At 43.0% G+C, this 63,471-nt stretch overlaps 2 pseudogenes; both read right to left on the bottom strand.

The window, feature by feature from the left end:
* Window positions 1–26,338: 26,338 nt before the first annotated feature.
* Window positions 26,339–26,483, bottom strand: LOC147724527 (5.8S ribosomal RNA; annotated as a pseudogene).
* Window positions 26,484–27,665: 1,182 nt separating this feature from the next.
* On the bottom strand, window positions 27,666–29,180 carry LOC147724526 (18S ribosomal RNA; annotated as a pseudogene).
* Between the last annotated feature and the right edge of the window lie 34,291 nt (window positions 29,181–63,471).

Here is a 63,471-nt window from a genome sequence, read left to right as displayed (position 1 = left end):
GGGATCGAAAAAAACTCCCATACAATGTGTGGTTTTGGCTGGTATGGGGTATTGTGTTCTTGCAGCCATCTTCTCCTCCCCTCCTCAACCTCCTCCTCCTCCTCCTCCTCCTCCTCCTCCTCTTGTTGACCACCAATGTAATCTTGTGGTGGTCCTCTTGGTGGTTCTGGTGGTGGTGCAGATGCTCCAGCTGCTGCTGCTATTGAAGCCATTTCAAAGTACAAAATATACCTGAAATATTGCCAAACAGGTCTTCCTAAGTAAAAGGACAAAGTCAGAATAAGGAAAAAAGGTGGGGTCTTTCATCATTTGGAAAAAAAAAGGCCTGAATCAATGAGAAGTGTTATTTTCAGTTCACAAGATCAGGGATTTCATCATTATGAAACCAAAACTGTTCTGCACCAATAAAAAGTGTTATTTTCAGGTCACATGACCGACGCGCTTACGCGGCGCACCCCCGGGCGCGTCGCGTAAGCGCGTCACATGTTTACGTTGCGCGATCGTATTCGCTCGAGTGCTTCCGGGTGCGCTTACGCCGTGCGTATCACGTGGACGCGGCTACGGGATACGTCAAGATGATGTTTTCGTTCGCGGCAATAGCGCTAACGGGACGCTCCCCGGAGCGTGCCCTGGGGCGCTTAAAAAGACCACGCTTTCCGGGGCGCTCACCGGGGCGCGCCCCGGGAGGCTTCCAGGGTAAAAAAAAAAAATATATATATATATATATACACATTAAAAAAATTGTTTTAAATACAAATAAAATATAGGATTCATTCTTTTTCAAAAATATTACATTTTATAGCTGTAGACATTTGCTATTAACAAAATTTTGAAATTCAAAGAAAAAAATATAGGTTCGGGGCCTTATATATAGTTAGGACTTAGCATTTAAAAAACCTATGAAATTCACTGAAAAAACCATAGGTTTCACATCCGTTATAGTTAGGAATTAGCATTTAAAAAACCTATAAAATTCACTGAAAAAACCATAGGTTTCACACCAGTTATAGTTAGGAATTAGCATTTAAAAAACCTATTAAATTCACTGAAAAAACCATAGGTTTCATACCAGTTATAGTTAGCTGGAAATTTTACTGACATAAAACCATTGAAATTCCACGTTATAGTTAGTTGGACTCACAATAACTTGCAAGTGTAATGCACTGCTGATGACGTCACATATTACATCACTCATGACATCACTGATGACACCATCCTTGTGACAGAGTGACAGACCTCCTTTCACTGTAACCCTTGAAACACATATTCAAAAATAGAAACTAAAATTTTCAAAAAAAAGGAGATACCCATACCAGTTACAACAACCAATTCAGTAATTCCACCATTTATATACACATCCACTAATTCACCAACAGTTCTATGTAGTCACTCATACATATACTTACTCACCATATGTAGTGATACACCTATACATCCTGTAACACATCGACAGTCTTCCAAAAGTTGCTCACACACATACTCACACATGCAAATAAACTATTGAACATCCATTTCTTTACATAAACAGCTATACACACACTGCCACCTTACTTCTAAGGAAACTTACACATACTTACTCTCTTAAACAATCACTTATCGAAACACATACTTATTTAAACAGGAACTCTTACAATCTCTCACTCTCACATATACTCACTTATATACATCAATACTCACATATACTAGATTAAAACATATGTAGTTACTGATAAAGACACTAGTGAGACAGTCATTCACTCACTAACACACACATATACACACTCATCCATCCATATAGTCCTGCACATAAGCTGGCTTCCAAACACATACAAACAGTGAGTCAGTCATTGATGCATCTATGTGCTAAGTGATACCCCCACCAAACCATACAGACACTCATACTGATATTTAAAAAACATCTAATAACCCATATACACACACATGTAGCTACTCACCAACCCATGCAGCCACTTATACACAAAGTGAAACACTGATACAAACATTTAAATATTTAAACAATATTCGCTAATATATGTATTCACTAAGATACACTTAATAAGCCAGTTAACATATCAATTTTTTTTTTTAAAAACATCCATTAAGACACTTATTTAAACATTTATTCTTCCATTGACCTTTACATATACATATATAAAACATATTTATTTTTCAGAAAGGCACACATTCACTGGATGGTGTCATCAGTGATGTCATGAGTGATGTCACCGACCATGTCATGAGTGATGTAATATGTGACGTCATCAGCAGTGCATTACACGCGCACAAGTTATAGTGAGTCTAACTAACTATAACGTGGAAATTCAATGGTTTTATGTCAGTAAAATTTCCAGGTAATTATAACTGGTGTGAAACCTATGGTTATATATATACCTGAACCTGTCCTGCGGGTCTGACAATCAACTATATAGATTTATATATATATATATATATATATATATATATATATATATATATATATATATATATATATATATATATTCAATTCAATTTGTCAGACCCGCAGGACAGGTTCTTTTGTAATCAAAGTGTCACGTTCCAACAAAAGGAGTCAGAGACTGAGGAACATTAATGCACCACAGTATTTACTCACAAGAACACCGTGGCCATGTCTGCCAATGAATTTTGGCATTGGATGCCTTACTCCCGGCTTCATCTTGTGACATGGGAACTCATTAAATGCAATTATGTGTTGCATCCAAGTAATCAACATAGAAGAACTACTTCAGAAGAAATAACTTGTGGGAAATCTTTACATGATATGATGCAAAATATAATTGTCAACAAATTATTCAACATCAGTCCTGTTCTTCTCTGTTTTCATTGAAACGAAGGTAGAGTGCTGTAATAATGTATACAATTCCCCATCACTACCAATAAGCCACAGTGGGTACTCAACTTCATATCCAATCTCCTAATCCATGATCCAATACAAAATCACTACATCCACAACTCAACCCCTATGGACTATGGTTCATAATTCACTGAAAATTATCCACAGTAAAATTCCATTGTGATCAGTCCCCTGTTAAAATGAAGTAAAATGCACACAGTTACATTTCACTAAGGCAAACAACTCAGTGAAGAAACAATACAATCTATTATAAGTATAAAATCATCCCTCAGTACCATCCAAGCTATTCGGTTCACATGCTTCAAGGCAGATTATACAAATTGAAAGGAATCGACAGTAGTTATGGTAAGAGATTGTTAGTTCAAAATTTCCATTGAAAATCTGTTTTAGTTTTGCTAATAGCTTTGATATTCGAGTAAGTTTCAGCATGACAAATTTTATGCAGATCAAAGAAAATAAGGGAGGTTCATAAAAGTGACTTTTCCCATTTTAACTTTTTTTGCCCATGACAATGAAAGCTGGGCTCTGGTGTGGAAGCCAGCCTTTGCATCAACCCACCAGGCAGCTAATCTCAACCTGAGCCACATAGTGGGTTAGGAAAATGGAAAGCAGACCCGAGGCAAGTCCTTGTCCACAAAAAGCATGCTATGCACATCCTTAATCTACGTGCATAGACGGTTGGGTGCAGGGCCTGTTCGCAGGCCAGTCCATGCACCAAACCCCTACTGTGCACCTTGAATAGCACATGCTGCGCACCCGGGTACAGGGCATACTCCAGGTCTTGAACCCACCCCACTATGCAGCCAAGCAGTGCCAGACATTGCACTGCTGCAAACTGCAGTGTAATGAAACACTGCACATAATTCTACATGGTTGTGCTGCACAAATGGTTACTATGTGTTATGAGCAACAAATATCACCTTGGTGTTACATCACCGGCCAAAGGCAAGCGGGCGGTGTCTTGCCTGAGATTTGTACTTAAGGCACAAATGTATGTCATTATATCGCAAACTATTACCACAACTATGCCTTTACCACGCATGTCATTACAACGCAAAGGCGTGCGTGGTAAAGCTATACTCGTGGTTAAAGTTGGCAAAGTAAGTAACTACCCTACCCCTACACAACCCTCCCCGACAACCAGTCCTCTCCCTACAATAACACTAGACTACCCTGCACGACCCCCCCAACACTACCCTAAAACACTACACTACACACACACTACAACACTACCCTAAACCCCAAAACACTACACAAACACTACAACACTAACCTAAACCTTAAAACACTATACTACACAAACACTACAACACTATCCTTAACCCTAACACACTACAATACACAAACACTACAACACTACCCTTAACCCTAAAACACTACACTACACAAACACTACAACACTACCCTAAACCCTAGAACATTACACAAACACTACAACACTACCATAAACCCTAAAACACTACACTACACAAACACTACAACACTACCCTAAACCCTACTACACTGCATACCCACATACTACCCTAAACCATAAAACACTACACTACACAAACACAACCCTAAAACACTACACAAACACTACAACACTACCCTAAAACACTACACTACACAAACACTACAACACTACACTAAACCCTAACACACTGCTATTACCCTAATACAATACACTACACAAACACTACAACACTGCACTAACCCCTAAAACACTGACACTACCCTAAAACACTACACTACACAAACATTACAACACTACTCTAAACCCCAAAACACTGACACTACCCTAAAACACTACACTACACTACACACCCTAAAAATACCCTAAAACGTGAAACACAACCCCACACAACACAAACATTACAACACTACTTTGACACTACCCTAAACCCTACAAAAGTAACCCCCACTCCAGCGCAAACCCCCTTACCTCTCTTTCCTCATGGTTCCTCTCCAGCGTCACCGTCTCTGCTCCCGCTTCCTCCTTCGAGGGGTGGTGCACGTCGTTGTGAGTGAACAACCTCAGTTACCTCACAACGACTTGGATAGCCATTATACTGCTTGCGTTTAAAAAGTGCATGCAATGTAATGGTATGCGTAGTAAACACTAGGCGTTGTAACATCGCATGAGTTGTAACACATGCGATGTAATAGCATCGTGTAGAAAAAGTTGCGTTGAAATGGCTGTTTCCTTTCAGGCACACCCTCCTTTACAAATCTGTATAAGCAATCTCCCAATTTGTAGCAGCAACATATTTTTAATTCCACAGATATTACAGGTATTATGCATGGGAGATCACATGATGTTCCTTTTCTGTACCTGCTTTCATTGGATTTTAGATATCACAACAGGATACAAGTTAAGTGCAATTAGTTTTACTGCTGTGCATTTTGAATCCACAGCTGGGTAGACTTACATAGTAGCAAATCCCACGCAAGGGGTGGGATTTGGTAAGATAAAGGCGAGGCTTGCCTCGAGAGTTTGTCAATACCGATAAGCTGATGAGTATATTGTCATTTCCAAACTCCTCCCTGGCCCCTTCCCACCTTAGAAATGGCTGGAGATTTACTCCAGCAAAAAACCTTCAAACTTCGTTAGGGTTAAGAAGAGGAAGGTTTTTTTGTCCACAAATTTACATCTTTTCTGTCACATGATAATCCCAAGGGTATGCTTGGGCAGCTGTAACTGGTGCAGCTCTCCCTGCATACTACTGAAAATGTTTGTAAATTCCAAAGAACAGGAAATGTGCACTCTTGCAACGGAGAGCATGCTCTAGTGTCAATGTACACCTCTTGTGTGAATATGTAGATCTATCCTACGTGGATTTCCAAGAAATCTGGTATGGACTTGTCCTCGAGGGCCAGCGTGGAACGCCTATGTTTTAACAGAAAAATGAACGGTTAAATATTTTATTGGACATATAGTTTTATTTCAGATTACTCCACAGCTAGTTAGACTTTAATAAGCGGCATGAGGTTTGCATTGTGTACCTTCCTAAATGTTATAATAAATTGAAGGGCTCGCCAATAAACAGAATACAATTGATACAACACTGTCATTCTTTTGCCACTATAGTAATAAACAGCCGCCACTTAAAATACATAAACGTTGACAATTTGAACACACAGCCCGATCTCCGAATGCTTTATTTTTCATTAGTGATGCAGCCACTGCCTGTCCTTAGAAACCCCTGAGCCCCTTCCGCAGAGGCCTGGAGCCAAATCAGATCACATTAATGTTTCATTGCCACAACTCCGTCTCCTTGATGTCTGAGGCCATGGAGAGTTCAGTTACATAACCTCGTTTAGAAAGGATACCAAGCCAGATCAATCTACCCTTCTGTTTAGTTTAGTCATAGCTGTGTGATGCACTCACCTGACCTCGAGGTTCAATCCAGGCACAATGGGAAGCAATTGTTTGATTGTGATAAATATGTCTTTAACTAATATTTGGAGTTTCATGTTAAAAACAAATAATGAATTATTGCTTTGCCTTGACCACCCGATACGAAAATGCTTTATTCGATTTTTGTTTTAAAATCATAAAAGCGTACAAAAAAAAGACAGTCTTAAAAATAAATATATACATTCAGGAACAACATAATCTTCAAGTAAAAAAGACATATCCCCATCCTCAAAGTTCAGTGGTGTGACATGTTATTTATGCCTTGACCACCCACGTTACAATGATTTAATCTGCTTTTCTCGTTCCGTTTTGACTAGTTTTGTGAACATTTTGGTGAAAAAATGATTCTGTGCAATGTTTCATAACAAATCATAAAGTGAAACTTGGACTCAGGTCTAAACTTGGACTTCAGGTCTAAACTTGGACTTCAGGTCTAAACTTGGACTTCAGGTCTAAACTTGGACTTCAGGTCTAAGTTTACCTTTGCAGCAGGGGCCCATACAGGTAAGAACAGTTGGGAGGGAGGATTCGACCGACGAACACGAGACGAGGGAAAATGAAATAAATAATTAATTTCCCCTCATCGTCTGTCGAAATTCCCCCGCACCCGACCCGGCCGCTCTTCCCTGCACGGGCCGCTGATGTGTACCCTTTGTGCATTGAGCCCTTAGTAGATATCTGTCATCATCCAAGTCAGCCATCCATTTACTTCTGCATTGTTATCATTCTGGGGGTCATCTGTCTGACCAGACCGTCTACAGATGACTGAAGCTTTGCGATGACCATTGTGTGCAGAGATGCGTAGAGATTAGTAGGTATTTTAGGGCAGGTTGAGAATTTGAAGCCACATCATCAAGGATTGATCGACAGAAAAGCATAATAAAGTTTAAAGTAGTTCCACAGCACTGTGTGGGGAGCGCACATTTCTGCGCAATTCGGCTAGCTAGGATCATGGCTCAGTTTTCACATATTTGGTCTATTCGAGAGATAGCACTGCCAATTCATATTTGACATTTAAATTGCCTGCCTCACAAATTGATTGATTAACCCAGAGGAAGCCTGAAGCAGTTGATGTATGTTTTTGTTTTAATCCACCATCTTATAGTCATAAGGTAATGATATCTACTTAGGCAGTGCTCAGTAATACACTGAACACTATCACAACATACTGAAAATGCCCATATTATTAGCTTAACAACTTGGCACACAGTGTGTGTGGGTTGGGTGAAGGATAGTGGGAAGTAGGTTACTGTATAAAAATGTTTGTTACTATATTGTTGAAGTGTTTACCATACAGCAGAGACTGAGGACTGCATCTCCATGTAAGAATACCCGTACAAACCCCAACAAACAACACGACTTTTACGATTGTGTGATGATCAACAAATGAGAGAACATCTATGGGCTAACCTGAAAATTAAGCATGTAGGTTTGGATAGTTTTGCTTTGTTTAAATACCCATATGATATCTGATTCTAAAGGATTAGCCATGTTGCTTATAGAAACAGGGTTGTTTCTTCTGTAAAAATAGGCGCAATTGTATTATACTTGTAAAATTTTTCAATAAAATAATTTTGAATTAAAATGGAAATAAGTCTATTCAATGTGAGTTGCCGTGCTTCATTAAAGATTTACACTCTTTGTTAAAGGAAAATATCTCTTAGTGGCACAAGTCAACAGCAATAAATCATACTTTAAGGATTATTGGGTCATTCAAACCCTGATGCATAGTGCAGGGGCGGTTCCTCCCTTAGGGTGGAGAAGCGTAGCCCCACCATGCTGGCGAGCTCAGTAGTAAACCAACATTCATGAATTAATATTGACTCATTAACATTTTATTATACAGTAACAGGGATGACAGTCAGAGTGTGCATGTCGGATTGACCGGATGTCTTGCGACGGCCAGTCCGACATGCGCACCTCTGCCCGCACCAATATAGCAGCTGTGTTAACAGCCTTGGATTGCAGACACAGGCTTCCAGTCGCGAAAGGAGCGCTGGGTTAGCCTGCTTCATCCAATCCTGACACTTCTTTCATGCTGAAAACTGCATGAGAGCAGCTGCAGGATCGGGTAGGATTGCTGCAGCACCCTCTGAGGTTGTGCATCGCGGGCTCTCAGAGAGGGGAAATTCCCATGGCCTCCACACAAGAAGGAAGCGCAAGAGCTTCTTCCTAAGCGGGTGTAAAACCTACCGCTGGCTCTGCTGACACTAGCACACCTGCCTACCCGCACTCCCCTCTATCACCACCAGTGTTCTAGGCACCCTTTGCAGGCAGCATTAAGCCCAGAGGAAAGCTGAGGTGAGCCGGGAGCAGGGGGGAAGGAGCCAGAAAGGGGCGGTGGAGTAGGAGGGTCATGCCACACTGGTATGGAAACACTATGGGGCCTATGTACAAGCCCCTCGCGTCACCAGTACTTCACTTTTTCCCATTTTAAAAGTGGAGCACTGGCAGCGCAAGGGGCTTGTAAATAAGCCCTCAATTCCTATCTAATGGAACTTACTGCATTACACTAAGTCAGTTTTTCTTGATCCAGATTAACTCATCAAGGGCATCATTGCACAGAGTTATATAAAAACCATATTGTCTTATCAGGCAACTTTGTCTTGAAGTCTGCTTGCAAGTGTGTACCTCTGTCTAATTAGAACTCAGGCGCGGCTCGCTCAACTAAACAGGGTTGGGTTGGTTTGAACGTGTATTCCTTTCCCCATCTTCCGTATTTTTAACGGCAAATGCCAGTATATTTTATTTGCAATGTTCAGAAGGACATTATTTTGGGGGTTATTGGCAGTAAAATGCACTAAATAAATATGGCATTATCTTCCTGAATGTTTGAAAACTCAATATAGGTTTATTTAAAAAACGAGGGGATTGTAGTAGAGATTCAGAGAGTTAGGGGAGAGGAAGTTTGCACGGGTGCGAGGAGTAGGGAAGAGAGGTAGTAGTTGATATGGAAGGGGTTGGCCGATTAGAGGGGGAGGGAGATTACATGAGAAGTAGGGGTTGGTGGGAGGGAAGGTTAGGTGAGATGGGGAGGGCCAGTGGGGGCAGAGAGGTTTAGGAAGGTAAGAATTGACGGGGAGGTTAATAGAGGGACAGAGGGAGTAGGGAGGGTACAGGAGTAGGTTGGGTAAGGGTTATGCCAGAGGAGTCAGATACGGTTGAGGCAGTGGGAAAGGTAGGAGGGGCATAGAGGGGCTAGGCAAGGAACAATGAGAGGGGGAAAGGTGGCGAAGTGGCTAGGAAGCTTACCAGCAGATGGCGCGCGTCCAGTTGAACAAGGGAGACAAGGAGCCAGAGACAGCATCAGCCTCGCCTCATCAGTAACCCTCATGCCACCCACCGGCACCAAACAGTAATCCCTTAAAGTGTCTGTAGATTTACTGGCAGGTCTGGGAGTCTGAAAGGACAGTGGAGTTGGGGCTGCAACAGTAGATGTACTGGCAGGCCTGGGAGTCTGAAAGGACAGTGGAGCTGGGGCAGCGACGGTAGACTTACTGGCAGGCCAGGGAGTGAGAAAGGATAGTGGAACTGGGTGTAGTGTCAGTAGATTTACTGACGGTCCTGGGAGTCTGAAAGGATAGTGGAGCTGGGGCCGCGACAGTAGACTTACTGGCAGGCCTGGGTTGGGAAAGGGTGGACTGGGAGTCTGAAAGGACAGTTGATCTCGGGCAGTGCCAGTAGATTTATTGGCCGGCTTGGAAGTCTGAAAAGACATGTGAACAATTGCTTTATTAACCTTCTTGCTTTCTTAAATATGCTGCAAAATGCACCATTAGCCCCCACTTTTTTCTTAATGTTCTCTGGGAACAACGCCCTGGAACCCACTTTTTGACAGTCAGGCACGCTCCCTACACTCCCTCACCAAATGTCACTCACCCCAAATTTTTGCGGCCCACCACTTTCAAATGTCACCAGCTGCCGCTAATGGTCTGTTGGTCTGCCAATCTTCTAGTCCTTCATCCAGGAGGAGCTCAAGGCTTCCACTACCCTGGCTGAGGACTGTTGGCACTGTTAAGAGATGGTCACCTGGCTTGGATCTCTGTGCTATGAAGGGGGCAAGCACGGTGACTTCTTCCATCACTTCGCTGCAGGTATGCCATGTGGGTGCCTTGTTTAAAATAATCTATTAGAAAACTTTTTTGTTTAAAGAAAACAAATTCGAAAAGAGAGAGTTTCTTTTCTATAAACAACAAACAAATGGCCCAAGCTCATGGCGTTTTCTCCTGTGCTTGGGGGGGGGGGGGGGGGGGGGGGGGGGGGGGGGGTTGGGGGCATGCTGCATTTCCCTGCCTGTGCCTGCCATGTATGACACTGAAATTAAGGAAAATCAGGAACAGTGGCTCCACTGGGGTATACCGGGCACTTCCCCACTACTCCACATGGAGTGGGGGAGCGAGTTTTGTGGCGCGGGATGACCACTGATTTATTGTGGTGCTTCCGCTATGCCAAACTGCATATCAGGCCCCATGTCTCTATAGTTTATGTAATCCTGCACAATGCATGACAAGTCAAATCAGTGATGTTTGCTTCTTGCTTTTCGATAAGAAGGACACAATAGGTCAAGTTTCCAGCAATGACGCTCAGATGCATAATCATATCTATTTTACATAAATTGTACCATATCAAATGCAAATTCTTCTCATGAATAAGCAGCCTGGTTAGACTAATAATCTGACCTTTTGTGCCCTTGGAGAAATTGAGGCCACTGTAGCAGCGTCAATCTTCTATATGTAAATGGCATTTCCTGGTTTGCTCGAAGTTTTGAGAATTCAGATAGTAAATTATCCTCATTGTATGAATGATGTGCATCTGTAAAACCTGTAGCATTAAAGTTCTTTAGGCAATGTCAAACTCTATATTATTCACTGTCTGTTTGGTATGTAGGGAAGATCATAAATTGCCCTTAATTAACAATCCAGGAATGGGATTAGACAATAGGGGCCAATGTCTGTACAGGAGGGTGGGACCCATTCCAAATTGTCAGGATATCCACTGACACGCAAGAGAACTCAATCTAACTAACCCATGGAATATGTGTTTGTATCAGAAAACTGGCATGGATCTGACCCGAGCTTGGATCCATTGTGAGATCCATCATGTAAAAAAAGGATCCCTTTGATTGTGCACTGGCTTCCAATTCTTGATTATTAATGGGCCTGTTGCTAAAATTTAATAATTGAAGATGGTTGGAGCATACATGAATTTGATTTTCAATGTAAGTTGATGTATCTAACAACTATTTGTCTGCCTCAGATCGTTATGATATAGGAATTATGGACATTTCATCAATGATGATTGGCAACGCTGGCAACATAAGAAAGGGAGAAAGTCCAGAGGATTTGGAGAAGAATATAGTCCAGCTGAGCGGTGTATCACAGCCAGGGGCATCCTGGTGGGGCCTTGTAGGAGGATGGCAGATTGCAGCAGGGTGAGGTTTCTTTGATGCAAAAAGTTTGAAGGTAATCTGAAAGCGAAAGAGAAATGTGGCCCTTAAATTTGCTACTGCAAAACCTAAATTCACATATCCACCCACAGAGGTTCCTCAAAGTCTCCCTGTGGTATGGTTACCATATGGCTCAATGTCATGAGGACACAACTTTTCCAGTCCCAGGGCCTTAAGGGTTTGGTGGTGCGGGATTGGGACCGCCCTGCTCCCGCATTACCAAATCCATGTAGGAACCGCCGGCCAGAAGAGGAGTTTTCTCCAGTATGGTGTGTGGTTCTTCTTTGGCGTTCCCTGAGTGGTGCCTATGCAATAGGCACCTCCATAAGGAATGTCAGAGGCAGTACCTGCACTGCAAGGACTACTCCAACCCATGCTGTGCAGATACTAGTGCGCATGCACACAGGGGGACACATGTTGTGCCCTGCTGTGTGCATCCACATGACATGAGGCACAAGAGGGCCCTGTAGGTCCTCCTTTGTTTCCCCACCGCCACACTTTTCATGAAGGTCGCACCACCATGGAATGTGTGGTGGGGAGGTAACTCGTAATATGTTTGGTGGGGCAGCAGCGGCCCTGTTAAGCATATTGCGGCCTCAATACCACCGCGCCACCTCCAGGGATCAATGATCCCTGGTGGTTGCTGTGGTCCCAAGGTGGCCCGACCACCCTGGTCATAATGGGATGGTGGGAAGACCGCCACCACCGCGCTCCTGGGAGTCTGGTAGTCAATGGACTCATAATATAGGCCCTAGACTTTAGCACATCAAGGCACTTAGAGGCTTGTAGTCTTGTTTAGTTGAATTGGATTATCACTGGTGAAAACATGATGTGATGTCCAGGGCTTTGTCCAGACGTGACTTTGTGGCATGCAGTCAGAAGGTAAGCCTGGTGTCACTTTGATCTCCTTTCTGTAGCTTCGACGCACTTAAGGTGAAAATAACCTTCGTTTTTGTCGATATCTAGTTATGTTTTCCCCACACAAGCAATGGATGAAACTCTTTTCAAAAATATAAATGTCTTGAATAAATGCATAGACCCCCGATGTTATTTGTCTTGCCCTTTCTACCTTCAGGAAAGGAATAATATGTGTAAAACATGGACAATGTTGCACTCAAAAGCAGACAAAGCTTTATGTAATCCTTTCTTCTAATAAAAGGTAGTCATATTTCATTTTGTACATTCCAGATATGTATTTATAATTGTCTCATCTAGCTCAGTCTTAGTTTTATTGTGAGTTCACCTCATGAACTCCATGTTTCCAACAAGGAATGGTTCTTCAGACCGTGATTTTCCATTACATATTACTTTCTACATTTCTCTGTATGATGCACTTGAAGGCATTAACCCTTTGAAATCCAGGATACATTATTAGAATCTTGCAAAAATGCGAGTGTTTTCTCAAAATTACAGCCGTACTATCTTTGCAAAAGAATGAGTACCGGTGCCCAAAGTTCTGCTCAAACTCCTGCGACCGGCCCTATTCAATGTCAGTGCGCCGAATACCAAAGCTGAATAGCCTTGAATCCACCTGACGCCTTTTCAATCTGCTACCAGCTGCAGCCTGTCCCTTCATATAGATCTCTTGCATGTTATTGCTTTCTATCTTTGTGACGTTTTTTCAATATTTCTCGTCCGTCATCTTTTCCCTTTGTGTGTGTGTTTTCTCTCTTTGGCTCTCTGGTAATATCCGATCAGGAAAAATAATTGTCAGCCTCCAACAATGAGTGTTGGTGACTCCTACCGGCAAGCACCGGCTCAAAATAAGCACCTTGACTGCTGCATTCAAAATAATGTGATAACATGAAGTGGCATTGCTGGTGAGGCGAAATGTTCTTTTGTCAAAGAATGAACCATGTATTCACTCTGTTTGATTTATATTTATATATATTTTGGGTTTTCATTTCCTTCTGTCCAAAAAGAACTTCCACAGTCCATCATTTGGGGCTGTTAATGCCACCTGGGCCAAATTCCCACCTCCTTTTTCCATGAGTATGGCAACTAACAGGTTAAAGATGGCCAGTAAAGGGTTGGACGCTGTTTTGCACGTCATTTGAAGCATTTGTGTCAACTTTTGTTCTGTTTGAGCCAGACACAATTTTTTTGTTGAAAAGTATGCACAGTAAAGCAGATGCTGGATTATGTGGTTTAGTAATAATAATGTCGAAAATGATGAAGGCACACAGTGGCATAATTCTTATGGTGATGATTTTACAAAACTGATCATTGTCAATGACAGGTATAATCATTCTGATTAGCTTAAAAAACCCAATTTGCCCAGCAGTTACGATCCAAATTTGACATTATGAGATTGTGGTCATTTGCATTTAATATTACTTCATGTGAAATTGTCTGGGGCATATTTGGAGGTTTAAACCTCGAGGAATGTGCCCTCGAATAAGCTCCCAGAAATTGTGAAACTCTCTTGGTAATTATGGGTGCACAGTTGCCACATCAGAGGGCTCAAGAGTCCCAGAACGAAGGCCTGGGTATCATTATGGATCTAATGATCAGTACAAGGATCAAACGTTAGATCATGTTGATAAGAGAGTTAGTCAGTGTGGAGCAGAGGTCTGACATGCTGAGAAACTCATTTTCGATGTAATCGCTCTCAAGCGCTGGTGAGTCACAGGTCACACTCAAAGCAGTGATACAAATTGTATGGGGGTATTTTAGGTGATGTGAGGGACTGGAGTTCAGAAATGTGATCTTGTGGCTAAGGATCAGCATGGTATTGACTGGCTGTCTGTGTGGCAATTCATCAATTTCAGCGTGCTCTTCCATCCGTTTATCAAAAATTGCGCCTTTCCTGTCTGATTCGCTAAGACCTTCTACCCAGTTGGTGCGCATTGCTTCAGTAACAGTCATTGGCTAGAGTTGACGCTTTTAAAATATACAGGGTGGAAGGACGAGTGCTCACCCTTACTTTATGGAAATCTTTGCCAATAACAGGTCATTCCTACACACATGCCATTTGAAATAATTCTTCTATCATGGGTGTTCTCGCATACCTCACTCTTGCCACTTGCTCAACTCCCTTGTGCCGAGAAGCCCAGGGAGGATCAAGTGATTTATTATTTCAGAATAGAAACAGAGGCTGAAGATGAGCCTCAGCCAGCAGATCATTGCCAAATTTCTTTTCCCAAGAAATTCTCTAATACAGAGTTTTGGAAGAAAGTTCTCTCAAATGGCAGCATTTTACAGGCGATGTGTAAAGAGATGTCAAACTCAATGGACAAGCCAGGTGTGTGTTCACGGTGAGGAACCACAAATACTCTAAATCAGGGTTCTCCAAACCAGTCCTGGAGGGCCAAATCCATGCCAGATTTTTTGTATATCCCCATTTAGATACATGTAGTTATTTTAAAAATCTGGCATGGATCCGGCCCTCCAGGACCGGTTTGGGGAACCCTGCTCTAAATGTTGGGAAGATGCTGCAAGAGGCTAAAACTGAATGCATGCTCTTTAGATCAAAGCCTTGTTCTCCTCCTGGTGCTTCCAGCCTTAGAACCCGCAAGGATGTATGCAGAGCTTGTGGAGTCTTTTCTGCTCCTACTCACCTCATGTCTGTCAGATTGAGAGACTGAATACATCCAATCCTTTTGAGAATGATCTAGACATATTCCTGATACTTAACAGTCAGTAGAAGTTAGGACTCTCTGGTTAGACTTCTGTTTTCTCATTACACAAAGCTAACACTGCTTCAACTACATGATCGAATGCAATCATCTGAGCGATTAAGTCGTGATTGTAGTTCGATCCCTTCATCAAGTAATCTATACCATGAACATTATTTAAAAATATCAAAGGTCTCCTCTAATTCTCATGTTCAATTGCTAATTGTGGATTATCGCTCCAAAGATAACTCTTTTAAAGTATTACAAACTGTTATAACATTTTTGTAAAATATAGTGAGGCTAAAAAAAGTCCTCACGTGGGTTTGGGGCTCGAAAAGCCCCCAGTGCATATTTCTTTGATTCTGGAAAAAAATAATTTTATAGTCCAGCAGCCACCTGGTAGGCCAAGAAGATTTTAGAATTCTGCAGTGGCTACCAATCACTGCCCATGAGAGACCGAGCAGTCTTTTCGAATACCTTAGCACTTTCCTCCCATGTGGTACTAAAGGCAGGATTGTTAATCCACTATGCCGTGCCAACTACAACTACACCATGCATGATCAACCTCTGAATTGTGGCAAATGAAGTCAGCAGAACAGAATATGTCAATCAGAGCTGGACATTGTAAATAGATGGCATTTCCTTGGAACTATGTATAAACTCAATTTGCTTATCTGTTATATCAAAGGCACATATGAAATTGACAGGTCATGAATTATCTATGAATATATAATTTCAAGGTATTAGGTCAGCATTAGTCTTATTAACAAAGCTGAGATGTACATATCCAAACAAAGGCCTGACGCAGAGCTGTTAGCTTTGGAAATGAGTACCACAGGGTTTGACCTGAGCATTGTGAAGGCTCACCCACTTAAAGGTAGAATATTGACTAGCTATATGGCATTGAGTTGCCAAATGAAGTATTTTTGATTGATTGATTGATTAACTAGCCCTTCATTCTGTCCCTTATGTATGTGACAGATGATGATCAGTTCTTTCACTTCGTATTAAAACATAAGTTTACGGGTACTAATCCCTGCCACCTTCTGTGAAACCTCCAGATCAACAAAGCACAGACATCGAAAGAACAGGTATCGCTTCACGATCCATGAAGCCTCCATACATGCCTTACAGGATATTGTTGAAGTTCTCAACAAGTCTAAATGGAGAATGTGTATATTACATTACCGCTGATGCTGCACCAGGAGTGAAATGACAGGGAGGCCGCTGATTACTAAAAAGATAACTTGAACCTAAAAGAAGGAAAATAAGAAGTTCAAAAGCGATTATCAAAATCGGAAATAGAAGGAAGTGATTAAAACTCCTCTAGACCCCATGAGGTGACCTCAAACTACATAACGAAAGTAGAAGTATATAGAACCTATCAGAACGGTGGTCATCCCTGGTGCAGCAAACCTATTCAACATATGTATTTCTGGATTAAGGTGACAAATCCTTTTATGATATGGAGAACATACCCCTATGAGATTGAGAAATAGAGGGTAAACCCAGATAGTATATTACAAATCTGTCTCACTTGATTTCCAAGTGATTTTAAAAACCCGTCCTGAAGAAGGTGTGACACACTGGTCAAGACACCGAAACGCTGCGTCGACTCTTTGGTTTTTATTGTAATGTTTTTGTACAATGATGCAATCTGTGATGTACTGTAATGTGATGAAATTTTAATAAATTATTGTTTTTAATTTACCCAAATACAGTTAGATCCCTTTCTTGAATGCCACAGGAATTATATCTGTTTTGTTTTAGTTTATGATGTTTATCTGACCTCGAGTAGTTAAAACTGTTTCTCATATGGTTATTGGGGTCCAGGTCGAATGACAGGACCAGGTGTGACACAACAATTGTGTTGAAGCCACGCTAGGTCCTTTGGGAACAAGGGGCCGTGACAGAGGGTATTTCCTGACAACTAGGGACTTTCTTGTGTTTTAACATTATATTACATTAAGCTCATTCCAAAAGGGTTACATGAAACCTTGCATAATGTTTGTCCACCATCAGCTAAAACCTTCGTGGAAAATACAATATGTATAAGATGCCAATCAAAGCTCTTCCTGGGCAATAATACTTCTGAGAGATTCAGCTGCTTAGTAATTAGTCACATGGTGTACATACACTAGGATGAACCCTGAAGTGGTGTTAAGGCCCAGAAGATGACAACGCTCAACTCTCCACTTCCCAAACTTGACACCACCACTGGCAATCGTAGAAGTAGATTCTTCTACAGATCTCCTGACTCATCATTCCTTAAATGTGCTCCTATCTAGTGGTTAAAAAGTCACTTCACAGCTCAAGCAAATGGGAATGAGCAATATTTGTGACACTAGGTACTACTAGCTAACTTGTGATCACAAAAATATTGATCAAAAATTAATGTTGTCAAAATATTTTCAAAATTCAATGACCTTCAATATTTTTATAGGCTTTTTCTTGTAATTTACGCAGGCTTTGAAGGGGTAGTACATCACATCTGTGCCCTGTGAAAGTCCGTCTGTGTAGGGTCCTCTCCTGACCATCATGACATAGATCAGGATCACATTTATATGAACATTAACTTGTCTGTTACCATGGGTGGGCTTCAAAGAAGAAGCCAGACAAATGGACCTTACTCCTTAGCATGCATCCTTGCAGGGAGCGATCTAAATGCATTTCCTAGAATCCAACACTGCATGAAGTATAACAACACATTGAGCATTTCTCATTCAAAGTGGTAAAGTTGTGCAAAAATATCAATACGCACCAATGGTCTATTTGACAATCAATAATAGAACAGAAATATTAGAGAAAGACAAGCAAAAGGGAGAGTTACTGCTGAGCAGAATAGGTAAGTAAAAAGTGCATTGTGGAATAAAAGACCATAAGTTAAGGTTGAATCAACATGTCATCATCGCTTATTAAGAGTAATTTACTCTATTGTATTGATATTTTTATGGTGTTTTGCTGCCAGTGGTGCAGCACTGTTACAAGGCATTTACCAGGAACAAATCAGGTGCAGGCCTGAGCTTATGCGAACCGATGCCCTGCTTAATATACTGCAAACTGTACTTGAATGCCAGGAAGCCATCTCCACCAACCCAGTTGTATTGTTTAGTTTGGTACAAGCCATATTTTTCATTGTGAGGTTAACTTGGCGTCTTCATTCCAAGCTGAAGCTTACATTTTTGGCTGGCACAGTGCATATTTATATTATAGTCCATATGGAAGCCTTGGTGTTGTGTGTTAGGTCCTGGGTAGTGATCTGAACACGTCACTATGACTTGGCGCTTTGCATATGAAGTCTTGTGTGGCTAACAAGATAGGTTAGCATGCTTTAGGTTAAAAACATACCATTTCTTGGGCATAATGTAGTGCTCTGTGGGGCTTGTGGACAGTGGTTCAAGGATGATTGCTTGGTCTGGTTTTGTGTGAGCTGGTGTTTACATGCTTGGTTATCTTTTCTAATCAGGTGAAACTAGGAGCTTGCTTGTATGGTTGCCTTGTATGCCTGGTGTCCAGCCAGGCATGTTGGCTATCCTAGCAAATAAGTACAAGGTCATAGTTCAAAGAGACTGCGTTGTCCTGATAACTGAGTTGTGACACAGATGCACAATATCATACATTGTCATAATCAAAGGATACATATCCATTTATAGATGAAAGCCTGCCATAATAAGACATGAATGCAAGAGAATGACACATTTGTCCCCATCACATAATTCTATTCATGAAATGAGGGCATATCCGCATTTACAGTCTTTATTTTATGAGCTTGTAAATGGTTAATTAGGAACCAAGTTTTCACTTTATTCAAAAGTGTTTTCTTCATACCTGATTCTATCTATTAACAGTTACCATTTTCTGGAGCAAAGAATGGAATTGAACTGAACCTTCGACTACCACATAACACTAAAAAGCAAATGCAACAGAGAGCCCCCAAAATAATCTCTTTCACAACTCCTAGAAGATCCCCATTGAATCTGGAGATGCCTGGGATGAATTATAGAATACGTTTATTGTATTAACATATAAAGTTTCACAAGAATAAGCATATTTCAATTTGTATGTGTTCTAATTGAAGCATCTATAGACCTAACAGATATTGCCATGACTCCTTCCTCATTCCCTTCACCTTCCAAAAGTGGTAGACCTTCCACGCCTATGTCTATATTCGACTGGATGGCCCTCGTTATGAGGGGACTCTTCCAGTGGGGCTGGTAGAACCAGTTACCAGCTCCATCGGAATTAGGAGAACAGTGGGAACCCTGCAGCTCTCTTAACCTTGACATTGAACTTTTGGCTGCTGAAAACAGCCTTAATCCCTATGAGGGAGCCTAGTGAAAACGGGGAATTACTGAGAGAATCGGACCTTGAAATCCATAATCCCCTAATTATTCATAATGTATCAGAATCTAACTTGTAAAGGGCTGGCTGTATTTCAGCCTTTGAGTGACTGTCACTCCCAATATCAGTTACTTTATGGTTGGCAGTGGTAAATTAAGTCACTCCAAAATGGCAGATAGAACACTTTAATCGTCACTCCAAGAATGCAGCCTACAAAGCAATTGGATGCACACACTGTTAGCCAGCACTACAATGGAATAGTCCACATGCTTTTTGATGTTTAGTACTTCACATGGCTTGTTGCATTTTCACCATCACCCACTTATGGTCCCATCCTTATTAGTCACTAAATTCAATGTCCCAGTACCAATGACACGAAGAACCATACCTTTGCAGATTCCCAGGCGCATTCACAGAGGTAAATTAACACGTGAGTAAATCTACAAATGCACATTTACTCTTATACTTTGTAGTAAATTTACCACTTTGGGTTATTTCCCATTTACGAGGGTAAATTTGCTATAAATTATAGAGTTGCATGTCTACACCCCTTAAAATGGGGGTGGAGCCATATTTCTGAGTGTAAAGTTACTATAGCCTAAAACTGTAGTAGCTAAGAACTGGAATAAATCCAGGACCACACAAGCCCAACTGCTGGTACTACATTTTTTATTTATATATCATTTTTAAACATTCGATTACATTTCTGAAATTTATATAAAAGTCCAAATAAATTAAATTATTTCAACTTTATTTTAAATCACTGTGCCCATTATTTTTTAAGGAAGAGTGTTGCAGTACCAGTGGTAGGACATGTGTGGTGCAGGACTTACTCTAATTCTGAGATGGAGTATACTAACAACTGTTTTGGGTCCTTTTTTCTGTAGAGACTTTAGCAGTGCAGCTTGAGAATAGCAATCTGCTTACTCTTTTATGGGTAGGTTTCTGTCCATCCATAGCCCTCTCTAAATCCCCCTTTACTCCTACCAAATCCCCTTCCATATAGTAGTAAGCATACCCCTTACCAACCCAGGTCCTTCCAATATTTGCTACTAAGTAGTAAACTTACATGTTTGAAGATCTCCCCATTGAAAGCATATGAGAGGTGGACTTCTACACTCCAAGGTTTGTGAATTGCATTTTGTAGTAAGTGAATAGTACTATTTTATATACTACAAGATGCAGTTTGTTTATTGAGCCCTCTATCACTAAATGGCAAATGGGTATCACATTACATGAAAATGAAAAATATTCAAAATTATATGACCAATAAACATGCAGATGTCACCCTCTTGCAAGAAACACAATTAATACCAAAAGAAACTGGTAAATGAAAAAATTACTGGGTGGGATAATTGTTGATAGCAGCTGCACGGATCGAAAAGGGACAACACAATCACCTACATCCAATGTAGGAAACCCCTGAGGGCTTGCAGATCTTTTTACCAAACATCTACCACTTAAAACTTTAAGAACGTGGACAGATCCACATGGTTGCTATGCTTTTGTCAAAGAAAAATCTCAAATGAATTTCTGAGATTAGATCAGTATATGCACCCGTCTTCTCACAAACACTCTTTTTAACAACTATTGACTGCCTTCTTGGGGTAACTTTTGACGGCGCCCTGCAATTTACCCCTCTGGTGGCGGAACGTTGCACTAAAATGATTGCTTCTAATGGGGCGATAGCTGGATATGGTAGGAGGGTGGGCAGATGGAGTCCGGAACAGGTGATGAATTTGTACGGCTCCATAACATGCTCCAAAGTAATTTATGGGGCAGAAGTCTGGGGGTTTGTGAATACATCTAGTATTCAACAGGAAGAAAATAGGTACTTGAAAGCAATCCTGAGGGTGCCACCCAGCACGGCTGGTCTCATAGCCCATAGGGAGTTAGGGAGGCCATACTTGGAAGATTTAGTAAAACTCAGACCAATAGTGGCTTGGTTAAAAATATGGTTAAACCCAGATGCGCATTTAAGCAGAGAAATTTTATTGGACTGCCTAGGTAGGACCCATTCAATGCGCATCCCCTGGCTCAAATACGTGAAGAATACCCTGGAGGAGATAGGGTTGGGGAATCTCTTCATGAACCCAGCCACTATTTTAGCACAGCATAAGAAGCGAGTAGGGGAACTATTTCTGGGGCAAGAAACCCAACGGCGAGCTGATGCAGAAGGAGTGAAAAAGACTGTAAGGGCCCATGGTTTGGTAAAAAGTGTGGAGGGTATGGAGCCTTACTTATTTCTTCTGCATAATGCACAGGATAGATTTTTAATGTGCCGTCTCAGATTGAATCTGCTCCCCTTTATGTTGGCTAGACCTGCCGGGTTTACTTCATCTATTGAGCAGAAGGGTCCCTGCGGCTGCGACAATCGGTCTCCGCAGGATACCCTTCATTTTGTTTTGCTTTGCCCCTATTTTTCCATGCCCAGGCGTAGATTCCTTGTAAATATTTTAAAAAAGGCGCGATTGGAACACGCCAGGGATGCCCTAGTATTTCTGTTAAAAGCCTATGACCCATTAACTCTATGTAGCATTCTGAATTTCATCAAAGTCGCTATTCGTTTGAGACAGACAAGCGGAGACGAATGAAAAATTGCGATCTGTATTTTGGGCCCTTAAGTTGGCAATCTTTTTATTGTATTAATTATGTACAAGGATCTTAAATCAGTATTTAATAATGTTTTATTGTTGTCTGTATATGTAAATGTGCTTTTATGGTGTTTTTTATTCACCGAATAAAGATTCTTGATGATGATGATGATGATGATGACTGCCTTCTTATAGATTTTGGTAAAGCCAGGGCATCATTGTAGGTGACCAGACCGTAACTCTGCCCCCTATTCTGTACAAAACAGGCTCTGACCAAAACATTTGGACAGAGCACTGATAAGTGACATTCTATCAGACCACTCTCTTATGGACATGTGGGCGTATCTGCACCCAATGGATAAGCAGTACACATTTCTCTCCTCTGAACATGGCTCAAAGTTCTGCACTGACGATTTTTTTTAACACAGGATACTTATCTCTCAAGGAGAATGGAATTCCTATATTTCAAGAAGTGGAACGACAATGGTGAAAAACAGAAGTGGAGATACCATCAATTAAAACAGTGTCTTTTTTTAACTATTAGGCAGGCAGCTGCACCCTCTCACCACATCACCTCTTGAAACGAACATCAACATATAAAATAAGCACAAAGGAACCATTAACAGGTTTGCACAAATCATTAATCACTGAACTATATTCCACTCTCATAAAACAAACCCTGCATATTTTCCAACAAGCCAACCTCTCAATACACTGAGGAACAGTGACCCTATCTATAGGCCACATATGACAAAGGGCTGAGATTTTAAAGACTGAAATTCACATGTGATAAGATACTACATGGTTGGTACTGGACACCATCACGCTTACTAGATCGGGTTCATGTTGTAGCTCTTCTTGCTGGAGATGCGATCTAGACGAGGCCGCTCTCTCTCACAACCTTTGGTTAGGTAAACTACTCTCAGGCTACTTAACAGAGACATGGGATACAAATAACCCGAGCTGAGCAGGTGAAGTTGATGTACGGGAAGCTCTATGGAGTTGGCCAAAAACTCAGTGGACTCTGCTCCGCTCCTCCCACGCCCGCAATAAATATTTTTTAAATAAAATTTACAATTAAAGTAAAATAAAAGCGCATTTACCTTAAATGTGCTTTTATTTTACTTTAATTGTAAATTTTATTTAAAACATATTTATTGCGGGGTAGGAGGTGGGAGGGTCCGGGGCTGAAAGTCGCTCTGCTGCGGAGTCAGAAGTTTTGCAGGAACTTCGTGTTACGCCAAATTCCGCAAACTGCGCCAGCGGGGCGGAATTCATGCCCAGGGTTAGATACAAATCACAAACCAATACCATTCAGACTCTCCATGAAACTAATAACATTTTACAGTTTATGTCTAAAGTCAGAACCGTGGTACAATGCAAGAACTGGTGTTTTGGCAGAATAGCACAAACAAAATTATCGTGTCAAGAATATCGAGGACAAAAATATTGACCCCACTGTGTGGGGGAGGTGTCTTCTAACAAACTTGTAATAGCTCACCAGATGGAGGTTGTCCAGTGTAGCGGTCCAGAGAAGAGTTGCAAGGATCAACCAGGAACACAGAGATGAACAATCAGCTTGCGGTGGAGGTACCTCCATGAAACTTGTCCTGCTCCATGACTTGTTGGATATCCCGAAAGTCTCCTCTTTTGGGCACCGTTGGACAGCAACTTCACTTGCAATGGCAAAAATATCTATACTATGCCACTGGGAATGCACAATAGTTCCCATACAAAAAGAACGGGTGACCAGGCTCTGTTGCCTTTCATCATATGGGAAAATAATACACAAGGTGCTAGGTACAATGGAGATGTTTAACAAACTCTGGGCCTCTTTGCCTAAATAACACGTTGATCCTGATAGTGTCCTACTGATTCTTGGAGGAATCCTTTCCATGAAAACTGTACTGACATTGTATTTGTAGTAATTCTTAATATGGTGAATCTTATTGGCATGATCACACAAAGATTAGAGCTGTGCATGAAACAATGGAATATGGTTAACCTGATTCTTCTGTCGTCTGTTGCGATACTTGTACTATTTAATGAAAACTCTAATAAACTATTGCTTCAAACAAAGAAGAAAGAAGCTGAATTGCTTCTCTAGGTAGGGGGCTTCTTTGGAATATAATGTTCAGCCTCACCAAAGCAGCCATGTGGGACTTTTCATCCCCCCTTTGTTCATTTTTTATCCTAATACTATGCCCCACTGTTCTCTTTTTTCCTTTATTTGGAAGGATGTATGACAAAATATCGGAGCAAAAAACATTTACATACAAAACTATTGCCAACACACATAGAGGATAAACTATTGAATTTACATGCTTTCTATGTAATAGACAAAATATTAACTTAACAATATTATGATAAAATAGATAAGTTAATACTAAATAGTATATTAACTTTGCCATATACACAATTACGAATTAACATGAATATTAAAATAAAAACTATTAATAATAAAACATAAAAAAACACAATATATCAGATTTAAAACATAAGTATACAATAAATGTTGAACATTAAAAACTAATATAATAGGAATAATATTTACTTTAAAGCACAAAATACACAAAGAAATCATTTAAAATAAATCACTAAAATCAATCTTTAAAAATTAAAAACAAAAATAATCATGTAGAAAAAAACTAAGAAATATAGGGGCAAAATGTGTACTATTCCCACTCCAAATTAAACATCAGTAGGATAATTCTTGGACTATTGGAATATTTCCTATTCCCACTCCAACATAAGCCAAAGTGCGGAAAGCGTTGGGCTTTGAAGGGATCAGATTTACTTTTCTCATGCCAAGCTGAACAACAATAGGGAAAGTGCTGAATTTTAAAAAGCTTAAATTTACTATGCGTTCTTCTAAATTAAAAAAATAATGTTTATACATAAAAAAATTATACACAATACACTTGAATAAAGAAATCCTTAAAACTTCTCTTAAAAGTTCTTTTCACCTTTTCCTTATGGTACTTGTTGGCTATAAGTCTTGTGCATGTATTTATCCTTAGGTTGAGTTTATCATCCACTTTGTGCTGCATTCCCAAGCAACCCGACTCCAAGATGTACCGATCTGGCTGAGGGAAGCTACTGGCTTAACTCCATCAGTGGATTGAGCCTCGATTAGAAGGAATTGGATGATACCAGGAGGTCGGACTTCTGTATGCCACACTTTCTGCACCAGCCACCAAGCAGAGATTTGGTGGTGGTCTTGTTTCGAAAGAGCCTGCAGCCAATGCCAGTCAATGCCAGCCATACTGCAGTGTCTCCAGTCAGTCAGGCACACTGACTCCTTGTACCATGTTGTGCCTTTCCACTGACCTTTTCATGGCAGTGTCCCCGCCATTAAAAAGGTCGGCAGGAAGGTAGGTCATAATGAGGACAGAGGTGTAAAAGCAGGGACCACCTCCATTGACCACCTATGCCTCTCCGCTGTGGGAGCAGGAATGTTGGCGGAGGTGGCGGTCTCCCTACTCACATTGTAATCCGGTGGTCGGACCGCCAGGTATGTGAGCGGTTGGACCACCAAAAAGGGAAATCAATTCCTGAAACACCTGGATCGTAATCAGTCCCCTAGTGATATGCAGGTCACCATATCTGAAACGAGGTTGTAGTCTGATTCTGGGCCTTGGTGGAGCAGAATTTACCAATTCCATGGACTTCGTAAGGAGGTAACCCTCTTGCACATGCGGGTCACAGCAGTACACCTTTCCCATATCGGACAACAAAGGCCATGGGGGCCAGCATGGAAACCAACACCTACAGGCAAACATGGACCCTTCACAAGCAGAAGTGGATGCCCAAGGCAGTACTTACGGGCAGTTGTGGGACACCACAGACAGACATGCAAAACACCGCAGCAAAGCACCGTGGGTTTTTCAGGCCTGCGGCACACTATGCACCCACCCTGTCCAGTAAGGTGGGGAAGGCAAGGCGCACCAGGGTCATCTCTCTGTGGAGGGATTAGGGAGCCTACGATGGTTGACCAGGGTTCTGACCTTAGGAAAAGAAAGGGAGCACAGTCTCCTGTGACAGCCCCAGCTGTGCCCTGGGAGAGCCATAGGGCAATTGATGTACAATAAATCCTCAGACAGGCCTAACCCTGGGAGGAACCGGGGCCGAAGGTGCATTCAAAGTGTTGATGATCAATGTGTTCTGCAATTAACATTGATTCTCACAGCTAGCTGTATTCTTTATCAAGCCGAGTGATCTGCCACCAAGTTATAGGCAACTTTCACAATGCTCACCCACCGACAGGTGCAAGAGAGGCAGTCAGCACCAGCCATGTACCACCTATGAGATTAAAAAGCCCAGCACCTCATTGAGATTACAGTCTGGAGGTCAGCCTCCACATTTTAAAGAGTATATTGGGGCACTGAGCCGAGGAGCCCCACCAGGCGTCCAGGAAATAGGCTACCACATCAGCCGTGGGAGGCAGATCCCCCACCTGACCTCCCAGGCATGACCACACAAGTCTTGTCAGACGGAACGAACCACCAGGTATGTGGCAATGAGGGAGGGTTGCTCCACCTGCACATCAGCCATCTCTCACCCACTGGGGTAGATGGGAGCCAGGGCTTAAACCCTGCATGTTCAAAGTCCTCAGCCTATGCAGCAGTTCCGCATGGCTGACGACTGGGGTCCCCCTTGCCCTGGTCCTTGTCAGAGGCACCAAGGGGAGAAGAGCCAGGTTCTCTCACACTGTCAAAGCGACTCAAACAGTTCGCTACACGTTTGATATTTGATATTTATTAATTTTTATATAGCGCAACTATCGCTCCGGAAGGAGCATCTTGGCGCTGAGCAATCAGAAGAAACCAACTTGGTGGAAATGGGAATCATATGGCTGCGAGGACCAAAGAGTCGGGTCGAAGGAAGATCCAAGTCTTCAGAAGTTTTCTGAAAAGGGTTTCTGAGGGGGCGTGCCTGAGGTTAGAGGGAAGGCCGTTCCAAGCCTTAGCCGCCAGGAGTGAAAAGGTTTTTCCACCTTTCGTTTTGAGCTTAAACCTGGGTATGGTAACCAGATTAGCTCCTGATGACCTCAGGCAGCGCGATGGAGTGTACTGAGGGAAGCGCTTGACAAGATAGGAGGGGCCTGTGTTCTTAGTGGCCTTAAAGACAGTAACAAGGAGTTTAAAAAGGATCCTTTTGTGGAGGGGCAGCCAATGGAGGGTGTTGAGGGCCGCCGAGGCCGAGGACCTTCTCGGAAGTCCGAGAACACGTGTGGAATTTCAAGCACCTGAGGGCAGCGTCTCCTTCCCCTCTTGAAGTAGTTAACACTGGCTTTGAGGGACATGGCATCTCATCCAAAGGAGCTAAGGCTTTCCTTGTGGCCCCAGTTCCTTTTCTTCCAGAAGAGTTGGCTGAGGGTTTAGGCTGGCACTGTCAGTCTCACGGAATGCTTTAATAATGATCCTTCTACATGTTTACCTACAGAAACTTTGGAACAACTTTTACTAGTGAAGGTTGAAAGTCTTCTTTGGAGCTCTGCTGGGGCCGTTGCCAACCTTGGCAGGTCCAATCCGAGGTCCTCACTAAACCATCCAATCATTAATAGTGACAGACGGTGTATACAAACTGGGGGTCTTAATCAGCGTGAGCTTGCGAATTGCACTTACTGAGAATTTCGCTTTCATGGGAAATAATTGCAATCCCCAATTACCTAACATGAAAGGGGTTCAGCAGATCACCCGCACCTGTCAGCAAAGGGTAGACACATGCTGTTCCGTTTAGTATAGCGTGCATACAGAGCCCCGGACATCTAAGGACATGCTTGATCTCATGTAGCTAACTAGTTAACATGGAGGAGTCTCATTTATTATTGGAATTAACCAGACAAATCACTCCATGAACTGAGAACGGCCATGCAACACCACCAACAGAGTCAAGAATGAGCTATCAATCTGTCAATCCTTTCCATGTCCAGGCTAGGTGAGGTTTCCCGTGTTAGGTCAAATTAAGCCACAGACTAAGCTTCTGGTGGTGCACCTCTGTTCATTATTTTAAGTTTCAGCTTTACATCCATACTCTCCCCATCCCTGTAACTCAAAGACATTGGATCCCCAGAATGCCCCTGACCCAGGTTCTGAAAACTAAAAAAATAAAACCAGAGTCCTATTCCATTATTCCTAGCTGAAGTATTTAGGCAACCAGCCCGCTTTTAAATTTTTTTAAGTAAATGCTTTGGGCTCCGCAGGACACTCAGTCAAGAGTATGAAGGTGTGCCAAGAGGCGGGTGCTAGGATGGACAGCCAGCTTGCCTCGCAACAAATTGCTAACTCAATCCCATGATCTAACTAAGAGGTATTTTTACTGTAGCACCTTTAACATATGTGATTGGAGCAGAAATAACCATGGCTGCTGGCACCAGACTGGCCCACTATTGGATCCTCATTAAAGGATTCAAAGTGCACTGATTTTAATTACATGGTCTTGAAATAGACCCGTATTGCAATTTTTCATCACTGCCTTCCTGAGTCAGAAGTGTGTCATTTGCACAAAGTTGCCTTCCTTGGATTTGGTAGCTGTTTCTTAAGCTTCCTCTCTGGAATCAAACCTCGATTCCTTGTTACCCATGATCACCTTTGTAGGTACGAAAAGTACCATCGAAAGTTGACAGGGCAGACATTTGAATGTATTTTCACTGTTACAGTGACAAGGTTATCTAGAGTTACCAAAGCAACAGGGTGAGACTGAAGTGGGTTTGGTCTGATAAAGTAAAGCATCCTGAGAGGTCAGCGCTCGTCGGCATGTATTAGCTCTACAATTTCCACAGTTATTCAAGTAGCAGATTTAGAGATCCAAAAACCATAACTTATTTAGGGAACCATTTTCTTTTTCTCTGTACTGGCACTGCGTACTTACACATGCCTGGCTTAATCTTTGAGACAAGCATATGCTACTGGCAGAATCAAACCAGGTGGCCATACCAGCTGGACAGGAGAAAAAAACCTTGTGCCCATCCCGGACCATCCTTCACACCCCTCCGGAGCCAGCCGCAGGAGCCACTGTTTGGAGGGACGAAGCAATCACACAGGCACCGGTGGCCCAGCCTGCTCTGCAGCAACAGAAGTGCAAGGCAGGCAGAGGCGTAGCCTAAGTAAGACACAGGGGTGCAGTGTCTCAGCCTTGGCAGATGGTGTGACAACACTGAAAAGTTGTTCCGAGCTGCTATGAAAATGCTGTAGGTGATGAACGGCAATAGACAGCACATGGGCCAGGATTGCTAGGTGACATCTCAGACTAGCATTACCGGAACCCATCCAGACTCTGGCGGCACCCAGGTGGGAAGACCTGGATGACAAGGAGCCCCAGAGTACTCTGTCCCGTCCCTACTAATCCAGGCGACAACTATCCCCCTTTCTTGTTATCCATGCACAGAGTTGTCACTGGAGAAAATTCACACAACCTCCTGGGGCCCTGCCTGGGCTCAAAGAGTCAAATTAGCCTTTATTGGGTACACTGTAGCACAATCATCTGAGCTCACCATAGGAATGCATACCATGTGACCAGATGTCTGCAACGCGGAGTGACCAGATGCCCTGGTTCAAAGGACTTCATGTCTTATTAAAACGATTTCTGCTCGACCTTGGAGGGGACAGGGAATTTGAACCCCAGGTCCTCAGAGCCTGATAGGGGTATCAGGTAAGGTGCTGGGGCAAGGCCTTGCGGTGCGCTGACCAGGAGCCCTTCCAGGACCCGGTAGACCACATCGCAGGCCGGAGAATGGAGCCCGGGAGAGGGGGCTTCCACCCCTGGTGCCAGTCAGAGCTCTGATTCGGGGCCTGGTCAGAGTTTATGGACCCAGACAAAAAGGAGAGACATCCTGGTGCCTTTGGGACCCCATCCCGGGCACTTTGCAGCACAGCAGGCTGGAGTAGGGAGCCCAGGGACTTCCACCCTAGAACCAGCTAAGCTCTGACCTGATGCTCGGTCAGAGCTTCAGAATCCGGATGAGCAGGGCAGACCTTTTGGTGCCTGTGGGACCTCATCCTGGCACTTTGCAAATGGTGGGCCAGAGAAGGGAGCCCAAGCCTGGGGGCTTCTACCCCCAGGTAACCCGGAACTGTAACCCCGTGCCCATTCAGAGCTTCTTATCCCAGTAAGCAGTGGAGTATTCCCCAGCGCATAAGGCCCCCGTCCCAGTCTCCAAGTGACACAGTGTACTGTGGAACGGAGCCCAGGGCCTGCGGCTTCCACCCCTGGGCCTGATGAAGCTCTGACCCAGGCCCGGTCAGAGCTTCCTATTCTGGACAATCAGGGGAGGCCTTCCCATACCTGTGAGTTCCAGTTCTGGGCTCCAAGTGATACAGAGGCCAGGGAACAGAGCCTAAAGCTAGAGGCTTCCACCCTAGGGCACCACAGAGCTCTGACCTAGTGCCCGGTCACAGCTTCTTATCCCAGGCAAGCAGGGGAGGCCTTCTGGGGCCTGTGGGTTCCCTTCCTGGGCTCCCATTGATAGTGCAGGCCGGAAACAGAGCCCAGGGCCAGTGGCTTCCACACTAGGGCCACCCAGAGTACTGACCCGGGGTCCGGTCAGAACTTCTTATCCTTAGAAAGCTGGGAAGGACTTCCTGGGGCTATGGGTCCCTGTCCTAAGCACTTGGAAACCAGTTGGGCCAGGGAACAGAGCTCAGGGCACGGGGCTTCCACCCTAGGCCCCAGTCAGAGCTGCTCCTCCCAGGAAAGCAGAGAGGCTCTCCCAAACCTGCTGGTTGCCGTCCCAGGCACTTTGAGATTGGCAGGCTATGAAATGGAGCACAGGGCCTCCAGTTTCCCTTGCAAGGTATGCCAGAACATAGTCACAATCACACTGTGCCTTTACAGCACTGGCAATAAAACAAACGTATCATTACCACACATTCATTCAGCACGCAAGTCGTTACAAAGATTTTCTTAGAGGGGTGCCTTGGTGGAATGGTGTTGGATTTTAAATCCAACACCTTCCCTACTATTGCGCAGACTGGAGTTGTATTAGTAAATTATACTAATCCAAACACCAGCGCCCCCTAAGGCTAGGTTTTATAATGACTTGCATGCTAAAGGAACGTGTCTTGACGATGCGTTAGTTCTAATAATGGCGGGCAAAACACAAGTGTGATTCCGTCATACATTCCTGCCCGAGCCTGAGGGTCCCCGTCCTGGGCTCCAAGTGACCATATGGGCAAGAGAACAGAGCCTATGGTCAAGGACTTTCACGCCAGGGCCCGCCAGTCCTCTGACCCGGGGCCCAGTCAGTGCGTCTTATACAGGTCAAGCAGGGAGTGCCTACCCAGGCCTGCCGGTCCCAGGTTCCAAGTGACACACTGTCTAGGGAATAGCAAAGAAGTGTAAAGTTAATACAAAGTGTAGCAGAAATTTGCATGTGAGTAAATCTACATGTTTAAAGGTATCTTTGTGAATAGAGCCCACTGTCTTTCTTTCACATTTATTATTGTGGTACTATTCTGTGTTAGGTAGTTGGATAGATATTTCATTGATAATTAAAAATGTATCTGTATTACATTCTTTTTGATAGTTTGATTAATTCCTTGGTGAATGATGTTATTTCTTTTCACTGACAAAACCTAGCAGAAGAGTCAAAGGTATACCTTTCTGACATGAAAATCTGGTATATTAAGTCAATACCACAAAAAAGAGCACAGTTTTAGCAGAACCAGTTTATTACCAGCTTTTAAACATCAATGCGCAGATTACCAAGGCTATGCAGTCTTCAGTCTACCTCATGCCTCTCTAATCCACTGCCAATACTCCCTGCTGCTTTATCTCAATCTTACAGATTCCTGCTTTCTCATTTTATGATGGCGTTTTCCTCTTTCTCTTTCTCTTCCTTATTCTTTTTGCTTTGTATGCTTTTCCCTCCCTTGCTCTCGAGAAGTGTCTAATGCTGAAAAATAAGTGCTGGTCCGCAAAAATGATTGTCAATTGCCCCCACCGGCAGCCATCGGCTCAAATTAAGCACAATTTGTAAACCTGAGATTCACTTTTTGACAAATTCCTTTTTTCTGATGAAAATTAAACTTTGCTTTGCTCCTGCCACCCATCAAGAAAAGAACAGAGAAGGAAAAAAAGAGCTGTGAATTAGTAACAAAAACACAGGAGAATGTACTCTAGGAAATGTCTGCTGTGTACAACAGATTAAACCAATACTTGTCTCATCTTTTTTAAGAATGCTGCTGCCAATTCTTTTTTTCAATAAACATTATTTTATAATGGAATTTATACATGAGCAGCCACTGACATTTTTAGTTTAGAGAACAGAAACACCCTTGCATAAGTATATTTGCCTAGTCTTTGGTATAGAGCTCCATATTATAAATTCTGTTCATATCGCCTCAAACATTGCCTGCACGTTATCCTCATTGGGATATTCAGTGTCTAACTGAAGCTGTACCCAAGAAAGACAGAAACCCTGCTTTTAGCCAAGAATAACACAAAAGAAACAGTACATATGTTGCTCAGTGACATGAACCTCAATGGCTTTACCTCCTACTTTAACGGAATGGCAAGTCACTTGGATTCACCCCGGACACCAACCTTACCCTCAAGGAACACACGGGCAGAAAACACCAAGGTGGCCTGGTATCAGCTCTCTCTTCAAAAGAAAGTGAAACCATTTATTTAAGAAAGCTACGTAAGAATTGCTGTTCAAGCCCTCGTACTCTTGCATCTGAATGGTGGTAATGCCCTGCTCCATGGCCTTCCAGACTTCAAAATGGCACCTGTTAAGGGCATCCTACATGCTGCAGAACATCCAATCCAGGGCCTGTAGAATTATGATCACGTCACCCCAATCTGGATGGTTCTCCATTGGCCCCTGCATGCTGGCCATTACCATCTTCAAAACCAGCTGCATCATTTACAAAGACCTCATGACCAGCATCCTCACTAATATTGCAAACAAACTCAACCATCTTTGTTGGTTCTCTGCACACCTACAGCCAGGACACCATCAGACTGCAGACTAAGTACAAAAGGGATCTATGCACCCAGGATCTGGAAAACATGCCTTTTTTTAATCAAATCACTTCTGGTGATGCACCAGTTTTGCATAGGGTTAAAAAATGTCCCCTTTAAAGATATTTACATCCAATTGCATTAACCTTATACAAACCAGCTACCTCTCCTATCACTTCTTGACTTGATGTTTGTCTTTGACCCTGTATAGTGATCCTCTGCCTTTTCGCACTGTAGAAATACCATATATATGCAGATCATTTACAACAATCAAATATATATATATTTTTCAGTCATTACATTCTTGTAATTCTTTTTATTTGTTTTGGTAGGATGGTCCAGGTTCCTCAGTCCTGACTAATTTATCAGTCATGTTATGAATGTGTGGTAAGAAAAAATATCTAATAGTATGGTGTCATAATTGTTCCTTGCAAAGCCTCCCCAGAACCCCATTATCTCGATTCCCACAATCTTAAAGATTTATGGAATACATTTGTCGAGAAATGTTCTGCCTGTACTTGCCAGCAGGCACTACTGTGATCCCACAACACCTACTCAGAATGCCTAAAATATGGTTAACTATTAGGAGTACTAAGCGCCAAAACCTGCAAGACCCTGAACACCCCATTCAGACTGGAACCAAACTGTCCCTGATTCAGGAAACTTGCTAAAAGTTAACTCTTCAAGAAATCATTTCCTCCGAATTTAATTTCCTAGAAATTGCGACCGAAGAATGCGGGCTGATGGTTTCTCCCCATCCTGCTGACCATAGTCTCCTGTATCTTATTTATGGAACACCTGGGTCCCTATTATGGAAAATGCCCCAGGGCCGCAACGGGAATGTGTGCCCATTTTTTGTGCGCCTCTGGCACGTTGGCATTACAGAAGAGGCTGCAGACTCTCTCTCTGTAATACAGATAGCGTTGGCACACAAGTAGTGGCAGCACTATCAATAGAGGGTAGTCCCAGCTCATTTAATGCAATATGGTGCACTTTGCCTTTTTACACACGGGCACATATTTTAAGGTTCACTGTGGCGCAAACAGGGAAAGTGCGCTGTGTATGTAACTCGGCCCTTGATGTATGTACAAAAACACTTTCAATTTATCTTCAAGTTATCAGCCCCAGAATTTTGCAAGATCAATACACAGACAGCCATCTTAATAAAGACTGTGTAGAAACAGGGTTTCGCAAGAATGTGTAAAAAAAATACTGTGTATAGTAAAAACAAGAAAACCTCTCCAAGACAAAGATCTCCTCCTGTTGGAACTGCACCCCCAAAAGGCCTAATCAGCCATCCATCAGTCAAAGCTTCTGATCCCACCTAACCCACAACCTCCACACTCCCAGCCCTGTCTTCCATCACCACGCTACCTTTGTCTCGCATGTATCCCCCACAGGGCTGGACTGGGAACCAAAACCGGCCCTGGCAAAGTGCTTGGCCGGCCCCCCACCCTTCCCACGGGGGTTGGGTGTGCGACTGCGCTCTATGTCAAGGCTGGTTTTCAGCCGATTTTGTTACAGGGCCGTTTTTGCAGCAGCGGTGCAAAAACGGCCCTGTAACAAAAACGGCCCCCAGGGCCCCAAAACCGGCCCCCACCCTTGCGGCGCCCTGGGGGATTGCCCGGTGCCCACAACGGCCAGTCCGGGCCTGATCCTCTAGAATAGAAAGCCATCACCACACTCCTGGACCACCAAATCCACATGAGCCACCAAGCACCAGAGGACCTCAAGCAGGTTGCTCCTGGTTTTGTAAGAAAGAAATCAGATCTAAAAACAATATGCTTCCTCCACAGTTTACTATACTGCGCATAGTTTTCCGGTGGCATTCTTCTTAATGAGAAGGCCCAATCAACATTTTGAATAAACTAGCGTAATTCTTGTAATTTTGTGAATTTTTCATTATACTTGGCACACAAAATTTCTGAAATTATGTCACATTGTGTAATTGCATGCTGTTCACAGTGCACTTTACACTGAGTGCATAGTAACAATGTAAACAACAAAAACGTGAGTGGCTGTTGCTCGCTCACATGTGTTTTCTGTGCTTTTTTAGTGCAATAACTGTTTCCCAACACTAAAAATGGGCCCAAGGACACATTTCATACTAAAATACAGTACTAAATAGCAGATTTACATTTTGGGTAATAACATTTAATTTCATGTAATTTTCCCAAAATTTCACATAATTACACAAAAGCAAATTCCACAAATTCCACACACCTCTAGCCATCATCATAACTTTTCAAAGTCTAGTTACTCTAATGCTGTAATGGCCAGCGGTGGTCCCTCCTTTAGGGTGGAGTATTGTCACCCCCGCCTGCTGCGAGCAGCACACAGCAGCAAATGTAAATTAATAAAATGGTTGTTACCATTTCATTATAAAGTGCTTCCGTGCGTTGTTCTGGCTCGAGCTCCAGGGCAGAAATGATCCTGATGATTGGCTGGCTGGCAGAAGAGATGATGACTAAAACTAAAATGTGGAGTGCGCATGTCTGATACGCCGGCTGTCTTGCGATGGCCAACCCGACATGCCCACTTCAGATCTCACCAATCCATGCTACTTTACAACTGTGCCGATTGTAATACGCCAATGAATTCCATCCCCTGCATGGGTCTACCTTTAGACCCCATGGACATTCAGCCACTTTCCACTACCTGTTGAGCACAGCGTTGTCTGCTGCGCCTTCTGGGATTTGGGCAGTTGTACTCCCCTGCTCTACCACTTGCTGATAATTGCTGGCTCCCCCCAGTGGTTGAAACAATTGTCAAGCACACATTGAGCCGTTATGCACCACTCACCACTGGAGATCTGTACCCGGGGTGCCACGCCATCTCCTGGGCAGAGGACACGCATTTCACCATCGCAACTCTACTCAAAAGGTTCATTTTGCATCATATTCAGAGTGCTTTATGGGTTCAGACCCCCTCATACCCTATTGCTCCCAATTACTTAATCCCCATCACTATCCTCATAGTGGATGTTAGAAATGGGATCCCTGGCTGGCCAGGGCTTGCGCCAAAGTCAGTCGGAGACCACCACTCCTAAGTCAGGGCAGGGGAGTTACACTCCAAGATAACCCCTGCTCACCCTCTAGGTAATGTGGCGCGAGCGCAAGGCTAAACCTGGAGGCGATATGAGTTAAGTATTTGCGCACGCACCCCAGCAACAACACCCAAGGCCCACCACAAAGGAAACTCCACACAAGGTTATATATAAAAATAGCCTTTGTATTATACCAAAACACATTAGATAGAACACACACTTTACAATGTGCCACCAGGCACAGGCAGAATTTACAGGGGATATGTACAAGACAGGGCCACATGGACCACTGTCAGGAATCAGCACTTTTAGAATTAGGCACTAGGTAGAATTAGCACTTAGAACATAGAGTGTAAATCACTGTAGCACAAAAGTCGAACATAAAGTACACAACCAGTAACTACTGGTAACCAGGACCTCACTAGCACCACCTGCACTAGCAGAACAACCACCTAAGTGTCAAAATACCTGTAGGGGTGTAAGCACATAACACATGATGCATAACATACATTCAGAGGTGTAAGGAACAAGGCACATGATGCATAACCAACACATTCAGAGGTGCAGGGGAGAAAAACACATGATGCCTACAAACATTCAGAGGTGCATCAAAGAAGGAAAACACATGATGCATTAAACAACACATTCAGCGGTGCATTAAAGAACAATTACGCCAACTCACATAAGTCACCACCTGTGACTGTCCCTTGTCGGGGCTAGGACGCCCTGTGCCCAAAGTCAGGGGGGGCCTAAACGTGGCAGCTGCCCACGAAGTGCTGGGCAGCTGAAAGAACAATGAGAGCCAAAGCACTTGTGTCCCCCAAGAGCCTCGCTCCCTGCAAATTGGCACTCAAGAGCCTCTCTGGCTCTTAAATAAATATAGCACTGTTAGCCTCTCTGGGCTCTCGACACTGGGGCGCCTCGGGGGAGCCTCTCAGGGCTCAAGAATAAGGATGCGCCCCTCGTTGGAGTCCCTCCTGGACTCAAGACAAATAAATGCCCCACTGGTTGGAGCGGCCCCCTGGCAACCGGGGCAGCTCTGCGCACAAAGCGGAAAACTCTCCCGCACTCGGGGAGAGAGCACTGGGGGGGGCACCGGCAATGTGCCCCGACGCCTCCCCCTTCTCTGGGCAACACTGCTTCACTCACCCGGTCCTGCGGTGGCGGCTCTCTCTCGGGGACGGCTCCTCTCGAGAGCTCCCGCTCCTCGGGGGCTCTCTCCACACGTCTCCCTCTCTCTCCGGGGCTCTCCCTCGCTCTTGGGAGTCCCGGGGGGGGGGGGTGGAAACCAGGCGCCGGCTCTCCCTCTTCATGTACCGGATCCCGGGGTCGGCTCCCGGCAGCTTCCGGGTTCCTCCTTCCTGGTGCGCGTCACGTTGTCCCTCCACAGCTTGCCTGACTTCCGGGTCAGACCTCGGGAACAGCCAATAGCAACGCAGCGATTCTCCTCTGGGGCCGCCAATGGCAGCACGGCCCTGGAGGTGTGGAGGCGGGCACAGTGCCTCCCTGGAGATCCTCGGGCCGGCGGCGATAATTCTAGTGCAATATGAGGGGTGGCACCCTCGAAATCAGTAATCCAGCGGGCACCAAGGGCGGCAAATAAGCAGGGTGGGCACCTGCCTGGAACCCAAAGTGCTAGTAGGGCAACATCAAGCGCTCCCAAGCGCTATGAAAAGATAAAGCGCTTCCAGGCGCTTCAGGGCTGAATACAGCGCTCCCAAGCGCTATAAAGACAAATTAAGCGCTCCCAGCGCTTAAGGGGAACAAACAGTCCAGCAAAGTTCTTTAGGTGGACAGGGGGGCAAGGCTGGGCCCAGAGCCAGCTCACTGGGTCTCCAGGCAGGGAGACAGTCCAAGTGGCGGTCCTCTGGCCCAGCAACAGCAGCAGCCCCCTCAGGCAGGATCCTAGAAGAGAACAACATCTGTGGGGACACAGCCCCATTTTTATACACATAGATCCTTTGTCTGTAGGTGCAGGGTGGGGGGAAAACCAGTCGCAGCTGGTTTTGAAGTACCCTTGATAGCTCAACCACCCATTTCATTCACTGGCAGGGCTAGGGTCATCAGTCGCACCCCAGGGGGCGGAGCCAGCATTGTCTGGGGAAAACCCAGCCTCATTCAGGACACAGGAACACTCCTCCCCAGCCATCAGCATGCTAATCTCCACACTCACCACCGGGCAGACCAAACATGACTCATTGAGCCTGGCATCCCAGCCAGCTCCAGCCAATCACACGCCAGCACCTTCACAGCACATACACAGCCATGTCTAGAAATGGCACTTCCCCACTAGACACATACACGCCTCGCATACCATTGTGCAGCATTCACTTTCACGAATTCGCAGATACCAAACTCGAGCATGCACGCCTCACGCATCAGGAACTACCAGGGACACAGACATTCCCCATGCATTCCTATGGGAGGGCAGGCCAACCTCACTCCACGCACTCAGAGTGAGCACGCACTTTCCACTGGGACACAGTGAAAGTGCGCACAAACCAAAAATCACCATCACAAGGTTACCATTTAAAGCAAAAAGTTTAGGGGTGAACCTGCCAGAAGGGCCAAGTCCAACAGTGGATGAAACCAGAGAACACCTAGTTTTCCAGGTTATACCATGCATGTCTGGATATGTTGCCAACCGCAGACAACCGTCTGCTTGAGGCATGGCGGGAGGACCTACAGCAGCCCATACCAGATGATGTATGGTATTATTGTTGTTTCCAAACCAAATTAGTCTCCCCCAATCATAGACATAAATTGTTGCACTTTAAATTCCTCCACTGCACCCACATGACACCCAGTCTCATGGGCAGGATTGACCCCACCCTCCCCTCGACGTGTCTCAAATGTAGCACCAAGGACGCAGATGTTTTGCATCTGGTATGGATATGCTCACACATAAATAGGTACTGATTTGACATTTTTGCTCAGCTTTCCCCAAGGGTGGAGATGACACTCATGCTGACGCCGGAGCCCCTGCTGGCGGTATTGGGATAAGTGCACAAAGTCCCAAAGGAGTTCCAGTGCTTTATCGCAATTACACTTCTGTTGGCCAGCGACGGCTCGTGGAGGGAGTTACAGTGGGGCAGGAGGGCGGGGAGGGGGAGGGGCAGGGTGGAGGTTGCTAAAAACCGGCATATGGATAATTGCAGGTAAGTAAACAATTTAATTAATAAAACGAATTTCGTAGCTCGCACTGCATTGCATTTTGCGATGCAAGGCGCACTACGAAATTCGTTTTATTAATTAAATTGTTTACTTACCTGCATTTATCCATATGCCGGTTTTTAGCAACCTCCACCCTGCCCCTCCCCCTCCCCACCCTCCTGCCCCACCGTAACTCCCTCCACGAGCCGTCGCTGCTGTTGGCGAAGCATGAGTTTGCGATATGTTGGGGGAGTGGTCATGCCTCACTGCTTTGCAGTGGCTTAAAAGTCATATCTTTTGTGACACAACTAGTGAGCTATATGCCTTGATGCAGTCACCCACATCTCGCCCACAAAATATCTGGCAACCCCTTCACACATACTTTGCAACACTCTCGAATGGCTGAACAGGAATGATTTCCCGGGGCTTGTGCTTCAATTTCATGTACATATTGTGAATGCTGTTATTGCCTGTCTGTATTTCGGACCATGTCGTTTTCTTTTCCCTCTAGATCCACTGAGATCCCAGTAAACCGATTCACCATATGGTACTGAATGTCTGATTTGTCACATGGGCACCTCTTTCAGATATTGGTTTGGACCTAACTGTGTAACATGCTTCCTCACTATTCCAGAGGAACAAATATGTGGTTTACTGTTCCTTGTTCTTTGCTGTTATTGCGAACTGTACAATTGTCACCAAGGCAGTGACCACGATGGCGGAAGGTCCGTCACTGCCAGCAGTGGCAGGCGCACTGCTGTCGGACAGTAATTTTCTCCCTGCCAAATTAGGATGGCGGGTTAATCGGACCGCGACTGTGGCGGGCGCAAAGACCGCCCGCCACAATTCCGCCAATTGTTATGATTGCCTGGCGGAGCAGTCTGCAGCTGTAAAATTATGATGCTGGCCTGAGCCAGCCTTACCATGGCGGTAGAACCACCATCGAAAGCCTAGCAGGGATTGGTTTCGGGGGCCTGTTGTTGTCCCCCCTTGTGTTGGGGGGAGGTGGTGGTGCACTGGGGGGTACCCATGGTACCCCCCCTGTATTTCCCTGCACTAAGTGGCAGGCACCGCGTGGTGCCTGCCAGGTAGTGCAGGGATATGCACAACATGGCAATTTCACATTGCGGCGGGTGCTGCTGCAATGTGAAAGTACCTGGATGCGACCGCCATGGTGGCGGGCACATCCTAATGTGCGGTGCGGGACCGCCACCTTTCAGGCAGGCGGACCCAGGCACTGCTATCCACCCGCCATCGTAATCACCCCTTAAATGTGGTGCTGTTCTTGTAGGGGATTTTTTTTTTTTTTTTAAATGTTAAAGCTGCATCCATTCAGGTCAAGGCCTTCACCAGTTCTATTAGCATCGCCTATGATGGCCCAGCGCACTTTTAGAAAGCTGAGCCATCTACTGACTCCCATCTGCTACTGCTATTCAGGAGACACATGCAGCGACCGAGCTGCCAACTCAGTCTCAGTGGAATGGGGAGAATTCCACAACACAGCACTAATATGCTTGCCTAGAGTAAATGTACACCGCCCTGTAAATCCTTCCTGTGAGAATTCTACCTATTTTGCATTTTACTGAATTGGGCTTCCAATGCAACAACTTCTGAATATCAGCACATGAACTTTTACGTTGCAGGGGTATGTATTCACTTACATGCAAACACAGTAGAAATATTGGCATTGTACTCACTGGTAGTCTGACTAGTGCTGGGAATCTCATAGTCAGGGCCAATTTAATTATGAGATTGTGCTGCCACAGTGTTTTTTTAGTATAATTATAGATCTTTCGCATTTTACACATAATCCAACCTCTTCTGCATAATCTGCAGATATTAACAAAAAAATGTGTTCCTTGGTCAAGCAGTTAAAAAATTACTAATATTGCAGGAACACGTGTTCCCATGCATTGGAAAACCATTTTCAAAGTTAGCCTGGTCACATTTTTGTTGCTGATTGCTATGTATGCGTGTCAAACTGGTACTACTAATAAGGTGCAATTTATGCTCAGACAATATAAACAAGTGTAAAAAAAGTACAAAAGAATGAAGTTCAATGATATGAAAATATGCTGCATTACGCCGCATAATTTGTCCTTTCTTGACACATCTCAGCGCCTTGAGACCCTCACGGGTGAGTGGCGGGCTAACAATTCCCTGATTGATTGATTGACATAATTTAGTCAACACAGTCCCATAATTTGGCTATCTCATGCCGCATAATTTCAGTGACCCTACTCATAGGCAATCTAATTAATCAGTCACAATTGTTTGCCGTCTGCCCGCCACTTTCAAATGACACTACACCTTGTCAGGGGCAGTAGGAGCAATATAAATGCAATGACCTGCCACTGGTAATAGCGCCAAGAAAGAAGCAGAAACGTAGAGGTAGGTAAACTCCTTTATTCTAGTGATACCTTCAAGCTCTGCACAATTAGTTGGGACAAACCAATCAAAGAAGAGGGGATAGGTTGTACCAATAATTACTGTATAGAGAGAGATAGATGGATGGATAGATAGATAGATAGATAGATAGATAGATAGATAGATAGATAGATAGATAGATAGATAGATAGATAGATAGATAGATAGATAGATAGATAGATAGATAGATAGATAGATAGATAGATAGATAGATAGATAGATAGATAGATAGATAGATAGATAGATAGATAGATAGAATAACAGAGGAAACGTACTGTATCACACAATAGCAATCTCTACCTGTAAATTGCAAAAAATGCAGCATTTATTATCTATCTTGTGGCTTCCCACAGCGTGGTTAAGTCCTGTCCTGAATTATCTACACTAGCATTATTTTACCAAAATATGCGTTTTCATACCTATAATGATCGTGTCCTTTATTCAGGTTTTGTTGAATGTTCAGCCACTTTATGAATATATTACACGTTTTCTTTATTTCTCTATAACTTTAGTACAAAGGTAAGTGTATAGGGCATTCATTTTCGCTTCTCATGCACAGCCTGGGAGAGCTGCACCAGTGAAGCCTGCCTCCACCCGCCTGTGACTCCAGGGCGGGCTTTGAAATGAAGGCGGGCCCCACACTTGGCAGTGTTCAGAGGTGACAGCACCATGATGGGTCAATTCGGAATGCTTTTGTGGCATGCATCATGGAGCGGTTGTCTAGACATCCTTCACATCCTGATCTAGAGGCAAATGGTTTGTGCAATCATATGTATTTTGTGACTCACTTGATCCAGTGGGTTAAACTTGGCATACATTTCGGAGTATCAGAGTTCACTTATAATTTTGTGAAAGCCCGACAAACTGCATCTGTTAAACAACATTTGGCCAGGCCCTGTTAAAACGTCTGTGTGTGCCATTAAAAATAATAGAAAACACACATATGTGTCCCAATGGCGCTCTAGTGTTTCAGAATAGAAACGCAGAATAAATTGGATGAGGAAATGCCAAGTTGTTCTTTGGACGATGGTAAGCCTGCATTTGGAGTGGTAAACATTTTAATCGTAGGCCTCAGCCCTTTCCAGCCTTACCTGTACATATATGTGTGTATATATATATATATATATATATATATATATATATATATATATATATATATATATATATATATATATATATATATATATATATATATGTATATATATATATATATATATATATATATATATATATATATATATATATATATATATATACAAAGAGAGAGAGAGAGCGAGAGAGAGAGAGAGAGAGAGAGAGCGAGAGAGAGAGAGAGAGAGAGAGGGAGAGAGAGAGAGAGCCTCTCTTCTCCGTCCTCTCTCTGTTCCTGGCTCCTGGCAGCACCCAGGCTGCCAGACTCCCCTAAGCCAATCATGACACTGCTGTCACCAGCATGACTGCAGTGTCGTGATTGGTCTGAGCAGCCTGGTTTGCTGCTTAGACAGGTATTGCTAAGTGCGTATGACAGTTTGACCTGCCCAAGACAGCCTGCCAAATCGTCATGTGCACTTATGGTGCACCAATCACTCCTCCTCCCTCTGACAACAGCCCCGCCCTGCACCACCACACCCTAACCTGGCTCCATAATAAAAATAACGTTGTATTATTATCATTTTATTTTTGCACTGCTCAAGAGCAGTAGGGCAACACTCCTCATTCTCCTTAGCGGAGGATCCGACGCTGCAAATCTATGTGCCATTCCACTCTACAGTTGTGAGTGAGCTATGCCTTGTGTGAGATTTGGACTCGAGGCGCACCCTCTAGTACAAACTCCAATGTAGATTACTTCTGAAGCGTAAGCCGTACAAATGATGGAATTTCAGTTCATTTACGTGCTTCTCATGGAAATATCATGCAATACTCTGCTTGGGCCTGGTTTTATTTGGTGCTAGGATTTCACGCAGAGCCCGGCCGTGCTTCTTCAGCAGCTCTGGCTTTACCTGGAATCCTAAGGATATTTACGCAGTTCCCGCCCTGTTACTGATGCTGAAACAATTTTGAAAGTGGTGGTGCTGCCATCATTGGTACATTGCTGATGTCAATAGGGCTGCGAAAAATCCGAGTGTCACACAAAGAACAATTGTAGCAAATGAACAAAACCCATTCAGCAGGAGAGTGGTACGGGTGTATTATGTAGCCAGTGGTGCATTTTGAAACACACTATAGCAAATATATTACTATAGCATGGTCAGGGAAGGCACTGACATTTACAGAAGCACATTTTGGCATTTAAAGGCCAGTGATTTTGTAGACATGCAGTTTTATTCATACACCTATATAGTGCACAAAGCATATTGGCCCACATGCATCAATGTTGTCTTTTGCGATTTCTAAATTGCGATAAATAGCGTTTCGCAATTTAGAAATCGCAAAAGGCTATGCATGATTATTTTTTTAATTTTTATGCAATTCGGTAGAAATCGCTATTTTTACCGAATCGCATAAAAAATGCGATTTTCAAATTGCGAATTCGCAATTCCCATTCATTCCTATGGGCCAAAAGGCCCATAGGAATGATTGGGAATTGCGAATTCGCAATTTGAAAATCGCAAATAGTGATTGCATTTCAAGGGTGGTGAGATGGGTTCAAATGAACCCCCCATGCACCCATGAAATGCTGTTTTCGCATCATGTTGCACTCACACATGTCCTAAGGACATGTGTGTCCGTAACATGAATGTTAAAAAAATGCATTTTCTGCGTTATTTTCACTTTTTGCAAATTTACCGAGTAGTTCAACTAAATTTATCCCTCTAATTGCGAATTCGCAATTTAAAAAGTATTCATGCATTGCTTTTAAGAAATCGCAAATTTGCGATTTCATAAAAGCAATCGCTTTTTTAGAAATCGCAAAAATGTTGCGATTTCTAAAAATGCTTGATGCATTCCAAAAAGCATTTTTGGAATCGCAAACCAATTTTAAGGAATCGCATCGTTTGCGACTCCAAAAATGCTTGATGCATGTGGGCCATTGTGTGGAAATTGGGTTTCAGTCAATATTTATCATTTGAGCATCACCAAGTAAAGTGTTGTAGTTTGTTTTGATTCCATTAAAATCTTTGTTTCCATCACATTTCAGAATTAGAAAAATGAGCTCCATTTGTGATTTCGTGTCTGCCGATATATTTTAAAGTATGTGCACATTTTATTTACAGGCATTTACATTTTCTTCTGTTTTAGAGAAATATACATTCTAATCTATAACCTTTCCTTTCACACTCCCGGTACCCCAGCAAGATTGTCGTATAGTTTGCTACCGAAAACCTTCCCACTTTGCAGTCACAAAAAGAAAAGCAATCACCAAAATCCTTCTTAGAAGAATAAGCAGCAATTTGTCAGAACATATTGCCTCACATTGGAGCTCCCCTTTTGAAGGTACTTTAAGTTTGACAGGATAAAAACAAAATTTGAAGGCATTTTTATTGCTCATTCACCTTCTGAACTTCAGCATGGTTATTTTGGGGGTGCTACATTTGCTGCACTTCTACTTCCGGCGCATATGCCCCTATTCATAGATTAAAAGGGATGCAAAGACATTTGATGACTGCTCTTGACACTTTTTGAAACAAAGATAACTTTTGAAAGTGAAAGTTGATTAGTGTTGACATTTGTAACAATTAGAGTCATGCAAGCAACTGTGCTGATCAATTGCAAATCAAAGTTCCAAGTTTCAGAAGGATTTGGGGAAAATATAATTAAATGGCATACTCTAATTCTTCTGCCTGCATCTTTGAAAGTAAATCTTTCTATTTTCTGAAAAGCTGAGAATATGGTAACCTATCACCAAGTCTTGTGAAAAGAAAGATAATATCCACTTTGGCCTATGACTCGAGTCTCCGATATCAATATCAATCTCAATATCAATAATCTTTATTCAATCTGGGAGATTGGTGTCAGCCGGAACGCCCTAAAATGGTTTAAAAGTTATCTAACGGACCGTGCTACAACGGTCCAGGTGGGAAACACTGTTTCATGTAACAGACCGGCAAAGATCGGAGTACCGCAGGGCTCCATCTTGAGTCCGACTCTTTTTAATCTGTACATGACGCCACTGGCCAAGCTGATCAAGTCTTATGGTTTTTATGTTGTGTCGTATGCTGACGACACGCAGATCCTGGTCACTCTTGGGCCAGACCCATCAGTAACAAAACAGTGTTTAAAAAAATGTCTGTCCCACATTGACAGGTGGATGAGTAGCATTGGCCTCACGACTGGTGGCCCCTAAACCTTGGTTCTTGTGCAACACCCAAACCGACGGCACGGAATTTAGGTTTTCATATGGACAGTCAAATGTCAATGAAAAATCAGATCAATCACATAATCGGCTCATGTTTTGGAGAGATGCGCAATCTATGAAAGATCTTCCAATGTATTCCAGCGGAGTCCAGGAAACCATTAGTCCAGGGTCTGATAATAAATCGCATGGACTATGGAAATTCCCTGCTGTCCTCAATAAACGAAGGCCTTCTCACTAAACTCCAGATTCTGCAGAACACTGCGGCCAGGCTGGTTCTGAATCTCCCACCAAGATCCCCGTCTGCCCCCTGTCTATTATCTCTACATTAGCTCCCAGTCAGACAGAGAATCCTATTTAAGATTCTCTGTCTAACACATAAAAACATGTATGGAAAAGGCCCGGGGTACTGGTCCAAAAAACTACGTAAGTACCAGCCTTGTAGGTCGCTAAGATCGAGCAACGAATCCTTTCTCACACCTCTCAGAATCCGCACTGCGAGAGATGGAGGAAGGTCTTTTTCTATCTTGCTCCAGCTTCCTGGAACAAATTTCCCTTGAACTTACGTACTATCTCAGACCATAACTGCTTTCGCAAAAAGTTGAAATCATGGCTATTTGAAAACTAAATGAGTACTCTATCAGAGCCGTCTGCAAGCGCCATGAGAATTCCGAGTGATTTGTGCGCTGTATAAATGTCCCTGATTTGATTTGATTGACAGTACAGACATATATTTACATTATAAATACAATAAAAAAATCAGAGATCAAAAAGGTAACTACCGGTTAAAAGGTACATTGCAATCATAAGAGCAATAAGATATAAATCCTTGTGTTTTAAAAAAAAAAACATTAAATTATGTGATTGTATTAGACATTTTAAAAAAGATCCCACAGCTGCACATACATCTAAGCACTTTAACCACTGCAAGTAAGGCAATGCCTGTCTACATCTGCGAAATTTGTAGTTGCGTAAAAGGGGTAATAAATAATGCTGTGTAAAAGGGGAATAAAATTTACAAAAAAGACAAAGTGCAACAAGGTCTGGTGAACACCTCATCCCACAGGTAGGTACATACATTAGAGGAGAAAAACTGACCTTGTGTGAAGCATATAACCTATCTGGCAGAACCCAGCCTAAACCTGGCCAGCAACATACACTCTCAGAACCCCGGAATCAAATTTAGATGAAGTGTTAGCCCCAAAGTAGTTTGTACAACACAGTATGCCTAACAGAGGATTTCATCAACTCTCTAACCTCTCTTTGAGCCATTCTATCAATTTAAAAAAGATCTGGAATCCAAGCATTTCCTTTTGACATATCAAATTGGTCTTCAAAAATGGATGGCCAAACAAGGGCAGCTGTTGTATCCCTGATGTATATAGGCCATGGAATTCTATTAGCATAGGTACAAGTAAGGCAGTCTAGGATAATCTATCTATTTAGAGTAGCCTGCTCATTACACAAAATAGAACAACAATGGAGCAAGGCTGATCAGGTCCGTAATGTAGTCCATACCCAATTCATGGTGGATTACAAAGGTTGAAGTTGTCAGGGGAACCCGAATATACATCGACAGACTCTGTTTTTCTCAGATTGGATGCAACCCACATCCCTGTAGCCCCATAGCCAAGCTCTATAGGACAGAATAGGAATACTTTTTCTTTTGTAAATCTCAATTATCAGGTGTATGTATGGGTATTTCATTATAGTGAGAGAGAAAACTGTACCAACCGCTCCTAAGAATCAATTTTCCCTATTGGTAACACACAGTGCCCAATTGGAAAAACTGTTAAAACTAAAACATACATAAGGAAACTGACTCACTCTCCCAATAAATCTCTCATTAATACTCATACTGCGAAGTTTAAAACTTTTAGGGTCACAGACCATAATGAAAGCTTATGAGAGATTAGTCTTCAAGTCTTACTCTTTCATAAAGAAGACACAGGTGTCAAGCAAAGATTTAAGGCCTTAGGCTTTCATGGCAAACAATACCCCATCATCTGCAGACAGAATCACTGGAATGGGCTTTTTATTTACCACTGGGAGGTCTGAACCCAGTTTCACAAGGGAAGATTCTAGGCCATTTACATAAAGCAAGAACAAAATGAGTGCCCCCCCCCCCCCGATTATCCGATAAGGGAGCTGCATACTCACCTCCTTCCCCATATCACATTGAGGCACCCTGGTCCAGATGTAGAGATCTGAGGGAGTTAACCAAGCCCCGTTTCAGACCCATGTCAGTTAAAATATTTCACAATTTTGATCTATTTATATAGTCAAATGTACTGGATAGACCCATAAATGCCGGGTGAAGGGAGCCGTGTTTATGTAATTTATATTTCCACACTAAAAGGTGCAGATGTAGACATTGTTCTGTTGTTCCAAGGCCTTTCCTGAACTCATATTGGACTTGTGTAAAGATTTTGTTTGTCGTAAAATCAAGGAGGGAAATGGCGCTGTAGCATTTTGGATCCTGTGCGCTTCCATTTTTGAAAACGGGCGCAATTATGGATGAACTCCAGGCATTGCTTTACGAACTTTACATGCTGTGTTGATATGATTTCTAATCAGGGGGGGCGCAGAACCCGGGATTTTCCTTACATAGATCCATGGCGATCCCATCGACCCAGGAGCCTTTTTGGAGGGGCTATCAAGAATAGTTTCAAACACCTTCCCAGGTAAAAATGAAATGTCAAGGGGCAGTGTGGGATAGCCCTCAGATTCACTGGCCTGGACACAATCATTGGCACAGAACATTTTACAAAAATGATGCATCCACTCCTCGGGGCAAATAAGCACACAGACCCTGTTAGATGTACTACTTTAAGGAAGGCCAGCATGTACTGCATTCCAAAAAGACTGGGGGCCTTATTTATGAGGCCGTGCATCATTTTTATGCCGCCAGTGCGTCACTTTTTGTGACACACCAGCTGCATAAAAAATGTGCCTTGTTGCACCAAATTTAGAAAGTGACGCATCTAGGTAGATGCGTCACTTTGTAAATCCCTGCGCCACATTATACCTGAGCCTGGTATAATGTATGCAGGGGGGCGTTCTGGCACACAAAAGGGTCATAGAAGTGACGCAGTGAAATCTTTAAGATTTCACTGCGTCACTTCTAGGACGCAAATGCGTCAATATCTTACGCCTGCCTCACAGCAGGCGTAAGACTGACGCAGGTCCTTTCACATAGGGCTTGCCCCATGTGAAAGGACACATTGCTGGAGTTGCGTCACTTTTGTGACACACTCCAGCAATGCGTCACATATGCGCCATACATATACGTCAGAAATACTGACGTACCTGTAACTCCTTGCGACATGATGCGTCATACAGTAAATATGGCGCATCAATCATGTCGCAAGGAGGGCACAATGAGAAGTGACGCATCGCTCCTTTCACGCAGCGATGCCTCACTTCTCATAAACGAGGCCCTGGGTGTCTTTGGCTTTAAAGGCATACATCAGATTCGCCCACTGTTCAATATTCAGATCAGCCGTTCTTTTTTTGTAACAACAGCATGTATTTCTACCTGCATGTTCTTACAAATTCCCTATCTCTGGTGGTACGCTTTCATTCTCTTCTTAGGCGGTTAATTGCTTCTCTACAAGCCTTATTGAGCCAGGATTTATTATGGTCTAGCCTGTTACCTAGAGGCTTGGTAAGAAAAGCCCGACATAAAGATTTAACTCCCTGAAGTTACCCAAGACTGCAACAAGGCCATTTTCCTCTATGAGGCAGGACTTAATAAGACCCTTGCATCCAACCATGGTTTTATGCACAATTAACGATATACTAGCCAAATACCAAATTAATCTGCACCCAACATCTTTTGTGGCAATAGGTTGCTTATTGCCTGCTACTGCCTTTGGCCTTTTAATGGGAATTCTTATTGAAATAGAAATGGGATTATGATCGCTATATATGCTAGGAAGGTCTTTTCCATTAGAAACATAAGTGTGTACGGTTCTAGACCCAAACATATAATCAATTATAGAACATGGCCCCATACCCTAATGTATCGGAATCTCATTCAGCGTCAGGACATTCATGACACTTACCAGGTCATGCAACACCAAGTAAGAGTATAAAAGGTGCCCCTGGAATCCATAATAGAGTCAGAACTGGGATCACACCGAGAGGGGGTAAATATAGAAGATGACAAAAGGGTCAAAATACCTAGTTTAGCATTAAAATCGCCAGCCAATAAGAGGTTGAATGGTATACCCAAGAAATAGTTCCTGTTGACTACATTGTCTAGAAAGTCAAATAAACAACAAAAAAATATTATATTTTAATGCCAAATCATTATTAGCAAAGTTAATTATGGCCAAACCAAAGTTGGATCCCCACCTCAAGTCAAAGGCCTGCATATTACCACCATCAACTAGGAACATCTCTATATTACAATTAATGTTCACTTTGAACCAGACAGCCAAACGCCCTTTAGTCCAGCCAGAGCCTGACGGGGATGCCGGCAGATTACAACATGTATAACCATGCAGCCTAGTCTCTCGTAAAAGTACTATATCATAGCTGTTGATGAATATGGCCCAATCTTTGATCACAAATTTGAAGGCTAATCCCGCAATATTCCAGTTGAACAACTTCAGATTGAGATTGGGAGGAAAGGTCTGTGTAGCCAAATACTTCAGCACTAGAGACACCAGAGGAGAGGGAGAAGGATCACTATGCTGCTTTCCCTCATACGGATGACAAAAAACAAAGGCAGCCTTGTGGATAAACAAAGGCTATCTAAGGGACATTGACACTGATTGACAGGTCCATGATTCAGTTTTGCCTCACAGATAACTCATCGCTAACTGGTATGGCAGATTGTAAAGGATCTTAATAATGACATGAGTTGATCTTTCAATCTCAGGTGAAAAAAAAGACTGATTCATCGTTATGGCCACACTCCTTGCCACATTGTCATTCACTTTCCTCCAGACCAGATAGGGCCATAAACGTGTTCGCAGATAGGAAGAGATCAGCATGGTAAAGCAGTAAAATTGACCCATGGGAGGTCGAAGAGGGGGAATAAGGATACAAATGCCAGTAGAAGAAACCAAGGGGAAATAATTTTATTGGGTGGGACTTTCATGCTCTTGCCTGGCTTGGGACATAATTTCACCCAGCACATTGGGCTGTCGGAAATTGACAATTATGCAATTATCTTCAAACTTTCAAGGTAAAGAGCCCACCCCGAACGCTATGTACCAAAAGAATCTCATCGTAAAGGTGGATATTGCATTAAACATTGAAATAGAGCCAATAAGTCACCTTGTGTTTTAGCTGGAATGGAGATTCTATCACTCCAGGTGCCAATCTGGGAACATTGGTCAGTATTGCTACATATGGACATGATGTTGCAGGCATTATGGATCACTGTGAGGTGTTCTGGCTGGGTCTGATTAGCAATTGCATTCATGTGGTCATGAGCTGGCCATAGGATACTTTCGCCCCTGTGACTAATAGCACCAGAGAGATGTCTAGTGGGCCCCAACTCAGAGTCACTATGATTAGCATCTATGGGGGATGTCTGGGTAGCCAGAGATTTGGAGTACAGTTATCACAAGATGACACATGCTGCTCTCCATGGTTGTTCAAGCATTTTTCGATTGCATCTAGGCAATCCATAACTGTGCTCAATTTTGATTCTAGAAGGGACTAAGCCTTTCGTTTAGGGTGTTCCAATACGATGTGTGGGATACAATTACATTGGGGTCATCATCGCCTGGGCAGGGATCATTTGACTATCTAGCTCATATGGTCTAAGCTTCTGGGCTCATTTTCTTTGCTTAGCCACAGGGCCAACTTCAGGGGATTTCTGGCAGGTTAATGTATTAGTGGACTCCTCCTGTCCTATTGCTGGAGCATCCATTAGAGCTGTATCTACACAAGGCGAGACCTGGCCATTAATTGCGGTCTCTCCCTGTAGTTGAAGGTCTGGGAGAGCACGAGAGCCGGCGCTCAGCCTCCACTATAAAGCTGTCAATAGTTGTATGTCCGTGGGCCTGGGATTGGGCAGCAGTAGTTTTTCATTTCCCCATGAAGTTGTAAAGTAAAAGGGCTGAGTATGTAAAATACCTCTAAGAGGTGACAGACACTGGTGAAAGAGACTATGTCTTAGAGTTATAAGTCACTGGCTTATTAAGTGATCTTGTTGCTGTCAGTGAGAAGGGTTCCATGTAGAGACTAAAGATAATGGGGAAGATAATGAATACTGGAGGTCCTTTGGAATAGGATAGGGAGTTTTTAAGATCTTTTGGATTGTATGGATTGTTAGCATTTGCCGACGTAGGAGGCGAAACATTGAAATGCTGTTGGAGAAGCCCATGCATGAATTTGCTGTATGAATAAGTATATGATGATTAACAATATTAAAGGTTGAGCAGAAGTCGAGCAAGATCAGGACTCAGGAGTGAATTTTTGTAATTGATATGGAGGGCTTTTCCAACCGCTTCTCAGTGCTCAGTGGTTGCAAGCTGTCAGAATCCCTTTCAGAGGGCCACCCGGCATGTTAGGGCTGCTGGGCCTAACCGTTGCGGTTGAGGCCTCTTACTCATGATGTCCCGGCGCCCAACCTACTTTGGGTCGTGAGCAACTGAGCAAAGTACCCCTTCTGCACTTGACTCTCAGTGGCATCTCTGGTCGAGCAGCTAAGGCTCCCTTGGAGGTGATGTAGATATAGTTCCATGAACACAACTCATAACTCATAACTCAAAGTGCAAACAGTACAAGCAATATACCAATGTCCAGTCCAATACTCATTTTTATAGAAATGTTGTATTTCTACATCTACACACACAAATGTATGCGACATTCATAAGCAATAACAGAATCCTCCTTGAGGTCGGGGTCCAGTATTTGTCAGGCAAATCCCTGTTCCAACCTTGTTCACGTTCTAGTCTGACCTGCTGTGGCGGAATGGCAGACTTCAGCAGTGCAGCTAGTGCCCGCTCCTCTGGCGCATAAGTCCAGATTCTGTACGGTGAAGGCGGGCCACTTGTGGCTAGTGCAGCAGCATCCGGCAGTGCAGTCTCTCTCTGTTGAGCAGGGCGGCCGGTTAGTTCCAGTGATCAGAGCTGCTCCTGCTCGGCAAACAGCAAGGTAAGCTGTTCTTTCTCTTAGCAGGAGCAGTGCTGGTGTGATCTCCGGTGTCTTGGTGATCCTCAGGGAATCCGCCAGTTGCAGATCACAGTGTATGCGCTTGACCCGCTGGCCACAGCAGTATTCCTTCTATTTAGGCAATGATCTGACACCTGGCCAAAGTGATACCAGCACTATTAGGATACCGTGGTACTCATGATCTGGGCGCAGATTCTCTTTATGCGATCAGCCTTAATACAGCAGGCCCTCCAGGCATACAGGATCACCGATTTCAACAGTCACAAGTCCCATTCTCCTGGCCCGAAACCAGTCCCCCAATGAGGACTGGATTATGCCCTCTGACATATGGAGGCACCACGGAGCAGCCTGATGCTTTCCCCACAGTGCTTCGGAAGCAGCCGATAACAAGGCTGCCTTTTCCTGGCATATGGTATTGCTGAACTGATACTGTACACAGGCAACAACCCAATCAGTGCAGAGCCTCAAACCTCGCTCAAGGAATCCACGTGCAGGGCTCCCCACTGGACCTCGCTCCCTCTAACACTCTCCTCTTCCTCACAGGGCACACTGGTCTTGGGAAGTAGGCATCGATGGTGCTCCAGGGCAGGTGATGTTGGTGTCCTAGGTGATATCACCTAGCAGGGAGTCTAGCAGGCCTTTTCCCCCATTCCGGGTCACAGGCAGAGGTCTTGCAGAGCTTCCCCTTCTGCCATAGCCCATCTGGCTGCTTGGCAGATGACACATTTTTGGTTTGGGGACTCAACCTTCCAGTCTTTTTCCAGACACCAATTGTGGTTTAGGGTCTGAGTATTTGAGGTTTTATATTGGGGTTCTGCTGAATTTGAAGTGGACAGTTCTCTCTTTCTTTTTTCCTCAAGAAAGATGTCTGTCACAGGAGGCAAGACTTCAAACCTGATTGTCCCACAACACCACTCATGGGAGGGACTAGAGTTCACACCTGGATGTGCATCAAAAGGTTTATCCCAAACACCCACTACTACTCTTTATGATTCCTTTATCAGCCCCATCTCTCTTCTTGAGATGTGTAAAGGTCTCTTCCTTGTGATCTCTAACTAAATCAAAAGGCAGTCTTTTGAAGTGCAAAGGGAGTATCTTCCTTTTCCCTCTAGTCTGTCCCACCCAGCTCACAGAAATGCAGCAATACAAAAATCTTTCTGGGGGATTCCTCTCCTCTTCATGCCTTCAACAGGCAGGCTTGGGCTTCCCAAAATGGAGCTCAGGGTCCTCCATATAATGTACAATTTTAGGCAAGCTTATTTAGTGTACATTTACAGCACACTTACTGTTCAGCACTTGTACATCCATGCATTGTACTATTACATGTAAACATGTATTCAGCACACACCTGCGTCTATGCTTACTGTTTAACACTGATGCTTTTCTATATTTAACAAAGGGTGTGTTATTTACCAACAAATACACTGCCAGCACACACACACTCACCTTGTGCATGCTGCACAACAATTCGCCCTACATGTATTGTACTACATGCAAGTACACATGCACCCAGCACATGCTTTCATGGCGCATGCACTGCACAGCACTACATCTTCTTTCATGTGCTGTACTCCTGACAGGTACACATACACTCAGCACATACACTAACCCCACATGTAAACTGCAAGCTTTAATGAGCTGTTTGAATGTTGGAGCCACATACTTACCATGCTATGCTGAAAGGGTGAAAGCATTGCACCAACTCATCATTCCTACATGTTCACCACAGATAAAGATTAGACTGAAAGTCATACATGCATATTACAAGAGCTCCAAAGGGAGATGGTTGTCACTACATACTTGCAGGTATTTGACAGTCAAAGTAAATTTGTAATTTGATGAGTACCAAGTGAGTCAGGATTCTCATGGGTATTATATGAGTATAAACCATGTCAATCACATACAACAAATTTATTTTCAGCAGCAGAAGAGCGTTTCCCTCCAGTTGCAAAGATTAGAGCATGGGGCAAAAGCATCACAATTGTGTCGCCAATAATCCCATTAGAAGCTGCTACCAGAGCAAGAATATCCCATTCTGGAGCACTGCATGAGAGATGGGTACAATGGGAGGTGAAACAGACAAGTTCAGATATTCAACTTGAATACGATCCAAGATTGGGTTGTAAGGTTCTACAGGGCCAGAGCACAAGTCACCATTTTAGTTCCACATTAAACTTGACGTCTTTTTCTACTGGAGACCTTTTAAATTTTGTGCATTTACACAACAGTATACTTTGAAATTATTCTGCAAGCAACACATTTCTTAGCAAGCATTTTACGATGTTATTTGTACACTCTGTGAATAAAGGAGAGAGGTGGCCCCACCAACCAAAGGGACCAGGGCACTACTTAATAGTGAAGAAAAAATATGTCCCTTGGAGAGGAAAGAAAACTCAAATTCACACAAATACAGCTCACTGAAACTCATGTACCCTTACAAACGGGGAGCACACATACACTAGAATCATTTAACTAAAATACCACCAGGACCAAGAACGCAGCGTCAGAGGCTTTATTCATATATATATAAAAAACTAGGCGCGTATTTTAAACATTACAATTCACATTTAAAAACCTTAGTTGTCTTACAATTCTCAAAAAACACAATATATCTAATGTGCATTAAAAACAATTTATACATACCACAATAAATCCAATGTGCATTTGAAGCCAACACATATTAGTTGTGACAAACATAAAGAACATAAAAACAATGTCGATTTTTAATAAGAAAACATTTTAAACAAAAATATTTTTTTAAAGGAAAAAAACATGAAAACCTAACAGGGAGACCCTATTGCACAGTCTAGAAGTTACTGTTACAGAACCTGATCCAACTTTTCATGTAGAATTCATATCATTATCGCTGTCCATCTATGTTTTTTGCAATAATCTTTCTAGTAGTTGAATTCAGTAATTGTACAGTGTCAACGCATTTTGGTGGTCTTGGATCTATAAACCCCACCTTCCTCAGGACAAAAAGGTGTATCAGGGATTAAAACCTCCCTCTTAGAGGAACTACTGGTAGGTCAGATCACAATCAGTGATGTGCTTCCCAATGACATCAAAAGATTGATGCAGCAAATTCTGTGTCAGTAATTTTACTGCTAGAATAAATGATTCCTGTCCTCTGTTCTAAGAGACAGGTTCCTATTTCACAGCAAGTATAAGTTGGTTTTAAGTCCTAAATAGGATGAAGAACGTGCAATCCCTGCCGGTGTCTTAGATGACCAGAGATGCAACAATTCACTGATTCCTTATTATGAATATAAAAAGGTTTTTAATGCCAGCAGCGGGTCCGCCTTCTCTGTGCCTGGGTATCCGCACCGGATATCGATATACAACCTGTGTCCACTGGTTCTCCTGAAGGGGCACTTTGGCTGAGACAATTCAATGAATGTTTGAAAAACCAATTTGTATCTGTCTTGTGTCCCCCTTAGGCATGCCTGAGTAACAACGAAAGAGTAGATCTGTTTCCACAATTTCCTTGGGGAATTAGAGTGGTCAAGTTCGGTAAACGTTGTTTACAACGCGGTGTTTACACCGCACGACCTTTACCACGCTGCCATTACAACTCAAGTCATTACTACGACTTGCGCTGGATGGCGCTGTTGGTTAAGGAATATTGTAATTTTTTATTCCAACACCTTCCCTACTGTTAAGTGGGCTGGTGTTGGAATAGAAAATTATAATAATCCTCAATCCGCGCACTCCAACGCAAGTCGTTGTAAAATCCGTGATGTAAAGTACCGTGATCAAAATGATCGCGTTTTACTATCATACATCCCCTGTTCTGAGGTCTGTATATACCATCTGGTACCGTGGTAAGATTAGAGGTTCAGATAGGGCACTGTGAGCTAGGTAGGAATTAGGCCAACATACTCTGATGATATGTGTGGACTCAGTCCCCATATTCTGATAGTTATTTTGTCCTGATACATTGTCCTACTTAATTCGTAGGAACTGTATGACATCGCGCCACCAACGTCCTAGTCCAGGTAGATATTTAATCGGTCTCCTGAGTAGTTCTTGCGTGAGCCCAAAGCCCCTATTCACCTTACATGGAGACATCCATGGTGTTAGAGATTAATCCTCCTCAGCTAAATAGGAAACCCCTATTTTTGTCTGAAAGTTGTTAACACTTGAATCTTTTAAAAGAATCACCCCACTATAGTTTTTCCCTTCATTGAATACCATTAATTAAATATGGTGCAAGCAGCAATTATCCCTATTAATTGCAGATGTGCTGTAATAGCAATGTTATTGGAATAAGAGCTCCATCTTACGGGGGAAAATTTACCTTCATTGTAGAGGCTGGTGAGTGGTATTTGAATAGTACAGGGGTGGTGATGTGTTTTGGAGAAGAGTATGTGGTGGGTAAGAGGGGATGGACAAACGTTATGAGTGTTTGTGTTAGATTTGAACACTGGAGTAGGTAATGTGTGTGGTGGAGTGGCAACCATTCTTACCTCTCAAGCATGTGGATCCTTGCTACAGTAAGGAAGCACTGTGTAAATATTGCAATAAAATGCAAAACAAAAAAACTCAACTGATCTAAGAAGTATGTTATGAAATAGGATACCAAACTTCGATCCTACTCCACCACCCCCGTTAACTACCCCTTCTCCTGCAAGAGATAATTGTTACATGAATATGTGGTTCACAAAGTCTAATTGTCAAGTAAGATACTGTATATTTTGTAAACCAATACACAGAATGTTTAAAGTACATAAGGTAAATTTGGCCCACCTCAGAATTATCGTGTTAAAGTCAAAACGTTCATCTAAGTTAAGGCGCTCTGAGACCATTATATTTTTCTACGAGCAATTGGTGTGCAACTGGTGTGGTGTTCACATCTTTCAGAGGCACCTGGTAGCCATGACTACAACAGAGATATCTTTCAAGTAAAAGTAGACTCCCAGGAGTTAAGGAGCCCTGTGGGTGTGGTCAGTGGTCCTATGTATCACCTGTGTCTACAGCACTAACAGCAGCAACGCCCCTTTTTCTCCCACCCTGGAGGCCTGCATAGCAATAGACACCCTCAGTTCCGGGGGTCATGGCTGCTACAACGGACTAGCCACACAGTTCCAGCTCAGAAGAGAGTGCTCACTGCCTTCCTGCGCTTAACACCACCAGTCTCGCCCTCCAGCTCCACCCTGGTCGGTTCTCTGCCCGAGTAATATCAGTTTTTCATGAAATTGACTCAAGAGTATTGTCCTATGCCAATGACATATGTCTGACAGATGATGACTTTAACACACATCTAGCCAGAGTGGATTGCATAGTTTTGGGATTTGCTGAACAAGGCTACAAATTTAACTTCCCAAAAACAAAAACTGCTTATCTCCGTGTCCTATTTTGGGGATATGAGTTTTCAAATGAAGGAAAAAGTCTAGCACCACATTTCCTGTGGAAATATGCCCTCTTGTAACCAATAAACACTATCAGGAGAGGACGTGGTGAAACAGCCAGAGCTTCCGACTTTGGAGTCAGTGAGAACGAGGTTCGAGTCTTGGCATTGGCGTCAACATCCTGTGATTCTGGACCAATCAGTTAATCTCCCCGTGCCTAATTTAGCACCTTGATATCCGTATGGGTGGTTTGCCACGCATATCAAATTCTGGATTCATTTATTAAAAAGCTACAATCCCTTTTAGACTTTCTCAACTTTGGTAGAACATACATACCAGACTATGCACAAAGGGTAAAAACGTTTTTTGAATTAATTCATCAAGACTTTTCAAGCACATATTGTACACCAGAACATAAACAGATTCTGAGAACACTCCAAACTGACATGCTTGCAACCAGACACTTACACACGTACCCAGCAACATTTTGCCTTTTGATCTGTATGATCATATCATATATACTAATGATTCAGCCCAACCCACTCTTGGTACTAAACAGCACTATTCCTCTGTCTGTGCCACAGTATGCAATGTCATGAGGAATGGAGAATTCCACCCTCATAAAACGTTTACACAATCTCTAAGGGATTGTACTGACCAGCTGGCTAAACTCAAAGCTTTAATACTGGCACTAGAGACAACTGATCCTGAATTCCCCAAACTCATAGCGTTTTATTCGTATTACTGTGTCCCACCTTTTAAGGAGCATTTACATTATTGGCGCTTGAATGGATTCAGAGATTCAAAAGGGACAGCTATCAAGCATAATTTACTTTGGGGAAAGGTGGCACATCTTAATGAATGTTTGTCACCGGTTCATGTAATTCATACATTGATTTACAACAACAAAAGAAACACACAACGGCCAACCACGGTTAAGCGCTTCAATTCCAACTGTTTCATGAATTAGGGTTAGGTGCTACTACTCCCAGCATCCACCTTTGATAGATGCCACAATTTCGAAGGAGTTAATGGATTAGGAAGGTGCATTAAAAAAGGAGTCATTCAAAAACACAAGTATAGTCCATAAATCTTCTTTAGTCAAACTGTTGTTTATACATTGTTCGTCACAATACTTAATCTGCATTTTATTCATAAGCCCTGATGAAGTTCCTTTTGCCATCAAGGAACGAAATGACTTGGTTGTGTGCCGGTTTTTAAATGGCAATTTGAAGAAAGAAGATTTAGGGACTATACTTGTGTTTTTGAATGACTCCTTTTTGAGTGCACCTTCTTTATCTAAGAACTAATTCATACATTGAGTCATCAGCGAGTTGGAATACACGTTGCAGACAATTCAATGGCTGATAAAGCAGAAGTTCAGATTGCTGCAGTAGCTTCTATTACTCGTTTGCACACGAGGGTGGATGGTGACATCATGGTTGCTGTCGATTCTTCATGCAGTGGCATGCTATTACCTAAAAGATTTTCAGAAAAATACTCCTATCTACTGAGTGCCCAAAATATACCTTTTTCACACTGGCTAGAATTTGTCATAACTGCTCATGAGGGGTTAGCATCTGCTCATGCAGGTGCGGTGGCTACAGTTCTTTACTACATAAACACTATTGGTGACATGGTCTTTAGAGATTAAACAATATGTCCTCAGTTGTGACGTTTGTCTGCAAATTAAAAGTTTCAACGCAGCTTGCTCACCACAGACACCTTTCTTAGTTTCAAACAAACCATTGACATGTGCCTATCTTGACCACTGGCATCTAAGATCAGATGGCTCATTTAAATGGATTTTATTGACAGTGGATTTATGTTCTAGATTTCTGTGGCTGTGGCCAAAGACATCGCCCGATGCTCGTACTGTTATAAAAGATTTGCAAGCCTTTACCGGGACATATGCAGTAGCTGGATTCAACTCGGACGTGGGATCAGCGTTTGCCTCTAAGGTTTACCAGCATACCATGGTAACCCTGGGTGTGGCTGTGTATTATTCCTTCCCCTATCATCCTGAGGGAAATTCAATCTCGAAAGGAAAAACCATGAGTTAAAGCAAACTTTAACAGCTAGAGTATTAGGCTCAGGTAATAGCTGAGTCCATCAATTTTGTGGAGTACAGAAAGCTTTAAAAATCTGCCTAGAAGGTCCTTACGTGGAAGGACCCCCTACAAGGTCCTGTTTGGCATCCAGATGTACATTCCGGATCATGATATTCCGACACAGCGGCAGAAGATATGCCTTTTGACATCAATGAAGGCTTCGCTGTCTTACAGGAACTAAAAGTCTTCAGAGATGAGCGTTCAAATGAAAATACTAAACGTTCTGCCTCTGAAGAAGTATTGGAGCAACCAGCAACTCCTGGTTGGATTCCTAAAAATGGGATTCTAGTTCAAGAGAAAATTATCAACAAGACTGACTTTGACCCATCATAGTGAGCACAAGGGCCAGTCCTTGTCATTGCCGGTACCAGAACTATGATTTGTCACCACTTCCTGGTTGTAGAAACAAACGGTTTATGTCAATTGATCTAATCAAACCACACCATTTGGCCATTCCTACATGAGTAGGCTACAAGGGATCCTTGGTAGTTACTTGCCTCCTCTCATTACATATAGGAAATCCCACTATAAGGATTAAATACTACTGAAATTGTAACTCCCGGACTTGGGATGTCAGATACCAAAGTTCTGCTACTTTTTTTATTACTGCTAACACAGAAAGCACATCATATGTGAATTCACAGTCTTCAAGTGCCATTCCTAACAACAAAGTTATTTATTAGCAACCACCTTCAGAGGTGTCTACCAGTTGTCTCTTACCCCGTGAGGTCCCTGTTTTTGCATAGACTGCCTCTGGCTACTTTCCCAACATTGATGATTTTTCTGCAGATTTGTCACATATTTCAATGCATTTGATGTGTCTATTTTCTTTCTGACTGGAACAGACTTATCTAATTTGACCATGGTACTACATTTGGATTCCTATTTCACTGCATTTCGTATTCATTTGGTCTGCAATTGTTACAGTTTTCTTTTAAGCGCCTAAATGGACATTTTCTACAAGAACGCTCGACTGTTGAACTGGTAGCTGAGGTATTCTTCTTCACATAAAGTGCAAAGAGATCTGTCCCTTGTGAGCATTTCTGCATTTGCTGTCCTGGATGGAGTTGTTAGGATACGGTCCCATTTGATATTTTCAGTCCTATAGAAACATAAAAAAAACCTTATGTATTTAAAGTATCCATGGTTGACATTATCACTCCTGTTAGTATTTCTGATGATTGGCATGTCCCCACTTTCAAAAGCATACTTTCCGAACTAGAATCTTATACTGTATTAAAAACTGAAGATTTATATTTAAATTCTGCTAATTATGGTGAAATGCTTTGTTACCAACCCTATACACACCATTTCTTTTACACAGAACTAGTATTCCACAAGCCATTTTCAATTACACACAATAGAAACATTGCCCAACACCACGAGTAGGTAGTTCAAAAACATACTTGCAAAAGTTTGTATATTTTTCTGGTAACATTTTTTTATATCCAGGTTCTAATAAATCATAAGCTTGCCTCTTTCCCAGCGAAGAAGAATATGCTCAGTCAAACAAAATGAACATATAAGACTCATTCACTTCCCAGCTGGCCATACAAGGCTATGAATTTTGGAAAGACAACATTGAGTTAAAATCAATTTGGGGAACATGAAATTGGCAACATTCTTTTCCTTCATTCTGTCATATAGTTACTGCTTACCTATATACCGTGTTAAGTTAGCATGAGCTTATTAAATGTTTAAACGCCATTTTACCTTTTGCTGCTTCTGCACACGACACATAATTGTTGCTTTAGCTTTCAGCCTAGAAGAGCGTTGTGATTTATACGAGAATAATATGTTATTGCTCTGATAACATTGCTTAGCATACTGTGTCTGTACAGTGAGTTCTGAAGCCTTGAAGGATAAGAAAACACGATGTTATTGTAAGGTCTGATCTTTGCACTTTCCTAGACATAACATAAATGCAGCTGTTGCCAAATCTGGCATTAGGCCCGTTTTATATTGCTTTGCAAGGAACACACAGACACACTTGATGGTGCTTCGCATGCAGAGAGCTGGTGGAAGATGATGTGATCCTCTGCCACTGAGAGATTGAGGTATGGGGTCGCCCTGGTAAAGCCCAAAGAGATCTTCTTAGATATAATATAATATGCTAGATAGGGAGGGTGAGAATTAGGTGTTGTTAACTCCTATTCATTTCAACATTTTAGCATGTTGTCACCCTTTGCCTTCTATGGACTAATAACTATGCTGATAACTTTGCTCGTTATAATATGTTTGCTTGTGTTATCTAAGATACTGCGTTTGAGAACCCTGCATTAGTAAATAAATATTTCAAATATGCACGTGTCCTCATTTACTCCATGTTCTGGTTTGAAATGATAGAATAACGAAAGAGTGTCTATGTATTCTATGTGACCTGAGGTATTCTAAGTTCATGTTCTGGTTTGTCTAAACATTGGGAGTTTGTTATGACCAATGAGACACTGTAGCTAGCTCGGTAAGGGGACTTTGGGTACTGAGGTGAGTTTTGGGCCATCCTAATTCACTGAGTTTCCAAATCTCTATGCACAGTTCTATAGGAGAATGGAATCCCTGCTACATGGCGCCCAACGTTTCTGGTGGTCTTATATCATGACACTTGAGTAGTATATCATTCATTCCATAACCCCTTCACTGTCGTTTCCGGAAAACGGTGGTGTCGGAAAAACCTACCTGTTTGTGAAATAGGTCCTTTTCAAGCTTGATTCTTCCTAAATGGTTTCCTTGAATTACTACCCAGTTGTGCTACAAAGTTT

This window comes from Lissotriton vulgaris, chromosome 4_1 (assembly GCF_964263255.1).
Source record: "Lissotriton vulgaris chromosome 4_1, aLisVul1.2, whole genome shotgun sequence".
In the NCBI taxonomy this organism is placed as follows: domain Eukaryota; kingdom Metazoa; phylum Chordata; class Amphibia; order Caudata; family Salamandridae; genus Lissotriton; species Lissotriton vulgaris.
Note: the sequence above shows the minus strand (reverse complement) of the source record. Positions and strands in the feature narration are given on the sequence as shown.